General features: G+C 41.1%; 2 protein-coding genes across 2 annotated transcripts; both read right to left on the reverse strand.

Annotated features, from left to right (window-relative positions):
- Positions 1-40,964: 40,964 nt before the first annotated feature.
- LOC147712066 (uncharacterized protein F54H12.2-like) lies at positions 40,965-41,414 on the reverse strand. The gene has a single exon (XM_086919588.1). The coding sequence runs from the start codon at positions 41,412-41,414 to the stop codon at positions 40,965-40,967; it is 450 nt and encodes a 149-aa protein (XP_086775714.1).
- A 7,305-nt stretch (positions 41,415-48,719) lies between these two features.
- LOC147712067 (uncharacterized protein F54H12.2-like) lies at positions 48,720-49,169 on the reverse strand. The gene has a single exon (XM_086919589.1). It carries the CDS (start codon positions 49,167-49,169, stop codon positions 48,720-48,722), a length of 450 nt encoding a protein of 149 aa, XP_086775715.1.
- Positions 49,170-72,089: the final 22,920 nt, after the last annotated feature.

Genomic DNA, 72,089 nt, shown 5'->3' on the forward strand with positions numbered 1-72,089 from the left:
GGCAGTTTCCTTAGCTACTTGATCAGCAAAGGCATTACCCTCACCCACAACATCAACCACTGCCTTGTGTGCACTGCATTTAACTACAGCCATCACTCTGGTAACGTCAATGCTGTCAGCAATCGCAAAATCAAGGGGCCATGCTATATTCGCTGACCTTGGGAAGTGAGAAAACCTCTTTCGGCCCAAAGTCGGCCAAAACTATGAGCCAGGCCGAAGGCGTACTGGCTATCGGTGTAAATATTTACTCTCAATCCTTCACTTAGTTCACAGGCCCAATACAATGCCACTAACTCAGCTGCCTGAGCTGAATGATAGGGTACTCAAGAAGCCTCAACTACAGTGTGAAGAGTAGTTATCGCATATGCAGCAGTTGTCATGCCATCTGGTAATTTGAAACAAGAGCCATCGACATACAACTCCCCTTGAGGGTCAGATAGAGGATTGGCTGTCAGGTCTACCCGTCCCTTTGTCTCTTCCTCCATCCGAAATATACAATCATGAACATCATTGTTCTTTTCGTTTGAAGGAAGGGGTAGTAACGTGGCAGGGTTCAGAGTGTCACATCGGTTAATCGCAATGTGGGAAGCAAACAAAGTCAATTCATAACCTGTAAGACGTGCACTCGTAAGGTGCTGGGTCTTTGTTGTGTTCAATAATGTATCCACAGCGTGCGGTACTATCACTGTGAGATCAGTGTTTAGAACAAGCCCCTCCGACTGTTGAATAGCCACTGCAACCACAGCAGTAGCCCTTAAACAGCTAGGAAGTGCTCTGGCGACGTTATCCAACACCACTGAGAAATAAGCACAAGATCTCCGCTTACCACCAAATCCTAAACACAGAAAGCGAGCAACCGTCCACCTTGTGTACATAAAGCACAAATGGTTTTTGGTAGTCAGGGGTACCAAGAACGGGTGCAGAGCAAAGAGCAGATTTCAAAGAGTCGGAAGCATTTAGGCAATCATCAGTCCAAGGTAAAGGTTCATGCACATCTTTAGTGGTTAAATACAGGAGAGGTTTAGTAAGAAGGGTAAAAATTAGGGATCCATTGGCGACAGTAAGAAGTTATGCAGAGAAATGCACGAACATCACGCTGAGTACGAGGTACACCATATTAGAAATGGTAGTCACACACTCAGGGTTTAGTCTCCTCCCCTCTTTCGACAGCAGATGACCTAAGTAGGTCACCTCCTGTCGACAATATTGGAATTTAGAAAGAGAGACTTTATTGCCATTAGCCGCCAAATGAGACAATAATTGTACAGTGGCTTCCTTACAACCCTCCTCAGTATCAGAGGCCACTAGCAGACCATCAACATATTGCAAAAGCACATTACCAGGGGTAGGACCAAATCATCCAACAATGTCTTCAAAGCTTGACTATAAATACTAGGACTCTCCGTGAACCCCTGGGGAGTGCAACAAAACCGGAAGCTGCAACCAGATAATTAGAAGCCGAAAATATGACGGCTATCAGGATGTATCGGACTGCTAAAGAAAGCATTCTTTAAATCGATCACGGAGAAATATTTTGCAGTAGGAGGAATCATGGTAAGAATAGTAGTGATGTCAGAAACCACAGGGTATTGGGGCACCACTATTTTATTAATTTCACGCGAATCAATCACAAAAGGATAATTATCAACATAGTCAGGATCACTTCCAACATGGGCCTTTTTTAAGATCCGTAAAATGGGGCTGTTGCTCACATTAGCAGCCGTCTCCTCCATCACACCCCTTTTGATCAGATCTTGTATGATGGAGAGCAAAGCTTTCTCTCCCGCCGGAGAAATTTTGTACTGAGGCATACGTGGAAGCCGAGCATTTTGTCTCAGAATAATAGAAATGGGTGGAATCCTTAATAATCCTACATCTGTGTCTCCAGTGGCGCACAACGTCTCTAGGATAGCAGAAAACTCAGAAGGGAGGGGTTCATTTTTGGTGAAACACTGCAAAGTATGCTTGCCAAGGGGTTGATAGTCAAATAAACACCATCAGGTGAACAATGAATTTTTGCATGTAATTTCTTCAACAAATCCAAGCCCAATACATTTTCACCACAATGAGAAGTCAAGAGAAACAGGGAATTGACAGTTACTGGGCCAATTGTGAACGTAATAGGTTTGGAATTATTGTGCCCAGAAAGAGCAGCCCCTGGGACCAGAGAATGAGAAATAGAACTATTCATCGCACCCGTATCAACTAAAAACTTTTCAGATGTCCCCATCAAATGCGTTTTTACATGAGGACCTTGCTGATTAACAGGTACTGACATCTGGCCTACCCTTCGGTTGCATCCATCGCACAGTCCTCATTATAGTACTGCCTACCTCTCGGATTATCAAAACAATTATTTTCTGACCCGACGTGTGCCACCTCCTGTCATCGCATATTATTGCGATCCACACCAGCTAGACGGATCACTGACATAATATCGAGCCCATTAATATCGAGTTACAAAAATATCGATGACAAAATATCGAGGGACAAAATATCGAGTTTCTACCTTCATACAGGTAAGTACAGAAATATTGACTCTAAAATATCGACTGTAAATGATATAGACTGTCAAAATATCGTTTTTTTTATATGTCTTTAAATTAAGTTAAAACTAATATAATAATAAATATATTTAATATAAACTTAGTTAAAATGATTAAATAAATGTAATATTAATAAATAATTAATGTAAATTACAATAATATATAACAAGAATAAGAATATATATATATATATATATATATATAAATGCATATTATTAACTAAACATATATAATATTTTTACCGTAGCATAGCAAAATGGTTAAAATGTATTACTATAGTGAAATCAACTGTAGAAAAACGCTGGATAGCGTAGGGGTAAAAATTACTATTCCCACTCCAGTGGGTGCAACAGTAGGGAAAACGTTGGATAGAGTAGGGGTAAAAATTACTATTCCCACTCCAGTGGGTGCAACAGTAGGGAAAGCGCTGGATAGCGTAGAGGTAAAATTACTATTCCCACTCCTGTGGGTGCAACAGTAGGGAAAGCGATGGGTAGCGTAGGGGTTAAAATTACTATTCCCACTCCAGTGGGTGCAACAGTAGGAAAAGCGTTGGATAGCGTAGGGGTAAAAATTACTATTCCCACTCCAGTGGGTGCAACAGTAGGGAAAGCGTTGGATAGCGTAGGGGTAAAAATTACTATTCCCACTCCAGTGGGTGCAACAGTAGGGAAAGCGTTGGATAGCGTAGGGGTAAAAATTACTATTCCCACTCCAGTGGGTGCAACAGTAGGGAAAGTATTGGATAGCTTAGGGGTAAAAATTACTATTCCCACTCCAGTGGGTGCAACAGTAGGGAAAGCGCTGGATAGCGTAGAGGTAAAAATTACTATTCCCACTCCAAAGAGTGTAACAGTAGGAAAAGCTCTGGATAGCATAGGGGTAAAAATTACTATTCCCACTCCAAAGAGTGCAACAGTAGGGAAAACATTGGATAGCATAAGGGTTAAAATTACTATTCCCACTCCAGTGGTTGCAACAGTAGGGAAAGCGATGGGTAGCGTAGGGTTAAAAATTACTTTCCCACTTCAGTGGGTGCAACAGTAGGGAAAGCGTTGGATAGCGTAGGGGTTAAAATTACTATTCCCACTCCAGTGGGTGCAACAGTAGGGAAAGCGCTGGATAGCGTAGGGGTTAAAATGACTAATAATTAATTAACAATTAACAATTTTAATTAATTTACATGAATAATTAATTATTATTAAATTACTTCCCACCCTATCCCCCTATAAACTCACAACCCACTACAGAAAATAATTTACTAAATATTAATTATTTATCAATTAAATATTTATAAATAATTACCAATTATATTTTCATTATTTTCCAATTAATAATTAATTAACAATTATTATTAATTTACATAATTAATTAATTATTATTAAATCAATTCCCACCCTATCCCCCTATAAACCCACAACCCGCTACAGAAAATAAGTTACTAAATATTAATTATTTATCAATTAAATATTTATAATTAATTACCAATTATATTTTAATTAATTACCAATTAATAATTAATTAACAATTATTTTTAATTTACATAATTAATTAATTATAATAAAATTACTTCCCACCCTATTCCCCTATAAACCCACAACCTGCTACAGAAAATAATTTACTAAAAATTAATTATTAATCACTTATTATTTTTTACCAATTATATTTTAATTATTTACCAATTCATAATTAATTAAAAGTTACTCTTAATTTACATAATTAATTAATTATAATTAAATTACTTCCCACCCTATTCCCCTATAAACCCACAACCCGCTACAGATTATTTTACACAATTATTAAAAAATATTAAAAACTAGCCTTATTTTCAATTCTTTTTTCTCTATATTCTATCTAGTCGATATTATGTCTAGTCTATATTTTTGATTCGATATTTTGGCTATTAATATCGATATTACTCGATATTTTTGTAGTCTACATTATGTCTGGTCGATATTTTGGCTAGTCTATATTTTTTACTCAATATTTTGTCCAAACGATAATTTGGAATCGATATTATGTCTGTTTACCCAGCTAGACCTCTTCCGCTCATAGCCCCATTCTGAGCCAGCAACAATGGACACTGAAATCGCCAATGCCCTTCCTCTTTACAATAGGCGCACTGGTTTGGTCCCAAAACAACTGCTAGCCCTCCGCCCCGTCCGGTTCCCGCCCCCCTCGGGATGAACCCTCTGCCTCCTCTCTCTCTGCCTCGTCCTCGAACGACTCGTTGCAAAAACACCCGCGTCTTAAGATCTTTCGTTTTCTTTTCCGTCTTAGCTATAAAGAGAGAGAGTTTTCCCAAATAAACCCAGAAAGGACCGGGAAATATCACAACCAAAAAAGAATTCCTTTCTGTGTGTTTCAATTTAGGTACTAGTATATATCATATACAACAACATTTGTTTAGACCAATTTCATCCTCATATCCCCATACAGTATCTTTAAATCAAAACATAAAATTGTATGTAACTAAATAGTTTTTTATTTATTAAAAAAGTTTTTCACATACTTAGTGTAAGCAAGTTATTAAAAACAAAATCATACAGTTTTTTTCAAAACAACGTATTAGACATATTTCCTAAATTTTACCATAAGTCAATACATATTTCTCAGTACATAATAAAAACAATCAATTTATGCAGGTAAAAATCTGTGTGTCGATGCGTTTCGGTGCTTCGTTTTTTTAGAACACCTTCCTCAGGACAGTTTTAAAAACATCTTCTTTCTAAAATAAATACATACAATTAGTCAACTTATATTGGGTGGGGAGGTTAATATTTTTACTCATGGACTGTGGGTGAAAAAGGTCTTAAACATGTCTTACATTTGTGACAATTTTTCTTTGAGGTACCAGATTTATCTCGGGGGTTATAGTGAGTATAGAACCTCTACTTCCACTATGTATATCATCAGAGGATCTGTACATAAAGTAACATAGTTTTAGAGTTTAACAAACAAGTGCTGGATTAAATGTCTGGTGAATAAGGACATTTTACATTGTCGCTTACTTGTTGTTTGCGTAGTAACACTACGCTCCGTAGCAAGGGCTGCGCTTCCACAGACTTTAAAGGTTTGTTGCTTCTGTTTTTGACTTAACCAATCGGATTCCTTTATTCCTCATGGGTTCACGCAATAATCCTGCCTCTTTATTATTTGAGGGGATCTACAGCGTCTAAACAAACAATATATAGTTTCAGGAAAAATATTGTATAATTCTATTTAAATGGTACATACAAATAACTCCCTGATCACATTTGTGGATATGTTATTTTTCGCAAATGCATGCGATCCACATAGTCATTAAAATGGGCGAGTAGATTCCCTACTTATTCCCAACTGAACTTATATATTAAATGTATTCTGTGGCTTACGTACACAGTTTTATTTACAGAACCAACTAGCTTTATTTAAATTAATTTTTTGGAGCTCCCACTTATGGGGTAAACTACTTGAATTGCAAATGGGATTCAAGGCGGTAAAGAAAAGGAGCTTTCAGGGCAAGTTAACCTCCCTCCCAGCGTTTCGGATCAATTTAGTCTTACCTCTCGTTGAAAACGAAACGCTCCGCCTGCCCGGTCTCCCTGGTTGCCCGTGTCAGATGAATTACTACACTGAGCCCTCACTTTTTATACCCGATGCGGTTGTGACTATTAAACGATGACAAACACCTGAGTTCCTTCAAGCGATATTAATTGGGTTTGGCCGCCATAGTTGTAGTTTTTGTATGTAGCGTTTAAACCAAAATGGAAAAAGGACTTCCGATTACTGCCACCCGGGAACACAAGCTTTCCGTGTTTAATTTTCTCTACACATATATTGTGTTCTAACTAATTATACATATATATTTATGCAAGCGAATGAAGCAGGTTAAATTTAATTAAAGAACGCTAACATTATATTAGATAGATTGTTTTCGGTCACCAGTCATACCGCAAAAATGTGTCCACCATTTTAGTAGTTTTTAGGTGTAATTGTAGTTCCAATATTTTCGGACTAACGAGAACTAAACAACGAAAATAAACTACCGCGTCCGTATATCCAACTGATTTTTTTTAAATATAATGCAATAACATTCGAATTTCCGGACTACCTCCAACTTGCATGAAGTATTGACAACAAATTTGATTTCTAATAAGTTACATCTAACCTATACATCGAGTGGTTAATCTCTTCGCATAAACTGGGAAATATTGCCTGAATGGTAATACATCATCACATTCAGTATAGGAAGTAAACATAGGATCATGGACCACATTCTTATTTTCCTATTTTCACACAATTAACAATAAAATCATTCCAGTTCAATTTATACAATCCCTTTTTGTTGGCAAACCACTTTACATCGATCTTCTTATAGGGAATTATCAACATCCTCAGTATCTCATATCCTTTAAACATGATTTATATAAATATTTTTCATATTATTTAAAGAAATACATTAGGTCTCTCGAAAAAACTTGTGTATGCCTATTTCACAGACCACTTGGTTGCACATATTTGTTTTTATATATACATTGACACTGTCAAATATTGTTTATCAGTGCCGGGTTTACATATTTCCACATTCTACAATATTCATCAATACATAAGAATGGAAACATAGCTTATTCAGTCTAACACTTGTACAGTTCTACAAATTATCCCCCTATTGAATCATTTCGATCTATCTCGGTATCCTAATTTCTTGCCTCATCTGTTAACTAATAAGGTTCATCTGGTGTATGTATTGGAAGGCAACTAGATTTACCTAACCAATATTTCCCATTCTTCCCTACTGTTCAGGCCATGGGTATCTGTTCTAAATTTTGACATAAACAATTGTTCTCTCTGTTTACGTCTTTTTTCAGTGTCTCCTCCTCTCATAGATGTATAGATGTCTTAATTTTTTCCACTATAAACCATTTAAGTTCATCTTCTTTGTGATTTTCTGCCACCCAATGTTCAACTAATGGGGTATTTTTCTTTTGATTTTTAAGGGCTGATCTGTGTTCTGATAGACGTAATCGTACCTCTCAGCCAGTTTCCCCAATCTAACCCTTTTGACAGGGGCATATCAGCAGGTATATAACATTGGACGTTCTACAATGTACATGTTCATTCATCCAATGCGTGATGCCGTTCAGTTCAATCTTATCACACCCAAAACCAGATGCAACCTTGAGTCTCAGGTCAGACGAGTAAACAGCCTACGTTCAGCTGCTCCCAGTAATTCAGATGATCAGGGGCTTGACAACTGCCGGAGACTAACACGTGATCACAGCCTGTATCCTAGCATAGATTCCAAAATGGCGTCTGTATGGTTCTCGGACTACTCTGTTAGCAGTGTTAACGCAAGGAGTGAATAAATACTGTCCTACCTGCGAATGCAATATATATATATATATATATATATTCACTTAAAAAACCATAGGTTATAGACCATATATAGTTAGGAATTAGCATTTACAAAACCTTGAAAATTCACTGAAAAAACCATAGGTTATAGACCATATATAGTTAGGAATTAGCATTTAAAAAACCTTATTTTACTCACACAAAACCATTGAAATTCCATATATAGTTAGTTGTACTAACTATATATCGCGCACCCGCAATCCACTGCTGATCATGTCACATATTACATCATTCATGACATGGTCAGTGACATCACTGATGACATCACTGATGACATCTCAAATGACATCACTGATGACATCACTGATGACATCTCAAATGACATCACTGATGACATCACTGATGACAACATCCAGTGACTGTATTTTTCTGTAAAGTTAAAATATGTCTTACATATTGAAGAATGAGTGGATGTATACGTGTCTGGATGAAGGATTTAGTAGGGGCATGACTGACTGTATAAGTGAGTGATTAAATGTGTCTCACTGAGTGCATGGGTTAGTGACTAAACTGTCTTAATTTCTGCATCATTATGTCTGTTGTGATGTAAACTGCTGCATGTGTTGATCAGTAGCTATATGAGTAACTATATGGGTTATTGATTGGTTGCCCAAGTATTTGTATGGGAGACTGAGTGTGTGTGTGGGTGGCTGGGAGGTGTGTGACTCTGTGCATAAATGTGTGAGCAGTTGATTCACTAGATGTATGGGTTCAAAAGTGCATGTGGAAACAGCTGTATGGATGGTTGACTGTGTGCATGAGTGTATTGGTGAGTGAATGGATATCTCAGTGCTACATGTCAAAGTAAGTACATATGTAAAATACAGTACATGTGAGAGTTGACATATATAAATAACTGTGCATAAGAGCCAGTGAATGTGTGAGTGGCTGTATGGATCATTGTGAACTTGTATCCAGGATTGTATAAGTGAGTAAATATGTTTTAGTATATGTTTGAATAAGTAAGGTGTGTATAACTGTATAGTTGAAAAAATGGAGGTGTGATTGATTTTTGCATGACTGACTAGGTGTGTGTGTAACTTCGTGGATGAGTGACAATCTGTGAGTCTTTGTTTACACTGAGTGTATCTAAGGTTATATTAGAGTCTGAAGAGGTTCATTGTATTATCACATGAATGATGTCATCAGTGATGTAATCAGTAATATCAAATGAGATGTCATCAGTAATGTCATCAGTGATGTCATTTGAGATGTCATCAGTGATGTCATTAGTGATGTCATTTGAGATGACATCAGTGATGTCATCAGTGATGTCATTAGAGATGTCATCAGTGATGTCGTCAGTGATGTCATCAGTGATGTCATTTGAGATGACATCAGTGATGTCATCAGTGATGTCATCAGTGATGTCATTTGAGATGTCATCAGTGATGTCATCAGTGATGTCATTTGAGATGTCATCAGTGATGTTATCAGTGATGTCACTGACCATGTCATGAATGATGTAATATGTGACATGATCAGCAGTGGATTGCGGGTGCGCGATATATTGTTAGTACAACTAACTATATATGGAATTTCAATGGTTTTGTGTGAGAAAAATAAGGTTTTTTAAATGCTAATTCCTAACTATATATGGTCTATAACCTATGGCTTTTTCAGTGAATTTTCAAGGTTTTGTAAATGCTAATTCCTAGCTATATATGGTCTATAACCTATGGTTTTTTAAGTGAATTTCATTGGTTTTTTAAAAGCTAATATCAAAACCTTTAAAATGTATTCTTCTTTAAATCTTAAAATATATTTTACATGTTTTTAATACAATTTTTTTAAAATTATTTTTATTGTTTCGCTCCCGGTCCGCGAACCGGTTAGCTTCCCGTTAGCTCAATTTGGAGCCGCGACCCGGTCCACGAACCGGTAAACGTTCCGTTTGCGTAACTGTTGCGTTAGAAAACAACATCGTGACGCGTCGCGTCAGCATGACGTTTCGCGTTGTCGCGTGATACGTCATATGACGCGCCACGTTAGCGTACCCAGAAGCGAACCGGGACGCGGCGCAAAGCGCGTAACGTAAACACAGCAGGTCATGTGACTTGGTAATAACACTTTTCATTGGTTCATTTCACTTTTGGTTTCCTAATGATGTAAGACTAGGTCATGTGATCTAAAATTAACACTTTTAATTGGTTTAGAACTATTGTTTCTCCCAAATGATGAAAACCCTCCTTCATTCCTCACTCTGACTTTCATCTTTGTGAGAGAAAGACCCTTTGTTATCAGTGAGCAATGGCTTCATTAGTAGCTTCAGCTGGTTCTTCCCCACCACCTCCACCACATCCAAGGAAGAGAGGACCACCTGCTGAAGTTATAATTCAGCAAGAAGAGGAAGAAGAGGAAGAAGAGGAAGAGCAGGAAGAGAGGCAGTTTTTGTCTGAGGAGCCCAGGAGGTCTCATCGGAAAGAAAACTATATTTGGCAATTTTTTTAATTTCCCCGGGGCCAAAAGAAAGTCAATGCACGGTACGTAACTTGCCTTATATGTAAAGATAGACTGTCCAGAGGGACCGAGAAGAAGTACAGTTACGGCAACTACACAATGCATCGGCACATGAGTAGGTGGCATCCTATCAACTACAGTGCTGCGCAGTTACGTGACGAGCAAGATAATCCCCCTTCGATGGCCAGAAGATTAGTAGTACAGGAAGTGACGGGACCAGAGGCGAGGGAGATGGTCCCAAATATACAAATGAGGTTCGGGGAAATCAAACAAGTGTGCGTGCGTTGCAGTCAGTTGATTTGCTACAGAGAAAGTAGCATCACTCTAATCAACAGAGCTATTGACAATCATGATTGCCCGAAACGCCCCAGAGAATAAATTCTTTTTTTTTTGTTGCTCCTGTTGAGCCCTTTACAATGAATCGTTTTCGTTTCCCCCCCCCCAAAAAAACCCCCAAAAATATAAAACGTTCAGAAAATACAGAAAAACAAAAAAAATGTTCAGAAAAATAATAATAAAAATATAAAACAACAAAAACAATTAAAAAAAAGTTCTTTTCAGAACTACCTCCCCGTTATAAAAAAATTGGTAGAATATTTGGAACTCTGCCAACCTCTATTTCTCTTAGTTCGCTTCCGGGTTCGCTCTCCGGTACGCGAACCGGGAGCGAACCAAAACATTTTTTTTTTAAAAAGAACAGTAAGTATAAGGGAAGGAAACAGACAGTTATGTTAAAAGAAAGATAGCTATAGGGAGTAAACTAGAGATACTGTTACCCGCAATCCACTGCTGATGATGTCACATATTACATCATTCATGACATGGTCAGTGACATCATCAGCAGTGGATTGCGGGTAACAGTATCCCTAGTTTACTCCCTATAGCTGTCTTTCTTTTAACATAACTGTCTGTTTCCTTCCCTTATACTTACTGTTCTTTTTTAAAAAAAACATTTTTGATCAGTCAGAAACAGTGACAATAATAGATACAGAGTGAGTGAACAAGAGTGAAGAAGTATGAGAAGAGAGGGACTGAGAAAAATAGTGGAAGGAGTAGAGTAATTAAGTAATAGAGAAAGGAATGAGGGAAGTAGCAAAGGCAGGAAAGTAAGGGTTAAAGAAATGAAGCAGTGGAACTAATAGAAGTTAAATGTGATAGAAATATAACGAAAAGAGTACAAAACATTTACCTTATAATTGTCGTTAAGTTAGTCATTTGTTATTTTTATACTTTCAATCTGTGAAAGAGAGAACAAACATTTGAAAAATATTTAAACATGTTTTTAAAAATTAGAAAAGACAAGGGAAAAGATTGAAGGACAAACAGTTTTTCAACAACTTTGACACTTACAGAAGCCTCTGCTTCTCCATGCCCCTACACAGTCCTAAAAATATACATTTTAAACTAACAGTATCTTGATGCAGATGAAGTGAATCCTATCTTGCAACATGGTGCATCTTTTGCATCACTGCTGCATCGGTTTCATGTGGCACGGTTTTTTTACAGCACGACACATCTGCCTAGATGCATCAATTTGTAATTTTGTCGCCTTATAGCAAAACTTTTCCACCGCCACTGCGTCACAAAAGTGACGCACAGTGGCGCAAAAGAGGCATACACCTATCATAAATCTGTCCCTAACATGTTAAATGATTGATTCAGGATGACGATAAGGTGTGGCCTCTCCAAAGGTTTGTTTAAGGTGAGGCCTACTCAGGGTTGAATATCAAATTTATGCTTGTTGAAGAATACAGAGGAGATAATACATGTGAAGGCCTACCAATGAAGTAAATCATGTCCACTTCACTCTTGAACAAAGGCCAGACCTCTTCTGTGTCCGTGGACAGACCTAAACTTCATCTGCACAATGTCATTCATAAACTTAGGAAACACAGGTGATGTAATTGAAAAACGTGGAGTTTCTTTTGCTCATTTCACAATCACATCACCTGTGTTGCCTTTGCTTAGGTATCTCATAGTGCAGATGTAGTCCAGCATATGAAACAGTACCCAGAGGTGCAGCAGTGTATGCATTAACTTTGACACTTACAGAAGTCTCAGTTTCTCCATGTCTACCTCACATTTCTAAATGTATATCATAAGTACAAAAAGTAGAGAATTAATTATACATGTTAAATGGTTTATTTTTGCTGTTCTCAGAATGTATCAAATTTCACTAAAATCAGTGACTTGAAGGTATTCATCATGTAACAGCGGGGAAAAAAAACACAATCAAAATGATTGTGTTTAAAAAACCCATACAACATAAGAAATCAGAATTCAAAACTCCTTAAAATTAACTTACTTTCCATGACGTCGAAGGATGTCCTATGAACAGCTTACACTCTGTTGTGCTATTAATATTTTCAGCCCGCCACTTTCTGAAAGAAAACCTCTATCGTTTTGAAAAATATGTTACATACGATAAAAGACTTCTCACATTCTACCACATGTTTCCACAAGGCCAAATCATGTTAGAGCGATTTACAACTCTTGGAATTCCGTCATTTTTTATTTTCGCAAGTTTCAGAAAGAAAACGTTTAAGATTACTTTCACAATTCTGGACTACTAATATCTTACCCTTCTTACTCAGTTATGTTCTACTTTTCCTATGACACTGATACTGCTTACTATGAAGCAGACTTACTTGCATCAGGTTTATATAGTTGGATTTTTAAAATGACATTATAATCTAGACAGCATTGCAGACTTACATTCCCTCTACTCCATGAACCTCTTGAAATTCCTCAGAGCACATCCCGAGATTCTTTCCCTAAAATTTTGGTTTTAAAAACACCAGGTAAGAATTTTTAAGGTCATACGGCAATTTTTTTTTGAAAGTTATAATAGAATCGTTGCAGAATGACCAGCCGTTTCTAGACTTTAAATATGCTGTGTAATGTCCTGATGTTGTTGAAGGACCGTCATGATATATAATTGCTGCAGTTACAAAAGTCCTTCCTGATATTGACAACTGCGAAGCAACAAATTTTTTTATTAAAGTTGTCAATTTTGTTCCATCACGCCTACATCGTTGGAACATTAAAATGACATACTGGCCATATCTTCGTATAAATAATGTTGACATCATTTCAGATTTACATTGGCTACACTCCATGTTGTGATCAGCTGCTTTTACTAGCTTATTAAAGGACACTGATTTACTGTCTGGCAAAGTTAAATATATAAATCTTTCTGAGTCTACACTAGTAGTACTTGATACCCTACAGTTCTCGCAGTCATGCTGCCATTGATAAGAAAGCCCAAACAGGTGATCTACATCTACACCCTCATCTTGCAATGCATCAAGCATATACATTAAAAACTCCTGACAATCCTGCTGAATATTTTCAGAGAAGTCTGTTTGACCTGAACATTCGTCTAATAGATAACGAACTTCAGACACACTTTCTACTTTTGTTCTATCAGTGCTACATTTCTCTAACACAGAATTCAACAAACAGCATAAACTTTGTTCCGAATTGATCACAATCTGTTCTTTTAAAGTCTCTAGTGAAAAGAGAAAATTAACAACTACATTAGCATAGCAGTTGACACCAGAACTGTTTTCAAATTGAAAACCGACAACATCTTCAACAGAATCGATTTTCTTTCTGCTTACAATTTTCGGTTCATCGACTTTTGGGCTTTTTTCTACAACCGCCCTACTATTACTGATATTTCTTCGTTTCCGGCCTACCACACGTTTCTCAAACAAAGGATATTGAGGCAAATGTGGCGCATACTCTCTTCTTAACCTATTGTATTCCTTAACACAATCTAGATCCGCACAAATGTTTGTGACATCACAGTCAATCAAGTACAATCCTGATAAAGTTCTAACTCGTGACAATGCCACATATGCCATACCTTCCTTGAACACAGAACTGCCAATATTCACCAATGCACTGTCTACACTTAAACCTTGCGATTTATGGATTGTCACCGCATATGCCAAGCAAACAGGAAACTGCTTACGGCGAACATATAAGTCTTTAACAAGCAAAAACCTAGCAGAACAACGACCAATTAGCTGTACTTCCTCAATGCCATCAAATTTAATTTTTAAAAATTCAATTCCATCTCTACTTCTGTATTTCTCAAAATCAACAACATTACCCATTGATCCATTTACCAGACCTCTTTCAACATGTAAATTCCTTCTCAAAATGATTCGGCAATTTAAACACACATTCAAAGTCTTTTCAAAACCCGCAGTTTTAGATATAGTCTTCTCTAATGAATCCAATTTTGATTTCAAATTCCCAGACAAAATAATTGTTGATCTCATATGCTCTATCCTGTCAATAGCTTCCAGTTTCACAATCTCTTGCTTTTCTAAATGCAACATTTTGTTGTTGAAGATGGCACATTCTGCAAGAGTTGGCATCAAACATATTCCGGATTTCTTCTCAGTAATTTTCTGAAAAATATTCTCAGGCACAACGTCTTGTTCTGGATATAAATTTGACAGTAATCGTGCATGTAAAGCTTCTTTCCCATGCTCAGTCACTTTTCCAATTCTAACATCTTGTAGAATATTCTTGTAATCTTCATCCTTCGCCTGACGCATATTTTCATGCAGTTCAGCATAATTGAAGTTTAACCATATATTGACGTTGCCAATGCTCCCTAGGCACTTCCTGGTATCTTCATGCGTGAGCATTTTGAACACAGGTTGTCCTTTCACTGGTGTCAGCTGCAGAAGATCTCCAAAAACAATGATGTGTTTACCACCAAATAACACATCATACTCAGTTTTAGGAACTTCTTGCATTCTCAAATGCACAAAGGCAAGCATGACATTGGAAACCATGCTTACTTCGTCAATGATAAGAAGTTTCATTTTCCTCAAGACTCTTGAAACTTCACAACAAGCATCTCCAGATAACTTGTGGTATTGTAATTTATTGTCATGCTCCACTGGCAGCATCAGTAGACGATGCAAAGTAATACCTTTAATGTTATGTGCTGCCAGTCCAGTTGGAGCGGTAACAACACAAGACAGCGATGACTCAGTCCTTTCCTGCAAATAACAAGAAATTGCTTTAATGAGGAAACTTTTTCCAGTTCCCGCTTCTCCACTCACGTACAGTCGGACAGGCTTCAACGACGTACATGAGCACTCTTTCTTCTCATGACTTAATCCATGATCAATTTGCTTGGTAACTTCGTCATATATTTTCCTCTGCTCAACGTTGAGTTGTTTTTCCAAGTCTTCTAAGTTAACCGCATCCTCCTGAGCATGTGCCATGGCTCTTTCCACTTCATTCATAGCAGTGGCAGCTTAATTTTCGATAACAGGTCCTCCTAGTGGATCCTGACTCAATGAAACAGAACTCTGACTGTCCTGAGAACTGTCTCTGGCAATCTCGGCTGCAATCGTTGCTTCCTGCTCAATTTCCAAAGTCAACATTTCTTGATATTTGGGAAAAGCAGGACATTTTATGGTTTACTTGGCGGCAGTGAAAGAGTCTTCGTAACAGAGGAAATCTCCAAGCAGTTCCTCTTCTGTACGCCAAGGCTTGAAAAGTTGCAAAAGGGCTAAATAGAAAAACTCCTTTTTTTCTGGAGATTCGCCACTCAATTTTCAATGGTTTACCAAGTGGCATTTTCTTTGCTTGACCAGACATCCCTCACTTCCAATTACAGCATACGCTCCTTTCTCAATATCTTCTTTGATGTTCCTCTTGAATATGTAATTTTGTAGAACCTCATACAAACAAACATTCTCAAGGTGACTGCTTCGATTTGGATAATATGTATCCAACATGTTGGTCTTCAAAATGTCGGTACTGTTTGGCTCCTTTTCCGCCAAATACTCAATTTCCCGCACAGGTTTCAGAACTCGATTACGCGTTGCAACAAGACCAAGACTCGCCCAAACGATACTCCTGGATTTGGCATAAAGACTTGCTGAAGACAACCGGTCAGAACATTCGTAAGCTCCGATTTCTCGATGCGACAACATCTTCAGACTGAAACTGTACAACTTCTTGCTGAGGCTCTTTTCATGGGAAATGTCCTCCCACATATCCTTCAATTCTGTCTTTTCTTTTTTGGTGATGTAAGATGTCACATACCGAGCCACAGCCATACAGTTGTCAGCCACAAACTGTATATCCATGTTAGCATTCCACATGGACAAAATCACTGGGTTGTAGTCGTTGATGTACTTGGACTCTTCGTTCCTTTTCAAATTGTATGTATTTTTGGGTGATTTCCTCGTCACATTATGTCGCAGAGAAGACATCAAACTGTTCACTCTTCCTTTAGAAATCACCGGTCGTGGAAAGTTGAAACGACATTTGGTGTAGAACTTGTCCTTGTTTCTGAATTTACGACGACAGTACTTTCCACAACGATGGCTTTGGAAACGTAGAACTTGTTCTCTTAGGCTTTTCTTCTCCGTTGCGTTTGGAACAGCACACATAGAATACTGTTCTATGAAACTCATCACTAAGTCCTCCGGATCTGTTCCAAATTTAGGTGCATCCTTGATCCACAGCAGCATATGTATATGAGGAGCACCTCTTGCTTGGTACTCCTTTCTCCAGAAGAAATCCAACACCTCTCCAAGAGGTGGATTCTTCTTATTCATGATGAAAGACATCATAGCTTCAAATCTATGATTGAAGTACCTGCATACATTCACTGGATCCAAAGAACACAGTTCTCCGGGTGTCTTGAATTCAATGTTTTCAATGTTTCCATTTGCCTCTCGTAGAAATTCAAGTAAGTCTTCCCAGCCATACTCGGCACAGCTCAGAGTGAGGAACCATGTCGGAGTTCCTAAGTTCCTCAGCATACATTTTAAATCACCATGACGACGGTACCAGTACTCATTAGTACCACGCTGACACGACATGAGATTAATTAGGTGAGAATCCAAAATACTGTCTTGGACATTGACTTTATGCATAAAGTCACTTGCCGAGATGTTTCGCATCTGTATACCACTTTTCAAGATGTGGTTCACTGCATATGACAGTCCAGACAGATCGCTTTCAAACAGGAGATGAAACAAATAGGGAATGCATTGACGAAACCTAGGATCTTCTGCATACAATCGTAAAGTCCGGTATTCAGAACCAGGAATTTGATGAGGTCGCTCATCATATCTTCCTCCTTGACCTGTTGGAAATAGCTGTGGGAAACACCGAGCTTCCAAACTTTCCTCCCAAACACTAATGGGACTCCCTTTGGCTTGTTTCATTTGAAACAACTCAATAGCATTCCCCATGACTTCCTTGGAATGCAAAGGATGAACACTATAATGTTCATATATTTCTTCACTTTTAGAGGCTTCTACTTTGTCAATTTGGCCAGCACACAAATCGCTATCCTCTTCATCACTTACTTCCTCTTCTGCAACATATACATTCTTATAGTACTTATTATTTTTTTTCAAATACAATGTTGCCTTTTTGACTTTCCTAACATCCACTAAATCTTGCCATATTTTCTTATTCTTTGTCGGAACCCCATTAACTAAGATAACCAGAGGTTCCTCTTCCACTTTTTCTACTCCAATTGTGTTAATGTTTTTGTTCAAATCTAGAGGCAAATAAACAACTCTTCCCTTTAATCCTCTCTGTAAATCTGATGGAGGCAACTTCCCTGTCTTTGGCTCCATTCTTACAATAGCCTGAAAGGGATGGATACTTTGAATCAAAATAGATTCATAAGTATTTAAATCCTTCAATTCAGAAGGAATCTCAACCAATTCCAGATTATTATGAACCGCCCTAGCAGGCATCTGGTTTTGGTTTAATTTGTTACAACAATAAGTACACACACGTTGATCCGATCCCAAATCAAAACAATTTTCTACCATCAAGTATGTTGCGAAATCCTTCCATTCACTATTATTTTCCATTTCACTTTTTGTATATAAATCCACTAACTATATCTGATTCTTATAATAAGTGCGTCGACAACACACACAAGTGAAATTAGGCCTCTCACTTGATTTCACCTGAAGCGTGGCAATTTCCTTCTGAAAATTTTCTGTGCTGGAAACCTGTACATTATCTTCAACATTACCCTCTACTTCTGGGTCAATTTGAACATTCTCATCTTTACTTCCAAAGTAACAAAACTCAATTTCTTCACAAATATTCTTCACATCTATTTCAGAACCATGCAAAAGAGCAGCGCATAATTGTTTAAGCATAATTGCTGGACTCTTAGCATAATACAACATTCTCACTAATTTCCTCACTTTATTATGATGCACTGCTAGCATCCTGAAATGATGAAAAACACTCTGGCATACTCTCCTGGAAAGACAAGCCAGTGAATGACCATGCAAACCTGTCACTTCTCTCAATCTGCAAGGATCTAATTCTTGCAACAACTTCATTTTCTGCTTCAAACTTTTCTTATTAAATGTCCGTACAAAATCACAAAGCAAATTGATGGAATCCTGTCGCACACTGCAAATACTACTACACTTCCAAATGTACACAGGACCCTTAGGACGTCTTCCTAAAACCTGATTACCTAACACCTCTTCTATCTCTGTTGTCACAAGTTTTTCTTTTTCAACTGGACAACCATCTTTCACTTCATAAGCTCGACCACTGGTGTCAACTGCAAGCACCAAATCATTATCCTGGAAATAACTCTCCTCATTAAAAAATGCCTCACAACTTGAACTATGCATCCATTCTCCGGAAAAAACTTCACAAAAATTACTTCGATTAACTACTCTCTTCCATCTACTATTTGATTTGAAATCAGAAATTACCTTGTTTAGTTTCCTAATTCTATTGATTACCAAAATAAATAACTTTCGCTTAATTTCAAAAGCCTGATCAATAATTTTCTCTACATTTTTCTTTTTCTTATAAAATGCCACTTTCTGTTGGCCTTTTTCTTTCTATTTTTTAACAAATTAACTATTTTCCTGTTGCGGATCATTCGTTTTCGAATGTCCCTAAACTGTTGTTTCCTTCTACTATCATGCACAGAGTTATCTCTTGCTCTAGCAGTAACATTTTTGATTGGTCTTTCCTTTCCGTTTAAATTGCTACTCTTTTTCTGGACTGAAACATTTTCTGTAGAAATACTTTTTTTACTACAACTATTTATTATGAATGATTTCGTGGTCTTACCCGGAGCTTTCTTGGTGACTTGACAAGTTTTTTTTGTAGAGGACTGCTGCAGTAATAGATGAACCTGCTGTCTTTGACGTTTTGTAGCCTTTCTAATTCGATTCTTAGTTGGCACTTTCAAATTTTGAAATGATCTGCAGTTGAATCTGTGGTAAAATATAATAAAAAATGTTATTAACCACTATTACCAAACAGTAAATGAATAACAGTCATCAAAAACTTAACACCCTACTTATTATTTAACATAGCAAATCTTTTGCACCACCACTGCGTCACAAAAGTGACGCACAGTGGTACAAAACAGGCATACACCTATCTTAAATCTGTCCCTAAAATTTTAAATGATTGATTCAGGATGACGATAAGGTGTGGCCTATCCAGAGGTTTGTTTGAGGTGAGGCCTACTCACGATTGTAGATGACATTTACGCTTGTTGAAGAATACAGAGGAGATAATACATGTGAAGGCCTACCAATGAAGTAAGTCATGTCCACTTCACTCTTGAACAAAGGCCAGATCTCTTTTTTGTGTCCGTGGACAGGCCTAAACTTCATCTGCACAATGTTTTTCATAAACGTAGGAAACACAGATGATGTAATTGAAAAATGTAGAGTTTCTTTTCCTCAATTCACAATTACATCACCTGTGTTTCCTCAGTGACTTAAAATGTCCTTAAGACACATGAAAGCGTTTTTTGATTGCCCTTGCACCATTTTTGGGTCACTATTAACATGGCTATGTAACTCCAAAAATCAAAATCTAAATTTGCCAAGCACAGGTGGGAGCATATTTACAAGAAACTTGCCCCACGGAGAAAGCTCTTCAATTTAAATCGGAAAAAATAACATCATACACACTCAAATGCCTTATAAATATGCCCCAAACAACCTATGAAGCTCAGAAATGTAATTGATTTCAAAAAACGTGTTTAAACACAACATATAAATCAATTGTATACCTACATTCAAGAGGAAATGACTTAAAATGTCCTTAAGACACATGAAAGCTTTTTTTGATTGCCCTTGCACCATTTTTTGGTCACTATTAACATGGCTATGTAACTCCCAGAATCAAAATCTAAATTTTCCAAGCACAGGTGGGAGCATATTTACAAGAAACTTGCCCCATGGAGAAAGCTCTTCAATTTAAATGGGAAAAATAACATCATAGACACTCAAATGCCTTATAAATATGCCCCAAACAACCTATGAAGCTCTAGCAGTACATATCCAGAAATGTAATTGATTTCAAAAAACGTTTTTAAACACAACATATAAATCAATTGTATACCTACATTCAAGAGGAAATGACTTAAAATGTCCTTAAGACACATGAAAGCGTTTTTTGATTGCCCTTGCACCATTTTTGGGTCATTTTTTACATGGCAATGTAACTCCAAGAATCAAAATCTAAATTTGCCAAGCACAGGTGGGAGCATATTTACAAGAAACTTGCCCCATGGAGAAAGCTCTTCAATTTAAATGGGAAAAATAACATCATAGACACTCAAATGCCTTATAAATATGGCCCAAACAACCTATGAAGCTCTAGCAGTACATATCCAGAAATGTAATTGATTTCAAAAAACGTTTTTAAACACAACATATCTGTTTCAGCTTACATGAGAGACCATGGAATGGGCTCCATGTACAACAATAACTTGCGTTACTGCATGCAAGATATCTACACAGAATGTGCAATTACAATTTCTCAAAGAAACAAAATCTATTTGTATATCACTTGAGACAAAGCAACATTTTAAAAACACAGCTTTCTTCATAATTTTCTCCTTAAATCATACTATTCTCTATCTAAATTAAATAAATCTTTTCTCACCTTAGCAAATACTTTTTGAGTTTCAAAACAGTCTCAGAAATACACCAAATTGTCTTCAGCAGAACAAAGAGTATGCACTCAAGAGACTGCAGCTATAGAAAGCACAGAAATGCTGATATTCATTACACATATCTCTCATGTTAGCCAATCAAAACTCTTCCCTCACTTTTTTCAAATCAAAACCCTTCCCTCCTCTGCCCTCGCTGCCTTTTTTGCATAGCAACCACCTCCTGAAAGACCTCTGATGTTTGCAAGTTCACACAACAATGTTTCAATTGAACTCTGATCTCTCAGTGCACCTGCGTATCCAGTGCAATCTTTCATTAAATGTTTTTTCCTTGACCATTCAAATTACATCTTTCAAAGAACACATCCATGCACCCTAACTTTCTGTTTTCAGAAATGGAAATCCACCAATCACTGCTAGTGAATCATTAGCACTGAAACTCCACAGTTTTTTTTCTTTACAAACTCCTACTGTTTCATCTGCCATTTCATTACCACACTTCATCTGACTGCAGCAGAAACTTCTCTCACCATGTTTACTGTCTGGATTGTTGGACATAGTTACATCTACTGGGCTCAAAGGTATGCTGAGAACAGAAATTTACCTAACCTCAATTTACAAGATGTGGAAATTAAGTGGTTTGGCCATAGAGGATTAAAATGTCACCAATTGATACCATTGGTGAAAACCTTTATGCATTTGCCAAAACCTGACCTGTTAATTGAGCACTGTGGAGGTAATGATTTGGGCACTTTGACTGGAGTAGGTCTGGAAATGCTTTTAAAGGACACCTTTGAGCAATTAATGGCACTTTTTTCTCAAACTGCCTTGGTATATTCAAATATATGCCAAAGACAGAAATGGAGGTGGTCCAACCAATTTTGTCCACAAATTGAGAAGTCGAGGAAGCATGTAAACAAATCTGTTTCAGCTTACATGAGAGACCATGGAATGGGCTCCATGTACAACAATAACTTGCGTTACTACATGCAAGATATCTACAGAGGAGATGGAGTTCACTTCTCAGATGAGGGCAACAGAATTTTCAATCTGAATTTAAGACTGTGCATTGGTACCTACTTATAAGTACCTAAATGTACCTTAATCCCAAAAGCTCTTCTCAGAGCTACCCTACATCTGATCACTCACAATTATTATTTTTTTCTAACTTTTTTCACTAATTTTCAACAAAGTACGCTCCCCGGGGCGCTAGCAAAAGTACGCTCCCCGGGGCGCTACGCGAACCGGAAGCTAACCTCGCGGAATTTCATAAAAAATGGTTTTTTTCGCACATATAAGCCTCCTCAGCCACCCTCAGAAAACCTAGGGGGTCAAGATAAGTCTACCGTGCCCCCTTCTACCCATTCTGAACATTATTTGCCCTCCATCTTGTATCTTAATTTGACCGAAATACAAAATGGTGGACTCCCGTAACGCTTCAGGGTCGCGTACCGGGTCGCTCCCTGGGAAGCGCACCATCAAAAAAGGTGGGAAAGTAATTTACAGAAAAACGACTGGAGACACTCTCACCAAATATAGATTAGCTCATACTACATACCAATCCCTTTCATTTTCACAAATTTGATTGAAATTCCATTTAGCCATTTAGCCTGTAGACCTCTCTAAATACCGTGAGGTAAATTACTTCACAAAACACATCTGAAGTGTTGGAATTGACAACCAATGAAAATTTTACTTTCATTTTCTACTTTTATTACCTGACATTTGATTGGTTATATACCTGAATATATATAAAGGAAGAGAAGGAAACACAGCCATTTTGACTACTACTTCTTGTTGTACATTTCAATTGGATTTTCACTAATCACTTCAACTTCTTTGTAAAGGTAAGTTGTTATTTTTAAAACTGAAGTATATTGTGCACTATAAGTTAATATGGTAAACTTTTTCTGATAGTTATATACTATCCCTCTGTAGTAGTTATAGATTTAGATAGACTTCTCTGTTATAGTTATGGATGGAGTTAGGCTTCTCCTGTATAATTATGAATTTACTTACGTTAAATCACATACACTTTTTTATATTCCTACTTCCACTCTGATACTATACACTGCCCAAAGATAAATTCACTGATAAAAACTGCCTATCTAAAATTAATCCCAACAGTGCCCTATCTCTACTAATATATATTTTTTTTATCCAAATTTCAGGCAAAATGGAAGGCGAACACAAAGTTTCATTTCAAATTGTCCTGCAAGAGAGCAGCCAAGAAATAATTGATCCAAATTATATAGAATTTATGGATGAAACTTGGGACCAAGAACTACTGCAATGTGTGCAAGCAGTAGATGACCTCCTTCAAAATTAGGACATTTTACACCCTCAGAGATTACAAACTATGTTCAATGAAAATAATGACATTTCAGACAGTGAAATGTTAGAAAGTTTCTTAAATTTTGAAACACAATCACAATAATAAATAATTGCTTAAAAAATAAAGAAATTAAAAAATAATCAACAAAACCAACAATCAATTAACATACAGTATTTGAAAAGTCTATCATTCTTTTTTCCTTATAGTATGCTCCCCAAAACGCTTCCCGGATCGCGAACCGGGCGCGGGTTGGTTTTTTTTGCCCTGCGGGGCCCTTTTAAAACCTCTACATAAAACCTAGGGGGTCAGGGAGGATCTACTATGCCCCCTTATAGTCATTTCCCCCTTTGTTTTGGCCTCCTCTTGTCTCTCGATCCTAACGAGAGAAAAGATGGCGGCCGCTCCGGACTGTTTAGAATGTTGACAGACACCGAAGAGCCAATCAGCTTCGCTTCGCGAAGTTCCGTTACGCGTCAAGTACGCCCAGAGCGCGCTTACAGATATATATCTTTTTTTGAACGTTAATTTCTCAAAATCCACTGGAGCACATATATTGAGACCTAGCAAAGGCACATCGGGCTAACAGTCCCTACAATTTTGCCAAGTTTCGTGCAAATCCATTCAGCCGTTCGGGCTAAAAGTGAGGCCAACCGCCCTATGGAAATTAACATTGGAAAAACGCGTTTTGGGACCCCCCTTTTTTCTCGGCCCCCCCTTGACGAACCCCCCCCAAATTTTCCGGGGCTGCTCAGAAACAAAATGTTCCATTTTCCTGAAAATTTCAGCCAATTCCGTCCACAAACGCCAAAGTTATTAGACATAGAATTTTCAAAAATCCCATAGGGAAAAAATCCTAACTATATATACCTACTGGCGACCGCCAGTAGGTAATATATATACATATATATATATATATATATATATATATATATATATATATATATATATTCCAACCAAATCGATCCGTTCATGCACGAGAGCGCTCCACAGTGTGTGCTCGACCCAAGGGCTGGATCAAAGCCCCGATTTTTGGAACACAAAGAGGGCGGCACAACCGGGTACTAGTTAGAAGTTCTTTATTTTACCAACACTCCACCGACGCGTTTCAGCCTCACGTCTTTTCTCACATGAGAAAAGCCGTGAGGCTGAAACGCGTCGGTGGAGTGTTGGTGAAATAAAGAACTTCTAACTAGTACCCGGTTGTGCCGCCCTCTTTGTGTTCCAAAAATATATATATATATATATATGTATATATATATAAAGCAAAGAGGGTACCTGTAGATGCATCAGGCTAACATAATATGGTCTGATACTCCTTATGTAGGGGAAATCTATTTTTAATCCCTCATGCTCGTAACCTTAAATTATCCATAGTGTGAAAGAGAGCAATGTTAACAATCCAAGTGAAGAAAATATCGGACTTTTGTGTTTACTATACTCGCCAATTAATGTACTTGTGGTAAACCAGCGCTACAGGTCCTGCATTCATGAAAGTGTTCAAGTAATTCCAGGACTTGTCCCTAATAGTCTTAAAACAAAGGATCCATATATAGATTCATGGACAGGAGAGAGAAATTGACCATCTAATTCAGTACTTCTCATAGATTCTGAGTGCATGAACAAGAAACGTAGCCAATGCTTGTTAAGGAGGCTCCATTCAATCATTATAACTGAAGGCCTCAGTAGAGGTGATTGACTTAAAGACCGTCTATTGAATACTTACACGCATCACAAAATCCCATAGTATAGATATGTGTGAGATTTGTTTTTTTTCACCATAAAGAAAGTTGCGAATATTTATTTTTAGAAAACATACTGGGTATTTCAATATGGGAAACTTAGATACCACGAGGGGTACCGCTGCATTCCAAAGAAGAAGTGGTGGTCTGTTAAAAGTTGAGGCATTGTCAATAGGATGCTGCCTTTAAAACTCAGGGGGCTGAAGCTGTGCCAGTCTTGGGTTTGGCTTTAGAAAAGCTGATAGTACAAGTTCAGACTGAATATCATACCAGTCTTTTGCTGCAGAATGGCCAATCAGGAATGGCAGAGTCAGTCACTAGCCAGGGACCTGTCTCTGAAAGGGAGGTGAGGCAGGAGAAGAGTCACTCATATGTCATACCAAAGACTCCTATAAGCTTATGGGTATCTGGGTAGAGTTTTGGGGAAATCAGTCATTGACCTCTGAACAGTTGAATGGGCTGGGGAAAGTCAGTCACAAAATGAGCTTCCCTTGCAAACAAGACACCAAAAATTACATTATTCAAACACATTATCTCCTTTTTTAAAACTACAGTGCAACAAGCTGTGTCCCACAAGTGAAGATGAGGAGGATGAGGATGACGAGGAGGAGCTTTAGAGTACCCTAAATTTAGTACACTCTAAACACCTGCTTGCCTTATGGTGCTAATTTCAATGAGCCCTGCAGTGGAATGATGCCCACAAAAGTGGTGCTTAATATGAGTAGAAAGAAGGGATACCATTACTTGTCATGCATGTCCCCAAAAGTGACAGGTTTGTGTGTGTCTTTAAAAGTGACAGGTCTGTGTCCATAAAAGTGACATGCCTGTGTGTGTCCTTAAAAGTGACAGGTCTGTGTCCCCAAAGGTGACAGGGTGTTCCTGTCCTTAAAAGTGACAGTTGGTGAGCAAAATGTTTGGTGACATGAGGAATGTGTGGCCTCCCTATATGGAGCTGAGCTGTGGGGGATGTAGCTTAGGGGGGGTGTGGCAGACCATGAGACAGTGTTAAATGTTATGTTAACCTAGCAGGGCATTTAGGTTAAGAGAAATGTGTGTGCAAAAAGTGCCGTCGTGTAAGAGCCGGGATGTCTGGGCATGTGTAAATGTTTGCAGAGCAAAGCTGAGAAGAGGAAAGAAAAAAATAATCGACCAGTCCCCGCCTTCCTAGGAGAAGGAGTCCCAAACACAGACTCCCCTCAGCAAACAATAGGTTTAACAGCTGTCATAATACTAAGAGTCTATTTAACAAACAAAGCCCTGATTAGAAAAACATGGTCATTCGGCATGTCCGGCATGTCCCTAAACTACGGAAGGAGCTTATCTTCCCCAGAGATTGAGTCCCGAGCACATCTGGTTACACCTCTCTTCCCACTATAGACAGTAGGTTTAATTAACAGATGTTAAAGGGAGGCTTACAGAAGCTGTACATTGGTCAGAAAATGTTCCCTCCCAAGGCCCATCACTACAAGGTTCTAAACCCCACCTCCATAAAGGGTGTTGACCTAATTAGCAGGTCAGGCCATGTATAAAAGCATACTCTGGGGGGTCAGCAGAAATAGCCATTCAAAAAAATAAAACCCTGGTGAAACGACATACTTGGATTGTTTTGCTGCACAGGCCCACTCAGGAGTTTCAAGGAATAATGGATCAGAACAACCTATCACAGATTGATGCCGCGTGCTACACATTTATGGAGGTAAGTAAAATAGGGGGGCTGGTGCAATGTTATATGTTTAAGGCTTTATTTAAAAGTATTGGGAGCAAGGCTTTTAAGCTGAAGGAGGGTGCATTTTAAAAAGGGTACCTAGCGCAATGTAGGGCATTGTTCATAATGTTTTAAATAATATATAACGGGGGTTGTGGACTGCTGTCTAAGGTGTATAATGCTGGATGTCAAAAGGAGTTGTCATTTTAAGGTTTTCAAAATGCACTAAGCACAAGGGAACTGTATTTAATGTGACTAAAGGGTGGTTTTGGTTGTGGCACAGGGTTCTAACCTTAAGATTATGCAGATCTTAGAAACATTTCACCATGTGGGGGTTTGTTTAATGGGGTACTGCTAGAGGGTGTAAATGTTTTCAAGTTAGGTTTTAAAGGCTGTTTAAAACAGATTGGTATGGTGTCTGAAGTGAATAATGGCTTTGTTGATTCATTGCGTTTAAAAGCTTTGTGTATAGGTATTAATGTTAATAAGGGTTGTGCTGTTGGGCTGTCACAGAGGTTGCAGGGTTTGTATTTAAGGTGCATAATGATATAGGCCTTAGGAGGGTACCTGTAGGGGGAACGCGTATTTTACAGCACATAGAAGCATTTTACAGGGGTCACTACTGCTTTAAGGGGCCCAGAGCCAACAAAATAAAATAATACCGGTTTGTACTCACCCTCTGGTTATGCAGGCAGTGAACTGTCTCAGGCAGTATCGTCTTCTGCTAGTTGTCCCGCTTGGTTAAAAAAAACTGTTATAAGTCCACAGGGTCAGGGTCCATACGAGATGAAAGGCCCTGGAAGGTAGGCCCCTCAAAAAAAAAAACAAGGTTGTGACCCCAGATCCCTATGAGGTCCTGGGGCATGGTGTGGTCCTAGGTCCCAAAGTAGCATGTCCAATGTCGATGCTCAGGGGTCTATGCAAGGCATTGGGGGGCTCGAGCCCCAGTTTTTTTTAAATAAATAAAGATGGCCTGGGTGTTGGGGCTTGAGGCCCCGTTTTTATTAAAATAAAGATCACCCAGAGACCGCTTCACGGCATGGTGCTCTGGGGGGGATTGTTGCTGCAGTTATGTGGGGCGCGATTATTCATAAAATAAAGATCCAGAACCCTCGGTCGAAGTGATGGGCTCCGGGACTAGTGCTGCAGAATGGCCGGTGGGGCTCGGTGGGGCTCGAGGTCTTTTTTTAATAAAAATAAAGGCCTCCAGAGACCGTAGCCATGTGTGCTACTCTGGGGGCTTGTGAGGCCGTGCTGGGGTTCGTGGTCCCGATTTTTAAAATGAGGCACTTCATGCGGAGCTCCGGGATGCTTGTGCTGCTGTGATGGCTCCCGGAGTCGGCTATGTCCTGTGCGCGGCTCTGGGGGCTCCCGTGGGGTTGAGTGTGGGGCTGATCCGTTTTTAAGAATGAATCCCCGGAGCACTCTGCAGTGTTGCGTAGCTCCGGGGGCTGGTGCAGGATCCAGGGCATTGCGGGCTGGCTTTGGGCGGCCCGGGGTCTCGAGGCAATGTTTTAAAAATAAAGCCCCGCAGAGCCCGCTTACCGCCGGCACTGCTCTGTGAGGCTGAGGGCTGCATATCCTTGGGGCCACACGTGGGACCAGGGAGCTCCCTCATCGTAACTGCGAGGGCAGGGCCCGCCCCTTCCGTGATGTCACCAAGAACATCCCTGACATCACGGAAGGGGCGAGCCCTGCCCTCGCAAACACAAAGAGGAAGCTCCATGGTGGGGGCTCCCATGTGCCTGCTGTTGCTTTTGAGGTACATGCAGACCTAAGGGGGGCTGGTAATAAATTAAAAAAAATTTTTAAAAAGCAGTGACAGGGCAACAGGGAGCTTCCTAGCAGCGCATGCCAGGGCAGGCCCGCCCCCTCTGTGATATCAGGGGTTTCCCCGGTGACATCACGGAGGGGCGGGCCTGCCCTCGCACACGCGACTAGGAAGCTCCCGCCCGAGCTTCCTACATGCTGGCTGTGCCCCAAAGGGGCTGGCTGTACCCCCCGTGTGCAACCCCCAACCCTCCTTCACTCTGGGGGCCCGCAGGGGGCCTCCAGAGTGAAGACTGCATGCCTTTGCCACGGAAAGGTGTCCACAATTACCCATCCTAATATGGCTGGCGTGGTCTGATAGACACCGCCACCATATTATTCCTTTCTCCTCCCTGGTCGCAAGGTGACCGGGGCGGAAAAGCGGCGGACGGTCTTTCCGTCCGCTGAGGTCTCCCCGGCCATACTAATATGGCGGGGGGAAAACAAGTGTGGATGTCGGGCAGATTGCGCCCACCAGGCTGGCGGTGGCCACCACAGCCTGACGGGGGCAATACGCCTGACATCGTAATGGGCCCCTAAATGTCCAGGCAAGACTGTTTATGATTAAACCTCTTTTTTTTAAAAATCGAACCCTAAACAGAACATCCCTGTAATAGACATCACAGACGCAGAAATGCTAGCCCTGCAAACAGGTATATGTATTTAGAGTTGCATGGTTCTGTGTAGTTTTTGTACACCACTGTCTCAGAAGCTCTCCTTTTCTAATGGTACTCTCTTTTATGTATGCTTTTATATATGATGATGCCGCTCTAGAAATAGAATCTAATGATCTAGAGCTAATCCTGGGGGCTCAAGACGTTATGCAGCGTATTCAGGATAATGTGGTTCTTACAGGTAAATAAAAAAATGCCATGGTTCTTTAAACTGTCTAAGACTTTGCTAGCCCAAAAACCCCCAGGACGTACTGTAGGAGGGCTCCTCAGAAGGGACTGCTAAGGCCTCGTTTATACCTCAAATGTGATTATTTTGTCTTTGCAGGTTCCTCAGAGTCAAGCACAGCCGACGCCGCTTTGCAAGAGGCTGCACCGCCATCAAAAGAAAGACCGTTAAAGAGTGAAGCTTCAACATTTGGAGAGAAACCGGTGACCAAGAAAGGAGCGGGGAAAATACCTCTAAAAGGTGTGTTTTTACAAAAGGGTGCGAAAAAAAAGAACTCTCTGTGTTTTATTCTAGCAGGTAGAAGGGTATCAGCCGCCATGTTGTAGGTATTGTATAAAGGGGCCATGTAGAAAATATTGTGGGGGGTTGTCTATGGGTAATGTAAGCATCATTATACATGTTCTTTATTTTTTCTAATATATATATTTTTTATCTTACATTCTAGGAGCTGTTTAAAAGAACACCACTGAAAATATGTGTGAGGTCAAAAGGTCTGCGAAGCCGTTAAGGGACAAAACAACGACCGTTCAGAATGCAGAGCCTGCAGCAAAAGGTGTGAGTAAGCGTGTGCGCCTGGACAAGCTCTGCACATACTACACGCACATACAACATAGAACCAGTACTGCTGTGAAATGTCAGATCAAGCCCTCCTCCAGCATATTGAACAATCCTACAGGAATGTCTATTCTACACCGGAAGGGGGCAACAGCGAAGACGTTCTTACAAGCCCAGACAACGTTAGGCCTGTTCAGTGTAAAAGCGACGCAGCGTATCTGAACCCTCTCAAAGCCTCAACGACAGTCGCTGAAGATATGGTACAGCCCCAAACTCCTAAAGCGAGGCGCCTCTCAAGATCCTATCTTAAGAAGAACCATGGGGTGCAGGAAGATCCCTTAATCAAGATCCTTACGGCGTTGTTTCCTACCCATACCTTGAAGTCCTCTATAGTTTTAAATAAACTAATGGCTACTGTAGAGGGGTTCCCCCTAGACTAAACCCTAAAACGTGCTATAATCATGCCTGCTGGGCTTAGAAGCTCAGCTCAAAGGCTGATAATGCACAGCCCACAGGCACCCCTTACAACGGTAGCAGTGGTGGTCTCAAGGCATTGATAGGTATAGTCGCCAAACTTGATAGCCCCTCAGAAGCAGCGAACAAGAGCCCTTCCAGCACGGACATTGGTTATTTGTATACAGCTATTAGACATTCACCTGCCCACAACCACGACCATTCCTTAGCTGATAGGGACCACAATTGTTTTGACGGACATTTACACTCCCCAACCGTTATGTCACCTATCCCCCCGCTGGGAGCATATGACCCAACCAGCCCCGCGCCTAGTGTAAGCCACACATCACCATCAGCAATATGCGGCGATAATAGTATGGGTTGGGACGACTGGTCAAATCAGGGTTTAGAGAACGTATCTAGTGAGGACCCTTTCATGGCAGCCCCGGGGTGTTCGCACTGGGACCTGCTTTCTATGAACCCTCTGGCCCCTCAGTTACAGAATGGTGTTGCTGCGGATGGGGCAGTGGGGGTCCAGGGATGTTGCCGACAGGTGTACAACGGGACACTGTATTTATCCCTAATCCGCCGCAATACGATTCTGTAAACCCAAAAGAGGTACTAGGGGCCATGTGAAAGACATACAATTGGAGGTCAGAAAGTTAAAACGACAAGTAAACACCGCCACCTTAAAACTAGGGGTGTGAGGTAGCGACGACAGATCGGGGCTGGAGGCGCAGCGAAAGATACTACAGATGATTGACCAGTGTAAAAGGGTTATCATACAAACGTGCCAAACAACAGTGTCCGACATTTGGAGTATTCCCTCTTGACTATGCCGATGTAGGCCCTTAAAGAACCAACAAGCCCTAGGTATTAATAAAAGTAAGCATAAATCTAAATACAGCAGCAGGGTCCACACAGTTCTGACAAAGTCCCTGCGCTTCTTATGCTTCCTCAACCATAAAAAGGACCTGGAACCCCTCAAGCAAGATTATATATTTTGAATCACATACACCGGTACAATGCACCAGTCATTACACAAGTTCAGGTGAGGACAGACCTTGGGCGGTGCAATTGGAGGGATTTCGGGGTAGAGCCCAAAATGACAATCCCATGAACACACAGAAGGTCCTAGGGCTGGGGCTGTAGCAGAGGTCTCTATGAGCACATCACACACATACACAAACCATACTGTTCAGGTAAGAGGGGGTCAGCTACCTAGAAAAGGATGTATGATGTTACAACGCTTGCATTTACATCGCATACCTTTACAACACAATTATTAAAACGCAGTCCATTACAACGCATGGTGCTTTGGGGCGCTGGATAGTGAATAGTTTAATTTACTATTCCAACTCCAGTCGCCATGGACACTAGGGAAGGTTATTGGATAGTAAATTAACCTATTCCCTATCCTAGAGCGCCCCCCTGAGCAATGCGTTGTAATTGTTTGCGTTGTGATGGTTGCGTTGTAAAGGCTCTGTTATGTAAAAGTTGCATTGTAAGTGTTGTTCACCCCTAGAAAAGTATAGTCCAGCAAAAAAAATAAGTGGGCTAATAGCGCTAAGCAACGCCAGCTTTTAATAAGTAAATTAAATAAAGCCAAAATATGCGCTACACAACGTCTTAAAAGGACCCCAGAGCCCGGCCTAAACCAGAATCCCCAAAATGATACAGCAGCAAACTCCCCCTCCAGTCAGATTCCTCAAGATGAGGATTCAGAGACAGTGTTCTTAGAGAGCGTCAGAACCTACAGTCGTACTATAGAGAGATTTAACGCTACAGAGCACTACGAGGACTTTAGTTTTATTAACCTACACCGGATAAGGTCCTACATGCACGGGAATTTAGTCATACAGCAGACTGTGCAATCACTTATACATAGGTTGATACGTGATGTGGGTCCTAATGATGTTTTCCAGCTCCGCTTCCAGGGGCAGGGCCTTGACAGTCTGTTGTTCACCAAACGAAGGGCCTTGATGTGTTTGATGCTGTGGAATTTTTTGAAAACCTGTCAAAGCTTTTACAGAGTAAGGCTGAACTAGTCGCCTATGGCACTTTCAGAGTCATAGCCCTTATTGTAAGGGGTTGTGAGGGGGGATGTTTCCACGCCTTTAAAGATCATCCTGTACAGTAAGATCATTGGTAAGAAACAGCGTTGGCTGCTCAACTTTAACAACGGAGCAGCCAACACCTGTCTGGCGGCCAGCATCGCGGGATTGCTGATGGGTCGCAACACCACCGACGCTGTCCTCATGTCTAGAGCAGCTGAAGCCCATGAGGTTCTTGAAATACCTCCAGACCGCATGGTCGGCTTTGGCGACATAGGTCTTTTTGAGAACTATTTTGCCGTTACCGGGAAAGTTTTTTATCACAACGGTTCTTGGAAGTACTTTACAAAAGGGGATCATGTGAAAAACAAGACTGTATATGTCCTTCACCATGAGAATCACTTTTACGGTATCTTGAACCTTAAAAATTGTCTGGGCGTCAAGTACGTGTGCACACATTGCGACCATATATAGAGCACTAAGGCACATCATCAGTGTGAAATACATTTTAGGATGTGTCCGAGGGATGGTTGCATTGTAGACAATGCCCTGAAGGTGCTGTGTCGCACCTGTAAGATGTTTTGTCGCTCGCAAGACTGCTTGTGCATACACCGTGAAGCTATTAAATGCAGCCCTAATATGGACTGTCAAGAGTGTGGCCGGTACGTGTCAACAGAGCACAAATGCAAAGGCATGAAATGTCCAAGGTGTCAGATTTCATGTCTGGCTGAATTTGTACACCAGTGTTACATGGTTAAAGGCAGACATCAGCCTAAAACCGAAGATTACATCATTTTTGAAACAGAGTGCACACAAGGAACGGGGGTACACCAACCTAACTATATTTACGCTCACCATCTAACTTCCGATGACTGCTGGGAGTTTGAGGGGCAAACGTGCGTTGGTGATTTCCTTAATACATGCATTCAGTCCAAATTCAAAGGGTATACCATGCTGGCCCACAAATCTAAAGCATACGACTCATTCTTTATTTTACAGAATATGATTCGTGAAAAGGTGCAAGTAGAAGTCCTCACTCAAGGTTCCAAGCTGATGTTGTTAATGGCTGGGCAGTTACAAATAAGATTCATAGACCCCCTGAATTTCCTACCCATGAAATTGAGCAAGCTGCCAAAAGCTTTTGGTTTCCCCAGGTGTAAAGGTTATTTTCCACACTTTTTTAACACTTGGGCGAACCAGAATTATGTGGGGCCCATGCCGCCTCCGGACAGCTACGGGTTGATTTATATGATGCCTGCTGAGAAAGAAAGCTTTCTACAGTGGTACTCTGAAAACCATGAAAAGGAGTTTAATTTTCAAACCGAATCGAAAGCCTATTGCAAGGCCGATGTAATGATCCTGCGACAGGCCTGCAACCTCTTCAGAAATGTTGTGGTGTCTATGACTAAGAAAGTCAGGGTCATGAAACACAAAACTCCTCAAATGACTAAGAAAGTCAGGGTCTTGAAACCCAAGACACCTCAAATGCCAAAGTCGGTTGAATACATAGACCCTTTTCAAAACATCACCTTGGCCTCCATGTGTATGTCCATCTACAAACACATGTTTTTAAGACCAGAAAGTATCGCTCTAGTGCCGCCAGACCTCTATAAAGGTAAACAGAAACGTTATTCAACCCCTTCTATCCAATGGCTCATGTACGTCTCTGAGAAGGAAGACATAGATATTCGGCATGCCTTACAGGGTGGTGAATACCGCCTGGGTCCCTATTACCTGGATGGGTACGCTGAAATTAAGGGCGTGCCGACGGCCTTTGAATACAACGGCTGTTTTTACCACGGCTGTCCTCAGTGTTACAAACCCCACGAGTTTAACAGTCTGATGGGGGCCAAATTTGGACACTTGCACAGACGTACTATGATAAGGGCCCAGTATGCTAAAAAATGTGGCTTTGCTCTGCGGGTACTATGGGAGCACGAGTGGTTAGATATGGTAGCAACCAACACTGAGCTCCGTTCATTCCTTCAGAGACGTGATTTACCACAACCTCTGGAACCCTGCGATGCCTTATTCGGGGCGTACAAATGCCATACAGCTGTACAGGGCCGCTTGTGAGGGTGAGAAAATACACTATTATGATTTCACCAGTCTGTACCCGTTTGTAAACAAAATGAAGGTGTACCCCTTAGGACACCCTACCATCATATATAGAGACTTTAAGCCCCTTTCCGAATACTTTGGGTTAGTCAAATGTGAAATCTATCCTCCAAGGCAGCTTTACTTTCCAGTGTTACCATATAGAGTCGATGGTAAGCTGATGTTCCCCCTCTGTCGAACATGCGCTGTATTTAAAGAAATCGGTGGTTGCAGTCACACCGAAGAAAAAAGGATGCTCACAGGAACCTGGTGCACCATCGAGGTCCAAGCTGCCTTAAACAAAGGCTACAGACTCGGCAGAGTACACAAGGCGTAGCATTTTAAGAGGACCACGACACATCTCTTTTCACGCTACAATAATTTATTTCTCAGAGACAAACAGAAGGCCTCCAGATATCCTGATTGGTGTACTAGTCAAGCTGTAAAGCAGAAATACATCAATGACTACCACAAGCACAAGGGTTTACGTTAACAACCACATTTGATAGAGGTCAACCCTGCCCGCCGAGAGTTAGCTAAACTCTGTTTCAACTCCTTATGGGGAAAATTCGCACAGCGTACAAACATGTCAAATACGACCTTAATAACAGATCCTGACGAACTGTTTAACCACATGGCTGCTGGGCGTTTTCCCCCCCTGTGCTGGAAAATGTCATTTTAGTGGCACCATGACGAGCTCAGCTCGTCATCAGCACACGACACCTTTGGGTGATGACGAGCTGAGCTCGTCATCAGCATCGAAAGGGTTAAGTACCTTTTTGCTTTGTAGAAAAAATTGGGGCCCCTGCCTTAAAGGATGAACCCTGGCAAGGTAAAGTATTTTTGGGAAAGGAAAGAACACACCGGGTTATGTGTACTAATTATTCATGAGTATCTTAGACATGTATTATATAATAACTCATTTTCCACTCTTAGAAATCTGATTGATGTTATTTATTTTTTATGCATCTTTGATACTATTTTCTCTTTGTAGTTAAGTTACTAATCTATCTTTTTTCTTTTTATCTCCTTGTTTTATCTTTTTTCTATATATATATTTTCAATTATTTAGTTTACAAAAGACATTTTCACATACAATACATTAGGATAGTTTCACATAAAATCTGAATCATATAAAAAACATCATTTCTGTTTGAGACTTCATATAAACGCAGAAATAATTCCTTCAACGCGTTTCGGCGGTCGCCTTCATCAGGAAATCTGCTTTGGTCTTTGCTATAATACCCGTAGCTTGTTTATGTGGACGTCGTGACTTCCAATAGATTTATGTTTTAGATTTGTATCATTAGCATGGGACCAGGCTTTGTTTCTCAAGCGTAGGTTATCTTTAACTGTATATGCGTGTATATCCGACTTGAATCCGACGTGACAACTCCGTTCCTAGTTTGCCAATATGGGTGCTCTGGATATATAGGTTGTTTCCTTAAAATAATCAAATCAATCCGTTAAATGTACTGCTTCTTTCGGTTAGAATAGGTTTCGGATTTCAGTTGCACCTAAAGATGTCAAAGTCCGAGTTCCAATTAAATTTGATGCTTTAACCTTAATTAAAAAAGTTGTTTACTTGTGTTAGCTAGGCCAGCTAAACAAAGTGCTCCTCTTGATAGTGCAGGATTTTATTTCTATACAAACTGTCTGATGTTTGAAATGAAGAAGTCCTCGAAGTGCCTCCGGTTCAGGAACCCATTCCTGAACCGGAGGCACTTCGAGGACTTCTTCATTTCAAACATCAGACAGTTTGTATAGAAATAAAATCCTGCACTATCAAGAGGAGCACTTTGTTTAGCTGGCCTAGCTAACACAAGTAAACAACTTTTTTAATTAAGGTTAAAGCATCAAATTTAATTGGAACTCGGACTTTGACATCTTTAGGTGCAACTGAAATCCGAAACCTATTCTAACCGAAAGAAGCAGTATATTTAACGGATTGATTTGATTATTTTAAGGAAACAACCTATATATCCAGAGCACCCATATTGGCAAACTAGGAACGGAGTTGTCTCGTCGGATTCAAGTCGGATATACACGCATATACAATTAAAGATAACCTACGCTTGAGAAACAAAGCCTGGTCCCATGCTAATGATACAAATCTAAAACATAAATCTATTGGAAGTCACGACGTCCACATAAACAAGCTACGGGTATTATAGCAAAGACCAAAGCAGATTTCCTGACGAAGGCGACCGCCGAAACGCGTTGAAGGAATTAATTCTGCGTTTATATGAAGTCTCAAACAGAAATGATGTTTTTTATATGATTCAGATTTTATGTGAAACTATCCTAATGTATTGTATGTGAAAATGTCTTTTGTAAACTAAATAATTGAAAATATATATATAGAAAAAAGATAAAACAAGGAGATAAAAAGAAAAAAAGATAGATTAGTAACTTAACTACAAAGAGAAAATAGTATCAAATATGCATAAAAAATAAATAACATCAATCAGATTTCTAAGAGTTGAAAATGAGTTATTATACAATACATGTCTAAGATACTCATGAATAATTAGTACACATAACCCGGTGTGTTCTTTCCTTTCCCAAAAATAAGTACTTTTTTGCACCTTGTTACAAGGTGTCCAGCTGCGAGTTTATCGATGACCACACAGCTGCTGTGTGCTGGAAATACACAAAAAAGTATCCCACAACGTATAACGACATAAACATCTTTATAGCATGCTTCATGGCTGCACACGCCCGTCTAGAGCTTCACAGTGTTATGGATAAACTTCAGGATCGCTGTCTGTATCATGATACCGACTCAGTGATTTTTCTGAGTAAACCGGGGGATGAAGATCCTCCTCTTGGGGATTATCTAAGTAATTTGACCAGCGAACTCGATAGGATGAGCACATAATAGAATATACCTCAGCCGGACCTACGACATCATCATACATAACAAACACCAACAAAGTGTGTATGAAGGTCAAAAGTATAACATTAAACCTCAGCAACACCCTAAAAATTAATTTTGACAGTCTGAAAAATCTGGTGCATAAATACTCTGCAGCGGCTGCTCATGAAAATGATAAAACCATCGTTGTTAACCAGCCCTGCATAGTCAGATCCAAAAAGAAGTGGAAAATAACAACTCAGCCCCTACATAAAGCCTTACACGTTGTTTTTGACAATATATTAGGATATTAGGAGCATTAGAGAGGACACCACCAGCATAATGGGCACCCGAATACAGCACCTATTCTTCTGTGTGTTAGCAGGGCCCTCAAACTGCGGTAAAAGCTACTTTATAAAAAAAGCTCTAAGAAAATGCTGCAGGTGCTTTATCCCAAACACCTGATAACATTGTATGGCTTTATTCGTGCTGGCAAGAGCTTTATACCAACCTGTTCCGCAGCTTCCCTCATATCAGATTTATGAAAGGTATACCTGAGAATCTCAACGATGATGAGCTGCTACCCCGACCCTTGTAAACATGGTGATTGTCGATGACCTTATGCGTGAAGGTGGTGACCATCCTGAGCTAGAGCGAGCTTTACTAAATATTCACATCACCGCAATCTAAGCATATGTTACATTGTGCAGAACCTGTTTTACAAGGGTAAGAACAGCAGCTCTATAGCACTCAATGCCTCATACCTTGTTTTGTTTAAAAATACCATTGACAAACAGCAAATATCCGTCATAGTTAAGCAGATGTACCCTGGGAACACACACTTCTTCATGGAGGCCTTTAACGACGCTACATCAAAACCCCACGGCTACCTGCTGGTCGACCTAAAAAATAATACTCTAGAAGACTACAGACTAAGGGCGGATATTTTTCCCCCTGATCTCCCAGTCGCTTACACCCCAAAGACTAAGTCCCGAGCCTATAAAAGGCAGCGCTGAAGACCTTTAGAGACATTTGTACCAGGCCTTATAACCCCCAGGTGCTGACCATGTCTGACCGCCTACGTCGCAATTTGGCCCTCCTGAAAATGTTGGTAACAGCCAGTCCCCAACACCAAAAGGCCCACCTCTGCGCTGCTTCTGACGATTTAGGGGCAGCAATTTCAGAAATAGCTTTAAACACCCTAAAAGACAACGTCCCTATATCAAAGAGCCAGTTACAAGTGTTGAAGAAGAAGCAACATCTTATCAGGAAGCTCAGTAATAAAAGGGCCTCACTCCTCACCAAGAAGAAACTGGTGAAACAGTCTGGGGGCTTTATAGGCTCATTGCTGGTCATAGCTATACCCGTAATTACAAGCCTCCTCTCAGGACTCTGATGGAGCATGCCTCAAAGATGTATTTGGTTCCTAAACAACAGTTGGAGAAACTGGGCTCTACTGCGGACAATGCCTGGGATATACGGCGAAATTAGATGCCTGGATGCTGAAATTAAAGACATTTTGAACCGGACAGATCTAAACCCTTACGACAAAGCTAACCTTTACACCAGCACCCTTAAAACATTTCTAAGCTACTACAAACAGTGGGATACCGAATAAAACAGGTTAACTTTATATGCCCCGGACTCTGAACAGCTAGCAGCGCCTGCGCATGCTACGCCGCCGCAACAGCCGCAGCCCTCCCAGACCCATCCCTCGAATATTTTTGTTGACGACCTCCTAAAATATATAAGTCAGAGGCAAAGGGGGGCCGCGCAAATGTTGATGAGTAAACTAGCCGCTTCTAAAGACCTAACAGCATGGAATGAACGTGGTGAATTTCTCTACAAGGGACAGCCGGCTGTTGGTTCACACATGTACGATCTGGTCAATGGTCTCACTCACCCTAGATCCTAACACATCAAAATGCTCCTAGAGGCTGGGAGCAGTTTCTATAAGCGGCCGCTGAACTCAACATCCCTTCCACACTCGTGGGTAATAACGACCACCACTGTATGCTTGAAAGTTTAAAGGTGCCCCTCCCGCCATCGCCTGCCGCCTCTGACGGGCCCCCACTATCCCCCTCTTGGAGCAACTCAATTGGCCTTTCATTACGGCGAAAAAGACACACATCCAAAACCCAGACGTGGATTAATCCTTAATGTTTCTACAGACTTTTTGAATAACTGTGCCTTCTACGTGTATAGCCGTGATTTTCCTTTATATATTTCTTTAGTATTGCATGTCAATGTAATGCTTAACCTACATAACTCTTTGTAATAAAATACTTTTATAAATTTTCAACCTTTCTCACTCGTCTTTTTAAAACATTTCAATTCTGGTGTGTGGGACAGCATAGAAATACAGAGTCTTAATGTGTGTTTTAAAAATGTCTTTATTTTAACACCTTGGCTGCTAGGCGTTTTCCCCCCCTGTGCTGGAAATTGCTCTTACTATGTATTCATGACGAGCTCAGCTCGTCATCAGCACAGCTCAACTGTGCATCATGACGAGCTGAGCTCGTCATCAGCATCGAAAGGGTTAAACATTAAACATACATGTGCTACAATCCCTTACAATTTTGACAGACGCTATATTCTGTTTTCACAGGCCTGACCGAGACCCATGTGTTTTCTTTTACATATTTCACAACTATACTGTCATTGTTAACAAGGTCACTCGGATATAGATTTAAGAAATTTCTAAATGACGTACCCTCCGACATTTTACTGATAAAATAAATACAGTGTTCCCCGAATGTGATGGCCAGTGAATCCTGGACCCTTAGCTTGTTATACTCAACCCTCGCCGCAGCTTTTTTCACAAACTTGAATTTGGGTTTTGTGTAGATACTATGTACGGGGAACTCTGATGTACTGGCAAACACCGTAACCTTGTCACTATCTATAAAGACGGCAACTCAGTGTGTTCCACCCTTGTAATGAGGATCGGTGTTAAAGACTAGAGTGCGTGGTCTTTCTGACCCTATTTCGTCAGGCAGCCCATCGCTAGGGTAAACACCTAAAAAATATTTCCTAGCGCATTTGTGCCTGCTTAAGAAGTCCCGTATCTGCACAGTGTCCATTTCACAAACGTTTAAAGATAGTCAAACACAATCTGTCTGGCGTGGTTGATCTGAATGATGCTTTCAAATACCGAGAATACGATCATGTTCACATTCGTAGGTAACAGATTACTAAATCGCATTTCAGCTTTTAGATTTCCGTTTTTGACCAGGCTGTAGTGATCACCGTCTTCCATGTCGGGAGTCAGGTCGAATGCGAACAGCGTGTATCCGGTCCCATAGCCTTCTCTTGTCACGGCTACACCACAGTCCCGTAGATGCTTCTGGTTAATCAAAACCAGCCCCTGGTATTCCCTGATGTAGTTGGAGTTTATAAAACTGGGTGTGTAGGGTTTCGCAGGAATCACAGTGCCTTTGTGGACCAGCGCAGCATAGTTGATGCTGTAGTGCTTAAAAATGAAGGGATTTGAGGCGTAGGCGCCACTAAAAGCGGTATTGTCCACAAATCCGATGATAAGCATTGGTACTTGTCCCAGAAATAAATTCTGTTGCTGCGTTAACCGTGTACCGGCTGTGATTCTGAATACCTTCAGAGCCACTCTTCCACAGCGTATTTGGCGTTTAATATTTGCAAAGCGTCGGCGTGAGCTAGTCTGACGCTCAGAGACACTTTTACCCTCTTTACAAACAGACTCGCTGACAGTATGTCCAACTTGTACTGGTCCGCATCCCCGCTGATGAGACAGAATGAATCCTTTTTACGCGTGAGCTTGATGTTAAGATCGATTCCGTTGATGACCAGTTTATCTTGGAAGAATAGGTCTGAATGTATGTGGCCCAGGAGGTCAAACTGGCGACTGCCGGACCAAAACTGGATCTTTTCACAAAGCCCTGATTTTCACCGTCCAACTCCTTGACTTCAAAATGTTCACATGTGTCCTTGTACAAGAGCCCCGTTGAAAGCTGCGTGTCGAGGGCATCGCTACTGTAATTTAGAATGCTCTCAAGGTAGGCTCTGTAGGCGTACATGTTATCGTTCTGTGTGATGAGACGGTCGCCCAGGGTGATGTCCACCTGATTAAACAAGGTTGCGAGGGGGTAAGCTATTGTAGCCACTTTAGCATCTGCTGCTATGTTGGAACCATCAGCTTTTACAATTTTACACATAAGGTGGAGTAGCGTGCTTTTGAGATTCAGATACATATCCGTGGACCCTGATACATAAAACTCTATAGGGGCCAGCGGCGTCAAAGTGGCTAAAGGCGATACCTCCATGAAGAAGCTGTTTTCGATGCTTGTCTGCGTAGGCTTTAGAGTAAACAAGTCTAACTCAGATTTGGCGCACTCGCCCGATGCACAATGTACGAAGGCCATGCTTTAGTTTGTGCTGCTTAAAAAAATATTTACTTTATAGGAGGATCTCTTCTTCTTCTTAGCTCTCTTCCGCCTTGGGGTTTTTCTTTTCTGAGCGCGCTTTGAAGATCTCCTGGGTGGGCCGGAGGTCCTCTACGTCTCGATGTGCGTCGCTTCCTTTTAACACACGTGCGCGGCTTGTACACTAAGCCAGTGCTGTGTTGCAGTTGTTTGTTCATGCGTTCGGCAACCGCCGAAGTAACAGAGCCAACAACATCATGGGCAATGTTCGAAGCCGCCTCCTTAACATGCGGTTTTACAATATCATAGCCTTTTCTCAAGAATGGCATAGCTCTTCTAAACAGACTGCGGAAGAAACCTCCTAGACCAGCCCCATACATAGCGGGTGACCCTTGAAAGTACGGTGGGCCTCCATAGCCGGCCTGGTTTCGGTAATAGTCCCTGTACGTTGAAGGGTCCCTATATGTTTTCACCACCACCATGACGTCTGCTTAATAACCTCTGTCGCGTCTCGGTATTAAATGAAGCTTAACAATAACTTTCCTGTATTTAAAGGACACCGGCTGCAACTGATCGTCGAACATCATAATTGAAATAGTGTCAAAATGGTTTTTAAAAACTGCTATGTAGTCGGGTTTGTTGAATTGAATATTGACCATCGTATTATTTTTGCCCTGTACATGGACACATCTTAACAAGGGCGAGTAACTATCTCCGATCCTCTGTGCCTCTACAATATCGCTATACACATAGAGCGTGTAGAACCCCCCTTAATATCAGTGCACGTGTGATCCGGCTCGACCGGACTTTTAGCATTCTGTACTGTTCCTAAAACTCTGCTTAATTTACCGGAACAGTTAAATGTTGTGGTGCTACTCTGTGTTTTAAGAAGCACCTTCCTTCTGACATTATCTAGTGACAGATGGGTATTCGTATATGTTTCAATGGTACCTATGGCTTTGTTGATGGCGTCGACAACACTTGAAATGGTTGGGTAGTAGCCGTATGGGATGCTCTTGTGCATGCTCACAGGGTCCTACTCACGCTTTAGGTAAAACTTAGCCTCGGTCTGTGTAAATGTGTTCCAGGTTCTAGGGTATTGGATCTCGGTTAGGGCTACCTCCCAATCACCTTTCAGGTCCACAGGCTTAGCAAATTTCACTGTATAATTAGAAATTTGGTTGTCGGGGAATATGTCTTTAGAAGCGTTGGACGGCAGGGTGATATAAAAGGGCGCTGTCTCCATCTTAACATCAGCTTTTAGACGATCCTCAGCTCACACACCCTTCAGGGAGCTGGCCAGCACCCAACTGTTAAATTTCTCCGGCCACCCCCTCCATTTGACATATGCCTGACTATTAGCGACTCTACCTTTCCTTTTCAGAATCTTTTCCACCCTATACACTCTGTGCGGATCGTCAGGTATCCTTTGTAACTCTTCCTTGTAAAATTCCCCAGACACCATTTCCCCATCATAGTCCTTTAAACTGTAGATATACAAACCCTCTTTAAGCGCCACACTTTCCACTATAAATATTTCATCGCTAAAAGTCTGTTGGTAACCCTTCGTAAAGACCCCTTTCAATTTAGAAATTCTTACATGATCACCTTTTTTAAAAATAGACTTCTTCCCCTTTGTAGCGAAATTATGTCCATAGACAGTTCTCCAAACAGATAATGAATTAGTATGAGTTACCTCTACGGGTGCTGTTTGATGGTCCTGTGATAACTGGCATTATATACATCTAAAAAGGCCTGTAGAACATCAACGTATCTGTAGGTGTTGTGGGCCGTAATATACCTCCACATCTTGGACTTTAAAGTTCTGTTAAACTGCTCTACAACCGCTGCTTTTACCTCTGTGTGTGTTAGAAAATGTTTAACACCGTGGTGCTTTCATAATTTCTGAAATGTATTGTTTAAGAATTCTTTACCGGCATCTGTTTGTAGTTTTTGAGGAATTCGCCCTTTCTCGAAGATGGCTTTAAAAGCGGCTGTGACGCTAGCCCCAGTTTTATCGCGTGATGCTTCTGCGTAGGCATACTTGGACAGCACATCTATAACGGTTAATATGTAATGAGCTCCGTTATTATGTTTTGCTAAATCTTGAAGACTGATGATATCCGCCTGCCATTGATAATCTAATTGCGCATTAACTATTGTAGGACGTCTCTTAAAACGTCTTCTAGGGGGTTTATGTAGTTAATATGCATCCTCCCCTGATAACCATTTCTTCACCAGAACTCTGCTTACAGGTTCGTTTTCATCTACAGCCCTTCCATAAAGAGCTTCAGCGCTTCCCAAGCTGCCAACTCCCCTTGTATCATAATAAAGTTTTCTTAACAGGGCCCCCAACATGTTATCATCCGCTACACACCAAACAATGAAAGACACATGTTTTGCCTGAGTACCTTTTATTAAAAAAGTAAAGAAAAAATTTAACAAATCATAATCAGAGTATACTTTACATTTTTCACAGTAAGTGTCGCAAGGACGTATTAACACCGAGTCACCTTGAGGTGTAACATTTTATTACTTTGTTCTAAATACACGCTATCATGTAATGTTAAATAAGCCCCTGTTTAAAACAGTGTTCAGGGGGCCAAAGACCCTATTTTTCTATTTTTCTATACAGATTACACATACGCCTTGCTACGAGTCTTTCTATCATCTTTCTGTTGAAAGTAGTGCCCATGCCCTGCATACCTGGTAATTTTAAGCTCGGGTCATAAGCATATCGGATCTCTTTGAGTGCAGATGTCAAGATTCTCAACATATCAGGGTGGACAAGCTTCTTTTCAGCGTACAACCCATAGACCACCGTTAGCAGTTTATACACCTTGTACGGGTCTAACATACTACAAATATATTGTATTGTTCTTGCTCTGTATGATTCACACAAGCATTTGTGAGCCTCCTGCTGCGGATCGTTGATTTGATGGCCGTTACAAAGGCTGTAATAGTCAAGCCTGACACAGTTTAGTACCAACTGTGCGGCAAAAGCCTTAACTTCCTGCCTTGCATAGTAGGACATGCCTTCATCTTTCTTTTCACACATGTCCGAGCCGCATACACACTTGTCGCAGCCATCACGGTTTTGGCATGTGGAACTTTCAGCCTGTTTTGAGCACCACAGACAATTGAAAATTACATTGCTCGCTTTTGTAGACAGCGATTCTGGCGCAGGCTTTTTTGGGGTTTCTCTCTAGGGTTCAAAAGAAGAAAGAATTACAATCCGTTAGTTGAAGAAATAAAATACATCGTTATGTAGGTGACTGCGCATAACATTTTCTTACTAACCTCTGCATTTTCACCGCTCTCTGCAGCGGCTCTGAAATCTTGAGTGTCACTAATGTCCTGCGATGCCCCATCATCTTCGACGCTTGTACCAGGTTGTTGCAGAACACCCTTCTCAGCACCCGTATCCTCCTGAAGGTCCATGTCTTCATAGATGGGTGGGCTAGGAGGTGCTACATCTTTTTTAACATAGTTTATGAAGTAGGTGCATCCAACTGTGGTTGCTCTCTAGGGTCAAAAAGAAGAAAGTATTGACAGTTCGTTAGTTGAAGAAATAAAATAAACCATTATGTGATTGCCTGCTCATAACACTTTTTAAAAATGTTACTAACCTTCGCATTTTCATCGCCTTCTGCGGCGTCTCTGAAATCTTGAGAGTCGCTAATGTCCTGCGATGCACCATCATCTTCGACGCTTGTAGCAGGCTGGTGCAGAACGATCTTCTCAGCAGCCTTATCCTCCTGAAGGGCTATGTCTTCATAGATGGGTTTATTAGGAGGTGCTACAGATTCTTTAGCTTCCTCCAGGTCCATTGAACTGAGGCCAGCAAGCACGCTGCCACTACATGAGCCCTCACTTTCGCTGCTGCCGCCCTTAATCGGGGACATCCGACATACTCAACCCTTGAGACGGAGTGCTTCCATAAGCCTACATATGCCATTGTCAAAACCAGTGGTACAAAAGGGGGTGGTGATGGACGTAGCATCTGAATCAATCAAACACTCGCACCCAGTCAAAAGATCTGGGTATAATCCATCACCGTTCTTTAGCCCACTCTGCCACCCCAGTTCAGACATGGCTATATGCAAATCAGTCTGACAATGTGCCTCATGGGAACAGTCCGGCTCGAACTGCCAAGCCATGTCTTCCCTGGACCGGAAACAAGCTTCCGAGGACCGGTTTCTGGCATTCCAGCCGTCTTCAGTCCGGCTTGCTTGAATCCAGTGGCAGAGTGAGCAAGGGACTCACGTCTGAGCATACCCTGCCACACTTATGGCGGCCAAAAGCGGTACAAAAGGGGGTGGTGATGGACGGAGCATCTGAATCAATCAAACACTCACACCCAATCAAAAGATCTATATTGTGAGTGTTTGATTGTTTTTTTTCCCACAATCGACTTAATCAAGTTGTTTGTCACTAACAGGCACATGCATCAATATTGCATTTTGCGATTCCTTAATTGCGAAAAATAAGGAATCGCAATTAAGGAATTGCAAAATGCAATGCATCAAGAAATCGCTATCAAAAATAGCGATTTCTTAAAATTCCTTAATTGCGATTCTCTAATTGAGAATCGCAATTAAGGAATACTTCCCCATAGGAATGAATGGAAAGACATTCTTAATTTGCAATACACCATTGAAAATTCGCAAATTAAGAATGCAATTTCAAGGGTGCAGGGGTGTCCAAAGGAAATCTGTTTAGGAGTACATTTTGCGCACACACATGCCCCAAGAGCATGTGTGTGTGTAAAATGGAACTTTGAAAAATGTTCCTAAACAACAGTTGGAGAAACTGGGCTCTACTGCGGACAATGCCTGGGATATACGGCGAAATTAGATGCCTGGATGCTGAAATTAAAGACATTTTGAACCGGACAGATCTAAACCCTTACGACAAAGCTAACCTTTACACCAGCACCCTTAAAACATTTCTAAGCTACTACAAACAGTGGGATACCGAATAAACAGGTTAACTTTATATGCCCCGGACTCTGAACAGCTAGCAGCGCCTGCGCATGCTACGCCGCCGCAACAGCCGCAGCCTTCCCAGACCCATCCCTCGAATATTTTTGTTGACGACCTCCTAAAATATATAAGTCAGAGGCAAAGGGGGGCCGCGCAAATGTTGATGAGTAAACTAGCCGCTTCTAAAGACCTAACAGCATGGAATGAACGTGGTGAATTTCTCTACAAGGGACAGCCGGCTGTTGGTTCACACATGTACGATCTGGTCAATGGTCTCACTCACCCTAGATCCTAACACATCAAAATGCTCCTAGAGGCTGGGAGCAGTTTCTATAAGCGGCCGCTGAACTCAACATCCCTTCCACACTCGTGGGTAATAACGACCACCACTGTATGCTTGAAAGTTTAAAGGTGCCCCTCCCGCCATCGCCTGCCGCCTCTGACGGGCCCCCACTATCCCCCTCTTGGAGCAACTCAATTGGCCTTTCATTACGGCGAAAAAGACACACATCCAAAACCCAGACGTGGATTAATCCTTAATGTTTCTACAGACTTTTTGAATAACTGTGCCTTCTACGTGTATAGCCGTGATTTTCCTTTATATATTTCTTTAGTATTGCATGTCAATGTAATGCTTAACCTACATAACTCTTTGTAATAAAATACTTTTATAAATTTTCAACCTTTCTCACTCGTCTTTTTAAAACATTTCAATTCTGGTGTGTGGGACAGCATAGAAATACAGAGTCTTAATGTGTGTTTTAAAAATGTCTTTATTTTAACACCTTGGCTGCTAGGCGTTTTCCCCCCCTGTGCTGGAAATTGCTCTTACTATGTATTCATGACGAGCTCAGCTCGTCATCAGCACAGCTCAACTGTGCATCATGACGAGCTGAGCTCGTCATCAGCATCGAAAGGGTTAAACATTAAACATACATGTGCTACAATCCCTTACAATTTTGACAGACGCTATATTCTGTTTTCACAGGCCTGACCGAGACCCATGTGTTTTCTTTTACATATTTCACAACTATACTGTCATTGTTAACAAGGTCACTCGGATATAGAAATTTCTAAATGACGTACCCTCCGACATTTTACTGATAAAATAAATACAGTGTTCCCCGAATGTGATGGCCAGTGAATCCTGGACCCTTAGCTTGTTATACTCAACCCTCGCCGCAGCTTTTTTCACAAACTTGAATTTGGGTTTTGTGTAGATACTATGTTCGGGGAACTCTGATGTACTGGCAAACACCGTAACCTTGTCACTATCTATAAAGACGGCAACTCAGTGTGTTCCACCCTTGTAATGAGGATCGGTGTTAAAGACTAGAGTGCGTGGTCTTTCTGACCCTATTTCGTCAGGCAGCCCATCGCTAGGGTAAACACCTAAAAAATATTTCCTAGCGCATTTGTGCCTGCTTAAGAAGTCCCGTATCTGCACAGTGTCCATTTCACAAACGTTTAAAGATAGTCAAACACAATCTGTCTGGCGTGGTTGATCTGAATGATGCTTTCAAATACCGAGAATACGATCATGTTCACATTCGTAGGTAACGGATTACTAAATCCCATTTCAGCTTTTAGATTTCCGTTTTTGACCAGGCTGTAGTGATCACCGTCTTCCATGTCGGGAGTCAGGTCGAATGCGAACAGCGTGTATCCGGTCCCATAGCCTTCTCTTGTCACGGCTACACCACAGTCCCGTAGATGCTTCTGGGTAATCAAAACCAGCCCCTGGTATTCCCTGATGTAGTTGGAGTTTATAAAACTGGGTGTGTAGGGTTTCGCAGGAATCACAGTGCCTTTGTGGACCAGCGCAGCATAGTTGATGCTGTAGTGCTTAAAAATGAAGGGATTTGAGGCGTAGGCGCCACTAAAAGCGGTATTGTCCACAAATCCGATGATAAGCATTGGTAGTTGTCCCAGAAATAAATTCTGTTGCTGCGTTAACCGTGTACCGGCTGTGATTCTGAATACCTTCAGAGCCACTCTTCCACAGCGTATTTGGCGTTTAATATTTGCAAAGCGTCGGCGTGAGCTAGTCTGACGCTCAGAGACACTTTTACCCTCTTTACAAACAGACTCGCTGACAGTATGTCCAACTTGTACTGGTCCGCACCCCCGCTGATGAGACAGAATGAATCCTTTTTACGCGTGAGCTTGATGTTAAGATCGATTCCGTTGATGAGCAGTTTATCTTGGAAGAATAGGTCTGAATGTATGTGGCCCAGGAGGTCAAACTGGCGACTGCCGGACCAAAACTGGATCTTTTCACAAAGCCCTGATTTTCACCGTCCAACTCCTTGACTTCAAAATGTTCACATGTGTCCTTGTACAAGAGCCCCGTTGAAAGCTGCGTGTCGAGGGCATCGCTACTGTAATTTAGAATGCTCTCAAGGTAGGCTCTGTAGGCGTACATGTTATCGTTCTGTGTGATGAGACGGTCGCCCAGGGTGATGTCCACCTGATTAAACAAGGTTGCGAGGGGGTAAGCTATTGTAGCCACTTTAGCATCTGCTGCTATGTTGGAACCATCAGCTTTTACAATTTTACACATAAGGTGGAGTAGCGTGCTTTTGAGATTCAGATACATATCCGTGGACCCTGATACATAAAACTCTATAGGGGCCAGCGGCGTCAAAGTGGCTAAAGGCGATACCTCCATGAAGAAGCTGTTTTCGATGCTTGTCTGGGTAGGCTTTAGAGTAAACAAGTCTAACTCAGATTTGGCGCACTCGCCCGATGCACAATGTACGAAGGCCATGCTTTAGTTTGTGCTGCTTAAAAAAATATTTACTTTATAGGAGGATCTCTTCTTCTTCTTAGCTCTCTTCCGCCTTGGGGTTTTTCTTTTCTGAGCGCGCTTTGAAGATCTCCTGGGTGGGCCGGAGGTCCTCTACGTCTCGATGTGCGTCGCTTCCTTTTAACACACGTGCGCGGCTTGTACACTAAGCCAGTGCTGTGTTGCAGTTGTTTGTTCATGCGTTCGGCAACCGCCGAAGTAACAGAGCCAACAACATCATGGGCAATGTTCGAAGCCGCCTCCTTAACATGCGGTTTTACAATATCATAGCCTTTTCTCAAGAATGGCATAGCTCTTCTAAACAGACTGCGGAAGAAACCTCCTAGACCAGCCCCATACATAGCGGGTGACCCTTGAAAGTACGGTGGGCCTCCATAGCCGGCCTGGTTTCGGTAATAGTCCCTGTACGTTGAAGGGTCCCTATATGTTTTCACCACCACCATGACGTCTGCTTAATAACCTCTGTCGCGTCTCGGTATTAAATGAAGCTTAACAATAACTTTCCTGTATTTAAAGGACACCGGCTGCAACTGATCGTCGAACATCATAATTGAAATAGTGTCAAAATGTTTTTTAAAAACTGCTATGTAGTCGGGTTTGTTGAATTGAATATTGACCATCGTATTATTTTTGCCCTGTACATGGACACATCTTAACAAGGGCGAGTAACTATCTCCGATCCTCTGTGCCTCTACAATATCGCTATACACATAGATCGTGTAGAACCCCCGTTAATATCAGTGCACGTGTGATCCGGCTCGACCGGACTTTTAGCATTCTGTACTGTTCCTAAAACTCTGCTTAATTTACCGGAACAGTTAAATGTTGTGGTGCTACTCTGTGTTTTAAGAAGCACCTTCCTTCTGACATTATCTAGTGACAGATGGGTATTCGTATATGTTTCAATGGTACCTATGGCTTTGTTGATGGCGTCGACAACACTTGAAATGGTTGGGTAGTAGCCGTATGGGATGCTCTTGTGCATGCTCACAGGGTCCTACTCACGCTTTAGGTAAAACTTAGCCTCGGTCTGTGTAAATGTGTTCCAGGTTCTAGGGTATTGGATCTCGGTTAGGGCTACCTCCCAATCACCTTTCAGGTCCACAGGCTTAGCAAATTTCACTGTATAATTAGAAATTTGGTTGTTGGGGAATATGTCTTTAGAAGCGTTGGACGGCAGGGTGATATAAAAGGGCGCTGTCTCCATCTTAACATCAGCTTTTAGACGATCCTCAGCTCACACACCCTTCAGGGAGCTGGCCAGCACCCAACTGTTAAATTTCTCCGGCCACCCCCTCCATTTGACATATGCCTGACTATTAGCGACTCTACCTTTCCTTTTCAGAATCTTTTCCACCCTATACACTCTGTGCGGATCGTCAGGTATCCTTTGTAACTCTTCCTTGTAAAATTCCCCAGACACCATTTCCCCATCATAGTCCTTTAAACTGTAGATATACAAACCCTCTTTAAGCGCCACACTTTCCACTATAAATATTTCATCGCTAAAAGTCTGTTGGTAACCCTTCGTAAAGACCCCTTTCAATCTAGAAATTCTTACATGATCACCTTTTTTAAAAATAGACTTCTTCACCTTTGTAGCGAAATTATGTCCATAGACAGTTCTCCAAACAGATAATGAATTAGTATGAGTTACCTCTACGGGTGCTGTTTGATGGTCCTGTGATAACTGGCATTATATACATCTAAAAAGGCCTGTAGAACATCAACGTATCTGTAGGTGTTGTGGGTCGTAATATACCTCCACATCTTGGACTTTAAAGTTCTGTTAAACTGCTCTACAACCGCTGCTTTTACCTCTGTGTGTGTTAGAAAATGTTTAACACCGTGGTGCTTTCATAATTTCTGAAATGTATTGTTTAAGAATTCTTTACCGGCATCTGTTTGTAGTTTTTGAGGAATTCGCCCTTTCTCGAAGATGGCTTTAAAAGCGGCTGTGACGCTAGCCCCAGTTTTATCGCGTGATGCTTCTGCGTAGGCATACTTGGACAGCACATCTATAACGGTTAATATGTAATGAGCTCCGTTATTATGTTTTGCTAAATCTTGAAGACTGATGATATCCGCCTGCCATTGATAATCTAATTGCGCATTAACTATTGTAGGATGTCTCTTAAAACGTCTCCTAGGGGGTTTATGTAGTTAATATGCATCCTCCCCTGATAACCATTTCTTCACCAGAACTCTGCTTACAGGTTCGTTTTCATCTACAGCCCTTCCATAAAGAGCTTCAGCGCTTCCCAAGCTGCCAACTCCCCTTGTATCATAATAAAGTTTTCTTAACAGGGCCCCCAACATGTTATCATCCGCTACACACCAAACAATGAAAGACACATGTTTTGCCTGAGTACCTTTTATTAAAAAAGTAAAGAAAAAATTTAACAAATCATAATCAGAGTATACTTTACATTTTTCACAGTAAGTGTCGCAAGGACGTATTAACACCGAGTCACCTTGAGGTGTAACATTTTATTACTTTGTTCTAAATACACGCTATCATGTAATGTTAAATAAGCCCCTGTTTAAAACAGTGTTCAGGGGGCCAAAGACCCTATTTTTCTATTTTTCTATACAGATTACACATACGCCTTGCTATGAGTCTTTCTATCATCTTTCTGTTGAAAGTAGTGCCCATGCCCTGCATACCTGGTAATTTTAAGCTCGGGTCATAAGCATATCGGATCTCTTTGAGTGCAGATGTCAAGATTCTCAACATATCAGGGTGGACAAGCTTCTTTTCAGCGTACAACCCATAGACCACCGTTAGCAGTTTATACACCTTGTACGGGTCTAACATACTACAAATATATTGTATTGTTCTTGCTCTGTATGATTCACACAAGCATTTGTGAGCCTCCTGCTGCGGATCGTTGATTTGATGGCCGTTACAAAGGCTGTAATAGTCAAGCCTGACACAGTTTAGTACCAACTGTGCGGCAAAAGCCTTAACTTCCTGCCTTGCATAGTAGGACATGCCTTCATCTTTCTTTTCACACATGTCCGAGCCGCATACACACTTGTCGCAGCCATCACGGTTTTGGCATGTGGAACTTTCAGCCTGTTTTGAGCACCACAGACAATTGAAAATTACATTGCTCGCTTTTGTAGACAGCGATTCTGGCGCAGGCTTTTTTGGGGTTTCTCTCTAGGGTTCAAAAGAAAAAAGAATTACAATCCGTTAGTTGAAGAAATAAAATACATCGTTATGTAGGTGATTGCGCATAACATTTTCTTACTAACCTCTGCATTTTCACCGCTCTCTGCAGCGGCTCTGAAATCTTGAGTGTCACTAATGTCCTGCGATGCCCCATCATCTTCGACGCTTGTACCAGGTTGTTGCAGAACACCCTTCTCAGCACCCGTATCCTCCTGAAGGTCCATGTCTTCATAGATGGGTGGGCTAGGAGGTGCTACATCTTTTTTAACATAGTTTATGAAGTAGGTGCATCCAACTGTGGTTGCTCTCTAGGGTCAAAAAGAAGAAATTATTGACAGTTCGTTAGTTGAAGAAATAAAATAAACCATTATGTGATTGCCTGCTCATAACACTTTTTAAAAATGTTACTAACCTTCGCATTTTCATCGCCTTCTGCGGCGTCTCTGAAATCTTGAGAGTCGCTAATGTCCTGCGATGCACCATCATCTTCGACGCTTGTAGCAGGCTGGTGCAGAACGATCTTCTCAGCAGCCTTATCCTCCTGAAGGGCTATGTCTTCATAGATGGGTTTATTAGGAGGTGCTACAGATTCTTTAGCTTCCTCCAGGTCCATTGAACTGAGGCCAGCAAGCACGCTGCCACTACATGAGCCCTCACTTTCGCTGCTGCCGCCCTTAATCGGGGACATCCGACATACTCAACCCTTGAGACGGAGTGCTTCCATAAGCCTACATATGCCATTGTCAAAACCAGTGGTACAAAAGGGGGTGGTGATGGACGTAGCATCTGAATCAATCAAACACTCGCACCCAGTCAAAAGATCTGGGTATAATCCATCACCGTTCTTTAGCCCACTCTGCCACCCCAGTTCAGACATGGCTATATGCAAATCAGTCTGACAATGTGCCTCATGGGAACAGTCCGGCTCGAACTGCCAAGCCATGTCTTCCCTGGACCGGAAACAAGCTTCCGAGGACCGGTTTCTGGCATTCCAGCCGTCTTCAGTCCGGCTTGCTTGAATCCAGTGGCAGAGTGAGCAAGGGACTCACGTCTGAGCATACCCTGCCACACTTATGGCGGCCAAAAGCGGTACAAGAGGGGGTGGTGATGGACGGAGCATCTGAATCAATCAAACACTCACACCCAGTCAAAAGATCTATATTGTGAGTGTTTGATTGTTTTTTTTCCCACAATCGACTTAATCAAGTTGTTTGTCACTAACAGGCACATGCATCAATATTGCATTTTGCGATTCCTTAATTGCGAAAAATAAGGAATCGCAATTAAGGAATTGCAAAATGCAATGCATCAAGAAATCGCTATCAAAAATAGCGATTTCTTAAAATTCCTTAATTGCGATTCTCTAATTGAGAATCGCAATTAAGGAATACTTCCCCATAGGAATGAATGGAAAGACATTCTTAATTTGCAATACACCATTGAAAATTCGCAAATTAAGAATGCAATTTCAAGGGTGCAGGGGTGTCCAAAGGAAATCTGTTTAGGAGTACATTTTGCGCACACACATGCCCCAAGAGCATGTGTGTGTGTAAAATGGAACTTTGAAAAATGCACTTTAGTGCATTTTTCAAAGTTTTCGCAAATTACCATGAAGGTCAACTTCATGGTAATTTGCTCCCCTTATTTGGAATTCGCAAATGTTTAAAGTTTGATGCATTGCATTTAAGGAATCTCAATTTGAGATTCCTTAACTGAAATCTCAATTTTGCACCGTTTGTGAATACAATTTCCTTTGATGCATGTGGCTGTAAGTGTTGAACAGCTTGCAAACTCAGCTTTAAGGTGATGCTCTGGATCAAGCCCATTTTAATGCTTTTGGAGTAACAAGGCAGTCATTTCTGGACCGACGAGACGCGGCTTGTAACAGAGACACAAAAGGTGATAGGAAGAATGCTTGCAAATGTCTACCCACTGTCAATAGCGAGGGTTAGCATTCCAACTCATCGTTTTTCTGCCCACCAATCCACCTCAGAATAGACTCCGCTATATGCAAACCGGCCTCAGTGCTTATCCAATGAGATCAGTCCAGGACAGGTCATCTCTGAACAAGAAGACAAGTAACCCTAGACTAGATTCCACATATTTGATCCTCTTCAGCCAGGTGCAGCATGATTCCAGTGGAACAGAGATTTGCACCGCCTCAACTGCTGTAAATGCACAGACCTGCACATGAACACCCTCCTCGCCTGTAATTGATAGTTTTACGCGAAAAAGTCTTGTAAAACCTACAATTTGGTAATTCAGTATCGGACAGAAAATCTTGCACTCGTCGGTTTCAGTATATTAAAATAGTCTATAGTAGCAGGTACGTTTCACTTTGCCGCCTTATAGATAATTAACATGAAGGTTGGCTTCAATGTACAGATGAAATGAATGTGAAATTAAAGTTAGTTTGCTTCATTGACCAATAATAAATGAGAAAAAATAATCAAAGTCAGTAGCTATAATTTTTCTCAGAATGTGTCAGAATGTGCCTTACATATCTTAAAATTCCTCTTGTGGAAGTTGCTATCCGATCAACGCCTGACATATTCATCTAATCCTCGGTAGCACACATTCCATGTGACTTTTCCAAGAGTCATGTGCATCGCCATGGAAGAGGCAATCCAGAAATAATCAAAATGCTAATGCAGCTCGCCAGCTCTACAATTCACATGCTATCGCATCTCTTAGATAACTGCTTTTTAAATTTCATGTTTTAGGAGCCATATTTATTTCTGGTGACAATGCCATCAATATGTAAAGCATGGTGTCACATGCCTGTGCTAAATCAGCATGTAGACTGCACATAGCTAAGAGGAATGTGCTGGAAATAAAATATACATTGGGTGGAGTTTTTATAACATCCATTACTTAACCGGAGTGTGATTGGTTCCCTATAGTAGGCTTCGCTGTCGCAAAACCTCATAGATCTAATAGCCACTCAGACAGCTCCTGTGCTTAGCTCCAGGTGGACGAAGAACTTTCACATTTTGTCCGACTTGGGAGATTTAGATGGTTTTTAAAACAATAAACTTATTGATTTCTTCTTTTCCTTATTTTTAGTCTGTTTGTATTATATTATTATTACATTATTACACCATGACGCTACTACTACTTTCACTATTATTGAAATGGACTACAAGTATTGCTATTGTTCCTCTTAATTCTTATTTTTCTTTCTTTTAATTCTTCAACGTTATAATTAGATATTAATTGATCAGGGCTATCAAATAAAATGTATCTACATTCATTTTTTCCAGTCAAAGTAATACTCGTATAAAAGGGGAATATCCTTCTTTTCCTAGGACATGTCTCGTTAAGACGAAACGGGGACAGGCAGACAAAGGTGTGCATGCTGCATCTGCCACAGGCCTTTCCTGAGTGGGGTAACGAAACTGGAGGGGGCCCCCTTGCAAAGTACATAAAGGGGGCCCCCCACGCATCACTGCCAATGTGCCAGGTTGCTTATGTGTGACATTTCAATGGCTGAGGTGTTCTTATGTGTGACTTTGCAGTGACTTATGTGTGACACTTTATCGCAAGTCAAGTAACTGTGCCTGTGTAATAATGTTAATTTCAGAATGTCCTGGGAAACCCTTAAAGAGTGGAGTAAAGGCATAAGCAGGTAGGAATCTGCTTGTTTCCTGCAAAAGGCGCATAGCCTGGTGAGTATTGCATGCGTCCCAGGCTAAATTATAAAAATATATGAAAAAAAGTACCCAAGTAGCAGGCTGGCTACACAGGTATTTTGGTGGTCAAAAAGTGAAAAAACAGAGCTAAGACAGAGAGAAAATACGACTACTGATTATGTGCCCTCTTTCCAGATGCATTACATCCAAAACCAAAAGATAGAGAATAGACTATTTCTGATCTAGGGAGATGACTATTAGATTTCCATCAACTGCCCTTCGTGGCCAATGTCATCATTTGGAATTCCAGCTTCCCTATCACAGCACCCCATTCAATCAGGAGGTGGCTCTGTGATCTAGGCGTATAAACCAGATAGCCAAAAAAACAAGAAGTCATACCCATGTAACAACAAGCCTACAGTCTTACATACACAGGCCAAATACAGTGCAGGTCAAAAACTAGTGAAAAGTTTAAAAAGGATATGGCGGCAAACCAGAAACTTTATTAGAGTTTGCTTCCAAACCTATTAAAAAGAATGCAGGTACGGCTTTCAACAAATATGCGGCTGATTTTGGTCAAAATCAGCGGCATATTTGCCCCTATTAACCCCTCCTGCCCAGATAGCACATAATTCCTGTCCATTTTATTGGCGCTCTTTGACTCACCCTCATATGCAATAAATAAATTGAAGTTTCATCAAAACAACTAGGAGTCTCCATCAAAACTAGATACCCCAGAATTGTTTGCTGTATGTTTGTGACATGGGTTATTACATCAATGTATTTTGTGGTTTCCCTCTCTGCCCCAGCCACAGAACTATACAGAATGTATTCTACACACGTCACGGTTACAGAGCAGTCCCAGATGTTATCGGCTTGATGAGGATGAGTAGCATAGACAGCCCCGCTGACATCTGAGCCTGTTTATTGTGCATTTGATAAAAAATATACACAAAAGGCACGCATGGCCCTACATCCCCACAGTCCTCCCTACCCCACAAACACCCATTGGAGTTTATAGATCCAACATGCAGAATCTTTGTGTTTTCCCAAAGGCACTGACTCCATTGGTTGTTCTGCAAGGGCTGGGTGACCTGCGTTCATCTGACAGCCTTTCCAGATTTTTAAGGCTCATAGTCTCTTTTAGGGGCAGATACAGAACCTTTAACTTTTCACCTAACTCAATTCATTGGCCATCCTATGAATATTCCCCAGTTACCTTTTCAGGAACCTTTCACATATGAAAATAAAAAAATTTCAATAAAAAAAAAGCTGTGCAATATTATAGGGGGTGGCTGTTTTGAATTGGGGTGGGAAGCTGGGAAGTGTTTCCTTTGCAAATTTCTCAATTCCTGAGAAAACTATCATTATTACCAATTGTATTTGTATGTTGGTTGTCAAGTTAAAATAAGACATTTTGTACACCAATTAAGTTGCTTAATGGAAAATTCATCTACATGCAATGCACCTTCATTTTTAGTTCCAACTACTGCTTTCAATGAAATGTTTCAGTTTTGTGGGTAAAATGACACCACTAAACGTTAATGAAACAAGAACCTCCTAGATGGGCATGTAGGCCAATAATCTGAATCTATGGAGACTTTGCTCATGTAATACAAAATGCGCAACCCGTGCTCTGATGTGCCTGATTAAAATATCAGGGAATTCTGATATCCAATACTGTCAGCATACAAGAGTGATCACGAGGGGGGTGTGACTGCAGCTTGGAAAAGTTTTGAGAGGGGTGGGAGGGTAGTGCGGAGATAAAATGAAATTGATTTGAAGATTCAGGGGGAGCTCAGAAAGACAGGCAAAAGCAAGATTGTTGCAAGTGGGCAAGAGCCTTGAAGTACCATGCGCAGATGCTAAGGGGAGACCCTTCTGAAGGGGTGATCAAAACGATGGTACACCTGTTTGTACACCCCTGGAAACATTAAAATGTGTAAACAGACGAGCTCTGACTGCGCACTTGCCCAATTGACTCCAAAGCTCCTTTACAAATAGACAGAGGCCCAAATGCGTGATTTTCTTTTTTTATTGCAGTGATTCGGGAATTGACTTTAAATGGCTTAGGCATGATGCTTGGCAGGGCTGGGCCACGCTCCCTACAGTCTGGTGCTCTTGGGCCTGCCCTTGCACAGTGCTGGAGGGGGCCCCCCTCGAGCTCGAAGGCCCCCCGCACTGCATGGGCTGCGGGGGTTATTGTTACGCCCCTGAACCTCTCTCCAAAATAATTGGATCCGAGATGTATCATGCAACTTGGCTTAAAATCGAGGGGTCATGCCCACTTCTGCTTTACTGGGGATCAGTAGGATCCAGGGTTTTTTGCCAGTCACGGCCAGTACTGTGCATGAGTAGAAGGGCGTACAGACACAAGCGAACACTATTTCCCATCCATCTGCTCACAAAAGCACACACATAGTCACACCCATCCACATGCATACTCATACCCATCCATTGACACACATACACCGACCACTCACAAGCAATACAGATGCATATACCCATTCAGACCATGCACGTGCAAATACACATACATTCATACATACACACATGCATCAAACATTCAACAAGCACTTACCGGGCTTCGGAGGGGACTTTGTGTGGCAGGAGAGAGAAACAAAAAGGCCTTGGTGGTTGCTGGAGACTTTGGGGAAGGACAGGATGGATGGAAGATCCCTCCACCTTCTCTCATTGGCCGACCTTGGTATGGGTCAACCAATGAGAGGAGGACCTTCCCTAACTCCTCTCAGAGAGTGGTGGGGTTAGTGAGACTTGCAGACCCCACCCCACTCCGTCCCACTTTGTGATGAGGCATCATTGATAGACAGTCAGCTGTGGGCACACCAGGGCTTAAATCTGAAACACCCACCCATGAGAAGGAGTACCTCACAGAGCTTTGCCAGGCTAGGTCACAGGCTTAGGGCCGTGAAATCTGTCACCCAGCAAAGCTTGTCTCAGGCTGCTAGGTGTCTTCGCATTAGTTCATGCAAATCGCTAAGCTGCTGTCCCTGATATGGTAAGTGTGTCAGGTGGAGCTTTGCTCAGCCTGACAAACACTCATTATGCTTTGGAAAAGGGAGGGGGAAGAACCCCAGGCTCCTAATGATGGGCTACCCTGATCTTTGCAAAAATATCCCCAAAAGAAAAACTGACAGACTCCACTGTAATCTTTGTTGAACAGTTTTGCTAACTTTGACACAAAATCATTTGTAAAAAGCTTCATGAATGTGGCGGATTGATGAACATGAATCTAAAGAGTACACACACACACATAATTATAAGCAAGCACATTTAAAAATATATATGGTAATTCTGCAAGTTTTGTTTCTTCCAGTCAATTACAACGATGGAAACTATTTCAAAAATATATTTGCTTTTCAATTGCCTTAGAATCTCAATTCAATGTAAGTCCTATTGACTGAAGATTTGCCTCGGTGGTGATATAGACACACTATATATTTCACTTCAATTTTCTGTTAGAACTGGGATTCCTGTATCACTGCTCTAGTCAGGTAAGCTAGATAAACTAAAAGATAACCTGTGATCACCCTCTGGTAGGTTGGGATAGAGCAGGCATGCTTATCTAAAGAGGCATTGGGTAAAGTATTTGTGCAACACACCCCAACAGTAACACAATGAATACACCACAAAAAGCCTCCACACAGGTTTAGAAAAATAGATTATCATATTCTGAGCAAAACAAGACCAAAACAACAAAACTCTTATGTATAGCAGTTGGAATATCACATTTTAAAGGAATAAATGTGGTAAAGCACTTAGAAGTAAGTAGCACTGAAAAGGTTACTTTTGGGTCACACAGGGCAGGGGCAAAGTCAAGGTTCCGGCCGACTGCGATGGAGTGTCAGCTAGCTATAGGACCCACAAAGGCCCGGTGAAAAAAGTACCTTTCTTGATCGCAAACAGTGGGAGCCATTAATCTTCTTCATGCAGTTACGGGGATGCGTCAATTCCCAAGAGTCGGGAGGTACCGGATTCTGCCAGGCGGTGGAGGGAATGGGCCAATCTCCCCAAGCTGCAGCAGCAGCAATATGCTGCATGATGCGTCGATCACTGGAGGCAAAGTGCTGGTTCCAATGCTATGCAACGATTTTACTCCCACAACAGGGTCGATGTCCCAGTTCTGCTACACGCAGACAGGAGATCCGTCGAAATCTGTGTTGCAAGTATGCGGGCTATGTCCAGTGAGCCAGGAACAGGAGCAGGGGTAGAGACTTTGATATCCCTGAGTCTCAATCAACAAGAGGCAAGCCAACAAGCTCTTGGAGAGCACTTGGAGTGAAGGCAGAGTCCAGCTTTCCTTCAGCAGAGTAAGAGGGCAGCAGGACAGAAAACAGAAAAGTCTGTATTCCAGGTCAGGAGTCCAGTTGAGTCCTTAAAGCAGCACAGCAGTTTTTCTGGCAGATGTTCGGTTACAAGTCCAGTAGAGTCTGATTTTAGAGAGTCAGAGACTCAGTACTTATACCCAAAAGCGCCTTTGATGTGGGGGTGACTTCAAAGCAGCTCTCTGAAGTGCACAAGTATATCTTTCAACCAAGTCCTGTCTGCCAGGCTATCTGTGGGGGGTAATCAGTCCTTTGTGTGGAGACAGGACACTGCCTATTCAAGTGAAGTGTAAGCCCCTCCCTTCCATCCTGCCCAGGCAAGGCCATCAGAATGCAGAAGTAAGTAGATGGATATTCAGACACACCTATCTTTCCTTTGTTGTGACTGTCTAGAAGGAATGCACAAAGTGTAGCAGTCACCCATCCCAAACGTGTATAGGAGACAGGCTGTCATGCACATAGGAAAATAAGTGCAGAGAAATGTCCACTTTCTAAAAGTGGCATCCCTAAAACAGTAATGTTAAATTCTATATCACCAGCTAGGAAGATGTATCATTACCATTCCAAAACATAAGAAAATGAAACAACTACTCCTCTCTGATCAGGAATTACAGCTGAAAAGAGTATTCAGGAATTCCCAATGCTAGCCTATGAGAGGAGTAGGCCTCACTGTGGTGAACATGGAATAGGCTGTTTGTCACTACCAATACATGCAAAACAGAAAGGTACATGTTCTACCTTTTAAATACATAGCACCCTGCGCTTATGGTTATTTAGGGCATACCTTAGGGGTGACCTATATGAAATAAAAGAGGAGTTTAAGGCTTGGCATGCAGTTTTAAATGCCAAGTCAAAGTGGCTGTACACTGCACACAGAGGCACTGCAGTGGCAGGCCTGAAACAGGTGTGAAAGGCTAATTCTGTGGGTGGCACAATCAGTACTGCAGGACACTAGTAGCATTTGAAGTACAGGCCCTGGGTATATGGTATACCACTTTACACGGGCCTGACAGTACATCAAATAAGGCAATCAGGTAGACACTAATATCATCATGTTTAGTGGAGAAGCACATGCACTTTAGCACTGGTTAGCATAGCTAAAGTCCTGAGAGTCCTAAGGACAACAAAAAGAATCAGCAAAAACAGGAGGTAGAAGGCAAAATGTCTGCAGGAAGACCACCCTAAGGATGCCAGGTCTAACAATTTTATAGATCCAATAAATAGAGAGCTCACTAACTACAATTTTAAGTCACATATAAAATATTCCAAAATGTTCTTGAAATTCACATCCTGAGTGGGGTTTCAAAGAAAGAAAAGGAGGACATTGTTGGGAAGAAGTCACCCAAATAAACCTCCTGGGGTATATTATGAATAACGCTCCCTATCACACTCTTCGGAGTCCACTTAAGTGTGCACTGGCCCAAGCTAGTATTGTACATCATATGATAACAAATGCACTGATCTGAGTGCAGAAAAAAACCTTCAGGTACACTTTAAATAACACATTTGTAAAGCTGGGGCCAACTATTTGTAGCCACCAGTCCACTGGTTACTGTGCAGGCGCAACCAGCCTGCATTTTCAAAGGGAGGGGGCAGAGATCCCTTTGCAAACCGTTGAAGTGACTGATTACTGCTCCTATTAGGGAATGTCTGGTTGGTCCTTGATACTCCCTTTCCTCTCTTTCAAGCAGCACCTTTGGGGAGGCTCACTGAGTGCCAGCCATCTCTATATGGTGCACAGTTTACCTCTTGGTGGTTTCTCTGCTTCTGTGCATGTTTTTGTAATATGGATCTGGGACAGTGGCAAACCACATGGCATTGAGGTAACACTAGGCCCGTGCGTAAAACTCTGCTCCGCTCATGGACTTTGTGGAATTCGAGCACTCTGCTGAGGAGCGCAGAGTTCCTGAACACTGCCTTCCTGGGCTTGAAGCACGTTTGCATGCTCGAGATTTGTTCTGGTGCTCATTCCCAAGCCCAAAGTTGATCTCCGGTTTCTAGCCAGCTTGATCATAGTTCACTCTAATTCGCATGGCTTCTGGCTTCAACAGCACCAATGTGGTGCAGATTACAAAAGTGAGCGATTTGTACTTTTATTTGATTTTTAAAATTAATTGTGGTGGGTGGCCTTCCGTTTAAGTAGGGCCTAGTTATTTTTTTGCATGTAATTTTTCTTCTTTTGTAAAGGTAAAATGTTGCACAGTTTAGTACATTTTCTCAATTTTTTTAAATTGCATATGCAATATAAATTTGATTTACTATGTGGCCTAGTCTTCCAATGGGCCGTCCAGCGAGTAGGCCCAGTAGTAGTCATGGGTGCATGAAACAACTGCTGCTGTTGTGTCTGTTGAATGAAAACATTGTTTAGAAATTGAAACATAATTTAGGGCATTGATGGCATTGGATAAAATTACAAAATTAGTTTTTTGTGGGTATTTCACGTTTTTTTCTGCAAACAGTTTATGGGTGGGGTTATTATATTTGATGCCTTTGCAGGATTTGTATTGTTGTAAAACTGTTGTATCCCAGTTAATTTTCATTTTTAGCATTTCTGTATTAATGCTGTTTTCACTGTGCTGCCAAGCCTCCTTTGTCTGGCTAATGTGTGAATGTGTTTGCCACCATAGACCACCATTTGTCTTTGTTCCCCATCCCCAGGGGCCATTTTTTTAATAGTCAGTGTCTGGAGGCCTGTATGGGTTCTTTGTTTTCCATGCCCCTTGCTCGTTGTTGTTTGACCATGTAGCTAGTGGCCATTTTCTGTAAGCAGCCTATGTGTTTTTGCCACAGTCCTGCATGTGTTTTTATTTGTGGCTGGGCCTCCTTGCTGGTTGTTGTTGTCGTTGTAACCATGTGGCTGGTGGCCATTTTGTGTAGGCAGCTAGCGTGTTTTTGCCATAGTCCTGCATGTGTTCTTTGTTGTGGCCATGCCTCCTAGCTGGTTGTTGTTGTTGTGCCCATGTGGCTGGTGGCCATTTTGTGTAGACAGCCAGTGTGCTTTTGCCATAGGGCTGAATGTCTTCTTTGTTCCCCAAGCCTTCTTGCTCAATGTTTTTGTTAACCATGTGGCACTGGCTGGCATCCAGTTTGCCCCAGCCAGTGTACCTTTGTCATAGTCTTGCATGGAAGGACGAGATATCAGTTTGATAATATGCTTGAGGATGATTTCACTTATTGTTAATTTTTTTTTTTTTTTAGTTTTGTAAGCTTAAATGTTTATTTAAATTCTTTAAGTGTAACTTTTTAATGTAATTTTTGTAATTATTATTTGTATACATTTTTAACAAAACAATATTTTTCATTTTGTATTTTATTCTAAATTATTTGCTTCCGCTGTGCTTCGGTCCGTCCATCAGCCATCCATCTATTTATCCATGAATCCACCATAGGTGCAAAGCATTCAGTTTTTTAGGTATATAATTCAGTTCCCTCCTGGACACCTTGGCTGCGGTGTACTTTAGAATAGACATTAGCATTGTTCATTTGTGTAATGATGATGACTATACAATTCCCCCCTGGACCAAATTGCCTGCCATAGGCAAACACAAACCTCCATTTTTTTAAAAGATTCCAATTCCGTTTACCCATTTAGTTCCCAGAGTGACAAAGATTTCTCCTTTAGAATATATTAATATAAAGGAAAGGGCTCTGTTATTCTGTATACTTTGTGTTATTCTGATAGGGAATAATGGTATGGTTGTGTGGTTTGACTTTAAATTGGTTATCTAAGTTAACAAAAAACACACTAATATTGCCTCTGTCTGTACTAATTCAAACTGCTAACAATGCCACATTACACAAAATGTTTTTCCCGCTTGTTTGCTTTTAGGTACACAAGAATAGAGACATCACCCACATTACTGCCAAATAGAAGGCCTGTGCAGTCACACATCAGTTCACCAATCAATTGTGCTTCTGAGGCTTCATTAAGCTGCCAACTGAGAGCTTTCGGATTGCCACAAAGAAAGATGCTTACAAGAAAATGATCACTGAGAAGAAGCAGCTTCCCACTAGTGGTATGTCGCCCAAAACCTTTTTTGGACCACCACGTTGTATGTCTGTCATAACGGCATCTGGGGCGCAAGCTGAGAGCAGCATACCAGCATCAACAGCACCACCTCAGACTATGCCCAGGACCATGTCTGTTAGTGAGGCAGCCACAAAAATCATGTCAATGGCAATGAGCAGTGACAGTGAATTGGATGTGTCCCTTTCGCAAAGTAGTACACAATCACTTCAGAAAACAGAGCACAGTGACAGCAGCCGCAGCTAGCTATAGCACATTTTTCTGATGTTGGAGCAGAACAGGAGGTTGAGCTTCCTTCCGAGCAAGAACCTTCTGTTTTAGAATCATTGGTTCCAGATCTCCAGCAAGTAAAAGAAAGGGTACTACTCCAACATCTTCTCCAAGCACCACTTCTGGTGATGATGATAGGGACATGGAGTGGATCCCGGGAGAGTCTAGGAGACAACATGAGAGGCAAGGGAAAAGAAAAGTTCCTCTAAGACAAGCACTTATGGAAGGCGAGGATGAGGATGAGGATGATGATGATGATGAGTCAGTCATTGTGGAAGGGGACACAGAGGAGTCTGACATTGTTGTTCAACCTGCTCCAAGGGATGTGGCATGACATGCCCACCTACCTCCACATCATCTTCAGGCATTGGCAGTGGCACAGTAAAAAAGTACTTCTCCTCAGTTTGGGACTTTTTAATGGTTAGCAAAGAGGGGGTAACCATTACAGTATGCATATGATGAAGCGAGTTAAACTTCCATAATAAATAATTATATTAATGAGTTTATGCACGAAAATGTACTAATCAACCTAGATTAAAATGCATACACGACATATGGGATTAACATTATGTGCTCTTTGTTGCATTCGCAAGTACGTTGAAAAATAATGAACTAACCTTGTCTATTTATTTTGTCAACATTAATTGCGGATGTTTAATTATTGGCATGTGCCTATTTTAAATGTGCTTTTGTCTATGTCATGTCTTATATGTGGCAAAGGCTCATGGAGAATCCTGTTGGCCTAAAAAGAAGATGGTAAATAAAAATGCTGCATTCATGTGCTTAAAGCTAGATAACATAAACTAATGGGTTAACATTAGTAAAGGGGGTGGGTAACAGAATGATTTTCATTACTCAAATTAATTAATGTTTTGTGTTTCTTTGAATACTAGTTTTCAAGAAAAAGGCCTGAGGCCTAGCTTTTTAAATGGGTGTTTGGAATCCTGTCGTGATGAGCCGAGCACAGCTAAGAAAGTGGAAATTTTGCCACAATGACGTTCATCAGAAAAAATAAATAAATGGAACTGTGCAAGATGTGCTCTGGGTTGAATAACTTCAAGGACAGGAAGCGGCCGAACAGCCAAGCTGAGGAAGCAGTGAAATGTTATTTAATAAGATGTTGCAAAAACCTCGGAAGCTAATGTCGCCTGTGGATAAAGGACAAAGACGTTTTAGAAAGGCACAACTTTGGATTGAAAAGGTTATGATCTCATATGAAATGACAGCTGTCAGCCAATAGAAATGCTGAATGACAAAGAAAAAGTATTCTTTTAGTGTGAATTAGTAAGTTTCAGATAGAGTGAAGGGTAAGGAAGCGTTGTCTATTCTTACTGGCGAATGAGGATTTTCTATTGGCAGGTTAAAGTCCTACCAAAGATAACCACGCATACATTGTTTGGGTTTTCTGTTTGAATGTGTATAAATGATTTTGTGAGAATAACGTCGTCTATTTCACGAGAAAGAATACTCGAATGATTGAGAAAACTATTGCTTTATTAAGCGAAACAGACAAATGGTTTGTTTTTCTGTAGTTACTAATTGAATTTCATTGAAAGAATTGTTAAAATGGCGCTGTGAAAATATTTTGTAAAGGACGGGTGAGTTTACGGAGCGGAGACAGTGGAGCTGCAGCGGCAGTATACGTCACAGGGTTCGCGCTGTGATTGGTTAACATACGTCACAGCAAGCGCACAGATTGGTTCATGTGACCAAAACGAGCTGATAGCTGATTGGTCCTTTCTGAAAACAGTACTTCCATTGGTTGAGCAAGGTAGTGACGTGGCTTAACCTGATTGGCTTGTTGGTGAATTTCGCGCACGGATTGGCTAGAGTAGCGGAACGACAAGAAATACTTACGATCTTTTCCAAATTAAGCAGAATAGTTTAAAAACATGAGTTATTGGTACAGAAAGGAGGAAAAGAAGCCTACATGGTTTCAGAAATTGAAAAATATATTCAATCCCGATAAGAAAATTGAAACGCGTGGTGGAAAATTACTTCATAAATACAAAACACCTGCAGCATATATGGAAGGTAAGCATGTGCGGCAAATCCGTTCCGCTCGTGGATTTCGCGGATTTTCTGTAAATCCGCGATCCGCAAACTCCCGCGAATTTACTGAAAATCCGCGAGCGGCGGATTTGGGGGGCAAAAGTTCAAGCCTGTTGAACTTTTAACTATTTTAGGATGGCGCCGGCAAGCTGCCAGCACCATCCTAAAATAGTTACTACGTTAGCTTCAACAGGAAGCACTAATAGATAAAATAAAGCAGGTGCTCGAGCACCTGCTTTATTTGATCTATTAGTGCTTCCTGATGAAGCTTATTTAGTAACTATTTTAGGATGGCGTGGCAGCTTGCCGGTGCCATCCTAAAATAGTTACAGCAGCCCAAAAATGTGAGTTTTGTCGAGGTTGGGCAGGTGTGCGTTCTCCCCATATCTATCGTCGAAAATTAGCTATGATGCTTGATGGAGGCCTTTGCATTATTGACTTTCACGAGCTCAATCCCTGTGCAGTTCCTGTGACCACGAGCTTCTCTGATCCATGCCTGTCCTTTTATGCACACAAAAGGCATTTGAACTTGCATATAAGGCTCGCCCGTTTGGCCCTGCCCCTCACTTTAGCGATGTGCACCGTTTTCCAGCCCTTTACCCACTATGGAGGACAGCTCACTCGAGGGACCCCGGTGCTCTTCTGTGTGATGGCAAAGTTAATCAGCCCCCCAAAAAATTTGAGTTTTGTTGAGGCTGGGCAGGTGTGCGTTCTCCCCATATCTATCATCGAAAATTAGCTATGATGCTTGATAGAGGCCTTTGCATTATTGACTTTCACGAGCTCAATCCCTGTGCAGTTCCTGTGACCACGAGCTTCTCTGATCTGTGCCTGTCGTTTTATGCACACAAGAGGCATGTGAACTCGCATATAAGGCTCACCCGTTTGGCCCTGCCCCTCACACTAGCGATGTGCACCGTTTTCCAGCCCTTTACCCACTATGGAGGACAGCTCACTCGAGGGACCCCGGTGCTCTTCGGTGTGATGGCAAAGTTATTCAGCCCCCCAAAAAATGTGAGTTTTGTCGAGGCTGGGCCGGTGTGCGTTCTCCCTATATCTATCTTTGAAAATTAGCTATGATGCTTGATGGATTGCATTATTGACTTTCACAAGCTCAATCCCTGTGCAGTTCCTGTGACCACGAGCTTCTCTGATCTGTGCCTGTCCTTTCATGCACACAAGAGGCATGTGAACTCGCATATAAGGCTCGCCCGTTTGGCCCTGCCCCTCACACTAGCGATGTGCACTGTTTTCCAGCCCTTTACCCACTATAGAGGACAGCTCACTCGAGGGACCCCGATGCTCTTCGGTGTGATGGCAAAGTTAATCAGCCCTCCAAAAATGTGAGTTTTACCCACACAATCCACAAAATCCATGAATCCGCAAATTCGCGGATTTTGCGGATCGCGAATTCGCAAATTCGCGAATTGCGAATTCGCAAAATTTGCCCATGCTTAATGGAAGGTGAATATGGTTATCATACTGTCCTTTGGTTTGAAAATTGGATGCAATATACCAAAGATGATGGTGTATTAGCATTGCCGGAAGATGGGTCATTTAATATTAAAGTTTTGAAAAACTTGAAAGAAAAAATGACGGCTCTTGTGCCAAAGCCTAGGCCTACTCAATTTGAGGCTTTAGTTGAATGGGAGGTTGAAATGTTTGAACTTGAACGAGAAACCAGAGGTATAACAAGAGGCCCAAAATTAGACATTAATAGGGAAACTCATGAAGATAGAGTACGATGTTGGAGAAAAGCAGATATGTGTGATGGGTTGTACCCAGTAAGAGTGATGATTACTGAAACACCAGGTTAAAAGAATACCCAAAAGAAAAACAATATTGATGAAGAATTAGATGATGCGGTTTTAGAAGAAATTTATACTACAAAACACAAACCGCCACCTTATCAATCAGATTGTTCACAGTCTACCCCGAGAATGTCTCCAGAAATTTCTCCAAGTGCACCTCCCAGAGAAATTGATGAAAATTCACCTAGATTTTTAAAATTACATGAAAGAGTAGAGACAAGTAATTCTAGTACTCCAGGAGAAAACAGAAATTATCCTGAGATTCCAGAACAGAGAAATTAATTCCCGAGGAATGTAAAAAGAACAGAGAGACTTGGGAATATACCAGAAATTTCGGAATATTTAAGAGCAAAAGAGGAATTAATACAGCAATTAACTAAAGGGATGGAAGCAGTAACAGTACCAGTAACAATTGGTCCTGTTGACCAAAGAGAAAATAGACACTCAGCTCTGACTGTTCCATTAAATGCGGAAATTCAGAAAGTTGCTGAAAAATTTTATTCAGATTTATCAGAAATACATCGAGAAAAAACAATGCCAGAATTAACTTTTAATCGAAGTTTGTCAAATGATCAGACACCATCTGTTGCAGGATCTGATTCTGGATCTCCAGAAAAGAGCATGAATAAAACAGATTTAACACAGACTTCATTAACCTCACAAGCCCCTGAATTTAAACTTCTTGATGTTGCAAAATTGAAAGCAGATTTAGAAGATTTAATTATTGGCACAATTGGATCTGACAGTTTAAAGCAATATCAGGATGATGAATTATTGTTTATTTGCAAAAGCATACAATGGAAAACGAAAAACAAGTATGATCAATTAGAGGAAATGGCTGCTGAATTAGAAATAGATTGGAGTAGACAGAAACAATTGCAAAATCATTACAGAGTGGATTTTTCTGAAAAAGACATTGAAAATTTGAACACCACAGGTAGGATAACTCATGTAAAAGAATTAATTGTGTTTCTAAAAAGATTAGGTGAATTAAGTAAATGGAGAGTGAAATGGACAAAGAAAAGAGAAGAAGAAAAAAGAGAAAGAGGGGAAGTTGCAAATGAGTTTCCTATGAGAGAAATAGCTGGTGGAGGGTACGTCCATGTCCCTTGGACAAGACAGGACATTTTACTGTTTACAAATGATTTTCCTCGGCTGAGAGAAAAGCCAGTAGAATGTTATGGCCAGGTAGACAGATTTATTAAAGTTTCAAAAGTTCTGTGGATTGATCTTGATGGATTCTTTGACATTGTTGTCCCATCAGATCTTTGGACAGAATGTAAAATTTCTGTAAGTTGGCCCAAAGAAGAACCAGCTTGAGATAAAATAACAGGTGCTCCTTCAGCAGATGTCATGGATTTATATGGCAAAGTAATTGTGTGGTTGAAAAACAAAATTGCTCCAAAAGAAGTAGATTGGGTTAAAATTGACAGAACAAATCAAGAACCAAAAGAGTCAGTACATTCATTCTATGAAAGATTACTGCTGGTATTTAAACAATACAGTGGCTACAAAAATTAAGTGAGAAAGATATGAGCCACTTCATATACAGGTTTGTGTATGGCTTGAGACCTGAAATTGGTGAAATGATTAGAAATGGAATTGTTGGCTGGCAATCACTTACAGTTGACGATATTCTGAGAAAGGCAAAATATTGCAGTGACAAGATAGATGCCAAACAAAAGAAGCTTAAGGAAAAAGCAATGTGGGCACAGGTGAAGGTAGCTGAACAGCAAATAGCGACCTTAGAAAATAAAAATGTTGACCAGAATCAAGGCAAATTTAAAGAAAATTTCAATAAACCAAAATTGAATGTAAATATTGAAGAGCTCAAGCATAAGCTCCCATGTTTTAATTGCGGCGAAATTGGACACTGGAAGCGTTGAGGTTCTGTGATTGTGAACTAGTTTCATAAAGGTGATGATATCGCAACGATTTTGGTAATAGCAGACCGCAAATGACGAGTGCGGCAAGTACGAGTGTTTTTGTCATGTTCGATTGATGGATTCACTATGAAATTAGGGATTTTGTTCTGGACCTTTGGGTTCCATTTTGTGTATGGCAGCTATTTTGTGGTTGCCCTCACATAGGCCGATGACTTTCGAATTTCGTTAGTAGGTCGATAATGTATCTGGATTCTAGACGGCGCAGCTTGCGCAGTCTGTTGCCACCCCTGATATTAGCGGGGATGAAATCCAAACCAAAATACTGTAACTTACTCCTGTCACCATGATGGAACTCAGCGAAATGTCCCACGACTGAATAAGCCGGATCTGCTTTAGCAATCGCCCGCAGATGCTCTAAAAATCATGATTTTGAGTTGATGTATAGTGCTGCCTATGTAGCGTAAGCCACATGGGCAGACCAGGCAGTAGACTGCGTATGGTGTGCTGCATGTCATGAACTTTTAAATTTCCTTAGTTCTTCCTGCATCTGGTATAGTGTACGTGAGGACCCTCTTGCTAGCTGCACAAGCCTTGCATCTGCTACAAGGGAAGAAGCCTTTCATCTCTTTCAATGTGTTTGATCTCGGTGTCACTTTTTCTAAATGGATCTTCACCAGCATGTCCTGTAACAACCTGGCCTTCTTAAATGTGACCAATGGATGTTTAGGTATATCATCCTTAATTACATTATCAGTTTTAAGAATGTGCCAGTTTTTATGTAGCATCTTTTTTAGATGGTTAGCCTCAGAGGAGTAGGGAGTAATCA

The sequence above is a fragment of the Lissotriton vulgaris genome, chromosome 5 (assembly GCF_964263255.1).
Source record: "Lissotriton vulgaris chromosome 5, aLisVul1.2, whole genome shotgun sequence".
In the NCBI taxonomy this organism is placed as follows: Eukaryota; Metazoa; Chordata; class Amphibia; order Caudata; family Salamandridae; genus Lissotriton; species Lissotriton vulgaris.

Excerpts from the sequence above, each read along its gene's own strand:
- LOC147712066 (XM_086919588.1), bottom strand. The coding sequence starts at position 41,414 with ATGCTTATCATCGGATTTGTGGACAATACCGCTTTTAGTGGCGCCTAC.
- LOC147712067 (XM_086919589.1), bottom strand. The coding sequence starts at position 49,169 with ATGCTTATCATCGGATTTGTGGACAATACCGCTTTTAGTGGCGCCTAC.